The 72089-nt window shown below is 35.5% G+C and overlaps 1 protein-coding gene across 6 annotated transcripts; it reads left to right on the forward strand.

The window, feature by feature from the left end:
* Nucleotides 1-38611: 38611 nt before the first annotated feature.
* Nucleotides 38612-53932, forward strand: LOC131957868 (uncharacterized). 6 transcript variants are annotated; one of them, XM_059322670.1, is made up of 5 exons: nucleotides 38612-38707; nucleotides 40537-40684; nucleotides 40893-49497; nucleotides 50027-50213; nucleotides 50374-53932. In XM_059322670.1, the coding sequence occupies exons 2-5, from the start codon at nucleotides 40588-40590 to the stop codon at nucleotides 52531-52533; spliced, it is 11049 nt and encodes a 3682-aa protein (XP_059178653.1). In that variant the 5' UTR covers nucleotides 38612-38707; nucleotides 40537-40587; the 3' UTR covers nucleotides 52534-53932. The 6 variants fall into 6 exon arrangements, with proteins under 6 accessions (XP_059178653.1, XP_059178657.1, XP_059178654.1 ...); XM_059322674.1 differs by having other exon boundaries at nucleotides 38612-38701; XM_059322671.1 differs by lacking the exon at nucleotides 38612-38707 and adding an exon at nucleotides 38789-39001.
* The last annotated feature ends 18157 nt before the right edge of the window (nucleotides 53933-72089 follow it).

Raw genomic sequence — 72089 nt, forward strand, 5'->3', positions numbered from 1 at the left:
TATAAATTTATTTTTCCTTAAAAAAATTAGTTTTAAAACCAAATGTAAATAGGAGCATAATTAATTTTATGAGCCACGTGTAAATTCTTACCTGCATGATGCCAGATACTGGCACCAGTCCAACAAAACAAAATGTCCAGACTCAGCGATTTTAGGTTCACAATAGGTGTGGTAGATAGTTAAAGACGATGTTGTTTAATCCAAACAACAGGATAGACATAGGATGTTGAAGTCGATTTTATTCAATCCAAACAATAGAATAAACATAGGATGTTGAAGTCGATGTTATTTAATCCAAACAACAGAATAAACATAAGATGTTAAAGACGATTTTATTCAATCCAAACAACAGAATAGAGAAAGGATGTTAAAATTAATTTGTATTTCATCCAAACAACAGAATAAACATAAGATGTTAAAGTCGATTTTATTCAATCCAAACAACAGAATAGAGAAAGCATGTTAAAATTAATTTGTATTTCATCCAAACAAAAGAATAAACATAGGATGTTAAAGTCGATTTTATTCAATCCAAACAACAGATTAGACATTGGATGTTAAAGTCGATTTTATTCAATCCAAACAACAGAATAATAGACATAGGATGTTAAAGTCGATTTTATTCAATCCAAACAACAGAATAGAGAAGGGATGTTAAAGTCAATTTTACTCAATCCAAACAACAGAATAGACATAGGATGTTGAAGTCGATTTTATTCAATCCAAACAACAGAATAGACATAGGATGTTAAAGTCGATTTTATACAATCCAAACAACAGAATAGAGAAAGGATGTTAAAGTCGATGTTATTTCATCCAAACAACAGAATAAACATAGGATGTTAAAGTCGATTTTATTCAATCCAAACAACAGAATAGAGAAAGCATGTTAAAATTAATTTGTATTTCATCCAAACAAAAGAATAAACATAGGATGTTAAAGTCGATTTTATTCAATCCAAACAACAGATTAGACATTGGATGTTAAAGTCGATTTTATTCAATCCAAACAACAGAATAATAGACATAGGATGTTAAAGTCGATTTTATTCAATCCAAACAACAGAATAGAGAAGGGATGTTAAAGTCAATTTTACTCAATCCAAACAACAGAATAGACATAGGATGTTGAAGTCGATTTTATTCAATCCAAACAACAGAATAGACATAGGATGTTAAAGTCGATTTTATACAATCCAAACAACAGAATAGAGAAAGGATGTTAAAGTCGATGTTATTTAATCCAAACAACAGAATAAACATAAGATGTTAAAGACGATTTTATTCAATCCAAACAACAGAATAGAGAAAGGATGTTAAAATTAATTTGTATTTCATCCAAACAACAGAATAAACATAGGATGTTAAAGTCGATTTTATTCAATCCAAACAACAGAATAGAGAAGGGATGTTAAAGTCAATTTTACTGAATCCAAACAACAGAATAGACATAGGATGTTGAAGTCGATTTTTACAAGCTTTTATTTAACTCACTTCCTCTGTCGTAAGTCGTCAGTCGACAGTCTGTCGTCAGTCTAGACGGAAACGCAGGAGTGAAAATTCGGACAGTTCTACTTGACCGACACGATTCACAGTTGGCACGTGGGTCAAGACATGAAGACAATGCAATCTGAAACTAAATTTGACTTAATTGGATGCCTAATTGATTTTTTATGAATTAATTAAAATTTGGACCGAATTAGTAGGCATGTCTAGCCAACCACACCACACGCGTCATCAATAGCTGCGCCATCACGACCACGTAATGGCTGCGTTCAAAAACCATTGCGCGCCTACTGAACGTGATATTCAGTAGGCGCGCAATGGTTTTTAGTCATGTAACTCTATTGTAGATAAAACATGTAAAGTACTGAAAAAAAAATTCATAAAAAACGTTTTAATAACAAGCTTTTATGTAATGATGCACTAAAAAGTAGAAAATAAATTATAGACTACTATTTAAATAACTATAAAGAAAAGCGTGGGTGTCTTCCTTAACATTAGTAAAGGTATCCAATAGATACTAAAGTGACCCACGCTTTTCTTTATAGTTATTTAAATAGTAGTCTATAATTTATTTTCTACTTTTTAGTGCATCATTACATAAAAGCTTGTTATTAAAACGTTTTTTATGAATTTTTTACTCAATCCAAACAACAGAATAGAGATAAGCTGTTATCTCGGTTTTTACTAAATCCAAACTACGTAACACAAATAGGTTTTTAAAGTCGAATTGTACTTAATCCAAACAATACATAGTTTTAATAGTTTGTTTTTGGTCCTTGCGATTTGCACAATTCACTTTCTATTTTCATCTAACTCTACCAAAATCTCTCTAGTTTACACTCCTTGAATATATCCACAAATAAAATCTGGCTGGACCTACGATGTGTACCGATTTATACTGGTGTGTACATGTCACCTTAACTGTACACAACTCACACGTGGGTTGATTAAATATAAATGTGTACAGGGCTTTGATGTCAGTGGTAGCTGCAAGAGTGGTGTACAGTGTACATCGTTAGTATAACATTGTGATTCGTTATATGCCAAGTTTTGTGTTATATAATATACATCATGATTATAACATGGTTTTATATGTACACGTTGTGTTATATAATATAGCTCATAATTATAACATTGTGATTCGTTATACGCACACGTTTTCTGTTATACAATATAAGTAATTACTATAAATTCAAGAATCCTTATACTCGCAAGAGTTCTTTATTAAGAAATAACCTACAAAATTATCTTTAAAATATTTCATGTTCGTTATCCACCTCGCTGTACCCCAACGCCACCCATTCTTGACCCCCCCCCCCCCCCCCCCCTCCCCTTCCCACCATCTAACGTCTCAATACTCTCTTAACATTACAGCGACGACACAGACTCTTCGGTTCAGTTCTTCAACTCTGTGAAAACGAACATGCAGTTAAACACAAGAGATAATCCATCAAAACCCAAGACATAATCCATCTGTTTTTTTTTTGTATGATTACAAGTTTTCATTACTCCCCTGTAGAATAGTTCCCCTGGGTAAGATTTTAATAATGAACAAACGCACGTAAATGTCAGAAAGAGATTCATTCGCCTGAAAACTAATTAGCAGATAACATTTAAATAATATATTGTTTTTGTGCTGCATACCATTTGCTTTCTCTCTATACCTTCTTCAATCTTTCTTTTTTACTTTCCTTATCTCTCTCTCTCTCTCTCTCTCTCTCTATATAATATATATATATATATATATATATATATATATATATATATATATATATATATATACATACATACACAAACACATACACACACACATATATATATATATATATATATATATATATATATATATATATATATATATATATATATATATATATATATATACATACACAAACACACACACACACACACACACACATATATATATATATATATATATATATATATATATATATATATATATATATATATATATATATATATATATATATATATATATATATATATATATATATATATATATATATATACATACTAAACAAGTATATATGTAAACATTTTTTATTCTTCATACAGTTTGATTTGTTTCTATACCTCCTTCTATCTTTCTTTCTTTCTTTATATATATATATATATATATATATATATATATATATATATATATATATATATATATATAATATACAAGTAATATATTAATATGTTTATATAGAAATGTATATATACATGACATATATATATATATATATATATATATATATATATATATATATATATATATATATATATATATTTATTTATATATATATACGTATATAGATCTATATATAAATATAATGCAGTTCACTCTAACACAGCACATTATAAACCATACACAGCACACAAAGCACTACACACTAACTAGAGCACACACACAGACACCACTTAGCACCACACTCACACCTACACACAACTTTCACATTCACTACATTTTATCCACCCAACACACAAAGAACACTCCCTTTTTATTCGTCTACGTTTCCTATTTTATTTTCTAATCGTTTCATTGAAATCGTCCACCCGCTGTAAACAAATAAATTCTTCAAGCAATTACGCGTAGCAGAAAAAATTCATTAACTCAGTTAATTGGAGAGCGCACGAAAGAATCGCTTCAGTAAAGAAATAACTTCGCTTTAATGCGATTCAAATGATGTTGCTATAAAATGTGAAATGCGTTTGATACTTTCCACTGTTATAGATTTTCATTTCAAATATCTTTCTCTGTCGTTTTTTAAGGTTTTTTAATCGGAGGAACAGCTGGATTTGTTTTCTTATAAAAACAATCACCCTTTCGAACTTGACGGTACATGGGCAGGTGAAGTAGAGCTCATCTGTTTCAGTGACTTCAGCATTATAATGGACATTCTACTGACACGAACACAGGATTCGACCTCAAAACTTCCGGGACAGCAGTAGTATACCTACCGTCAGACCACACCGTTCCTCTTTTCTTTGTTATTATTATTTAAATAAATGATAAAAAAAGTGATGTAGATAAACATTTAAGTTGGTAATAAGGATAAAGTACAATTGAATCATGAGTCAATTCAGCAATAATGGGTTCCTTGCTAGAGTTGGTGACTTTAAAAAAAACAATTCCTAGTAAATATCGCTTAAAAGAAGAAGAATATATATATATATATATATATATATATATATATATATATATATATATATATATATATATATATATATATATATATATATATATATATATATATATATATATATATATATATCCTCATGTGGACCATGCGAGACACCACGTAAACGCACGCCGTTACTCCCTCGCTCTCTACCACCCCACCCATTCTGGTGAGCTGTGGTTCACCCCGAATATTTACAATCGTAGTTCCGGGTCGAATTAGTAACGGCTATTAGGGGCAGATAATTTAGTTTTTAAACGATATGAAACTCAGGAGAGATAAGAAGCTCTGCCTGATTTTTTCATTGTCGTCCGTAAACTGTTGTCACGGACGGCTGCTTTCACGGTGGCGGGGGGTGTGGAGGGGATGGAAGGGAGGGTAGTGTCGAATTCAATAACTATGATGAACTGCTGAAAAGTAGAAAATAAAACAACTAAACAGCGGTGTATGATACGCCGCGGGTCAGCTCGCTGTCTTATATTTTTGGAAAATTTCCTTGTGAACGCCTCACAAAATCTACAAATACGTGTTCTATAATCTTAAGGTTAATCAGTTGCTGGAATAGTCAAGTGGTAAATCGCGCGCTTAGAACACACGAAAGTCACGAGTTCGAAACCCACTCAGGGCCCGATAGAGGCTATGGAGGTATTATGGCGGTATCCCACTTGACAACCCCAGCTGACTAAACTCCATCACCGCTAATCCAATTGTATAAGGGAATCGTTCTTTTTAATTTACAAATATTTATCTTATAAATAACGAGCCGGCCCGCGGCATAACATACGCCGCTATTTAGTTGTTTCTAATTTTCAATAATTCATAATTTGTGAATTCGACAGTACCAACGCTGACACTGAAAATATTTCTTTAAAACACTACGAGCCGGCCCGCGGCATAACATACGCCGCTATTTAGTTGTTTTTTCTACTTTTCAGTAATTCAAAATTTGTGAATTCGACAGTACCAACGCCGCCACAGAAAATATTTCTTTAAAACACTATAAGTAGCTCGTTAAGGACCATAACCCCCCCCCCCCCCCCCCCCTCTCTTCCTTCCCCCCCCCCCCCCCCCTACGTTTAAAATCGTTGGCTCTGCTTGTAAACATTTAGAGTGAACACAGCTCACTAAAACCATGTAGGGGTGGGGAGGTAGGGAGCGCCTTTACAGCTTGTTTTCTAGACGCGTTTGCAGCTTGTTTTCTAGCGGCTCCCAGAAGAGAATTATATATATAGATAAGTAGCTCGTTAAGGACCATAACCCCCCCCCCCCCCCTTCCTTCCCTCCCCCCCTCCTCCCCCCCCCCCCCCCCCCTACGTTTAAAATCGTTGGCTCTGCTTGTAAACATTTAGAGTGAACACAGCTCACTAAAACCATGTAGGGGTGGGGAGGTAGGGAGAGCGTTTGCAGCTTGTTTTCTAACGGCTCGAAGAGGAGAATTATATATATAGATGTATCTAAAATGGTTGATTGTGTATGTTAAAGAGAATGTGTGTATGTGGTTGAGTATCTGTGTATGTGTGTCACTTACTTTGTGGTTAGTGGTTAGACAACGATTTTGATGGAGACTGTGGAATCTGTGACTATGTTAACATTACTAGAGTACTGTGACACTGTTAACATTACTGGAGTGTTGTGTGACACTGTTAACATTACTGGAGTACTGTGACACTGTTAACATTACTGGAGTACTGTGACACTGTTAACATTACTAGAGTACTGTGACTATGTTAACATTACTAGAGTAATGTGTGATACTGTTTACATTACTGGAGTACTGTGACACTGTTAACATTACGTGAATGTTATGTGACACTGTTAACATTACTGGAGTGTTGTGTGACACTGTTAACATTACTGGAGTACTGTGACAATGTTAACGGCGTGCGTTTACGTGGTGTCTCGCATGGTCCCCATGAAGAGAATTATATATATATATATATATATATATATATATATATATATATATATATATATATATATATATATATATATATATATATATATATATATATATATATATACGAGCTGACCCGCGACGTAGCATAAGCCGCTATCTAGCTGTTTTATTTTCTACTTATCAACAATTCATAATTTATGAATTCTTTTAAGCAATATTTACTAGGAATTGTTTTTTTTTAAGTCACCAACTCCAGTCAGAAATCCATTATTGCTGAAATGACTCAGGGTTCAATTGTACTTTATCCTTTTTTATCTACATCACTATTTTACAATTTATTTAAATAATAACTTAGAAAAAAGGGACGGTGTGGTCTGACGGTAGGTATACTGCTGCAAATTCGGAAGTTTCGAGGTCGAATCCTGTGTTCGTGTCAATAGATCGTCCATTGTAATGCTGAAATCACTGAAACAGATGAGCTCTACTTCACCTGCCCATGTACCGTCAAGTTCGAAAGGGTGATTGTCTTTTATATGAAAACAAATCCAGCTGTTCCTCCGATTAAAAACCTTTAAAACAACATAGAAAGATATTTGAAATGAAAATCTATAGCAGTGGAAAATATCAAAGTAGATGTACATCCTGAATAGGCCTATTTCCCTGCCATTAAACATCTTCACCAAAAACATCTTCATTAACCATCCCGACTAAAATCTGAAATACAAGTTCAAATATTTTCTTTGTGACTGTTTTGACGATCCTTATCACATTTATTTAAACATTCACATTCTGTACACATCAGGAAAAAGAATGGATTAAAAATCGATTTAAAAACTAGCTTGTATGTAATAATACACTACATGGATAAATTAAATTATTTTCTTTAAATATAATAATGACCTAAAATAAAAGCTTGGGTCGCTTATTTAATTTTAGTAAAGGTATTCAATAGAAACTATAGGGAAACGCGCTTTACCTATTGAATACCTTTACTGGAATTTAAGAATATACTTTTTCTTGACAGTTATTTAAATAGTGCTTTATTATATTACATATTTTATTAAAAATCATTTATTTTCTTATTTTTCATTGCATAATTTTATAAAAGTTTGTTAAAAACTGTCTTTATGGATTTTTTAATACTTAAAATTTACGTTTTTTAAGTGAAAAATAGCTTACCCTAAAATATATAAACCAATAAACAGATTTTAATATACTTGGTAACATGAACTACATTTTATTCTGCTACTATCTACTTAGGATGTCCTGAGTCCACCCAGCTCTAATGGGTACCTGACTTACGTTAGGGAAAGCATTATATAAGTCGGATGAGCATAGTGCTAACCACACCATCTATCATAAGCCAAGGTCAAGAAACCTATGAACTCTACTTCATCTACCCAATGTATACGAATCTTTCTTTTTTTTTAAATATACTTATCTACAAGGCACCATTTTGTTTCTATTCTAAAACAAAACCGTATTGCCCTCGGAGAGTATAGCACCGTATGTCTATGAAGCTATCATAAAACATAATACACAATAGTAGATCCCGATAATGTACTGGAATAATCACGTTAGTCGTGTATAATTCGGCGCGAACTCTCTACACAAACTATTGATTACAGTGGATTTGTATAGGCTGGGTATAAATTCCTTTGTTGTATAAATGTAAAACTGTTCATTGTGAATGTGGGTGTGAACAATGCAAACAGATTATGCAGCTTTATTTTTATTCTATTGAGGTTTTTTTTTCCATTCCTGTTTCATCGGTTGGAGCAGTACATGTACCACACTCGCTTAGTTAACTAATTGTCATTTGTTGTATAAAGATATCATCATCATTTCCCGTTCGTGCCAAAGACCTCAGCGTATGACGGGACAGAGTGGGCAGCACTGTACCCAGACGTTTTTGTTTCCCTAATGTAAGTTAGGTACCCATCAGAGCTGGGTCGACTCAGGGACTTCCCACTACCGCTAGGCCACGCCTTCCTTATTATAATATAATTATAATATTATATATACTTAATTAAATTTAAAAAATATAAAATAACCTCGTAAAATTTCTATTATATTTCCCAGGATACAGTTTTTAATTTATCCACTCAGTAAATCAATTTAAAGAAATCGACTATCAGTAAATTTAATTAATCGATTCTCGGTAAATTATTTTGAGTAATCGACTATACGTATATTATCTTTAAATAATCGACTCTCAGTAGGGCCTATATTATTTTTAACCTACCCATAAAGGTAATACACACAACCTGTATGTTGTAGGTAATACCAACCAATGTCTACAATACGTACAATGATCTATACTTTAGCCGTGCTGTTTTCAACCTTGATGAATATACAAGAAAAAATGAAACGTTTTTTTTTTTTTAAATAAATCGGACCTCGCATGAATGGTTCGTGTATATGAAATACCTGTAGCATATGATACAGAATTAGAAATCATTGTAGCATGGGACATGATATCCTTTGAAAATGTTGTATAAGGTAAAAAGTTGTATGATGTTGGGACATACACGAAGCATGTTTCTTGTAAGATAAAAATTTTCTAATCGGCGCTCAGCACACGATTATTTTTAAATTTTTTGTAATGTAAGGTTTACGTTACTCTGACAGTTAAACTATGGAACGGCGTGGTCGGATGGTAGATCATAGGACTTCTAATCCAAAAGACTCAAGTTCGAATCCCGGGTGTGTATGATGTCAATGGGTCCACTCTGTTATGATGGGTACCTGACTCACGTTAGGGAAAGTAAAGGAGATTGGGATCAGTACTGACCACACTATCCCTACATCGCTGAAATAGGTGAAATTTACTTAATCTACCCCATTGGACGTCAGATTTGAAAGCGTACTTTACGTAACATAACTAAACTCTAGAACTAGTTATGTAATAATTGTTACTCCTTGATACAGCGTACCCCAAATGTAGCTGTCTGGTCCTGGACCATAGGAGAGTTCATCATTAGATACTGTGGTCTAGTTACATAAAGTTACACTTCAGTATAGTAGAGTTCATCATTAGATACTGTGGTCTAGTTACATAAAGTTACACTTCAGTATAGTACAATAGAGCTCATTATTAGAACTAGTTACATAAAGTTACACTTCAGTATAGTACAATAGAGCTCATTATTAGAACTAGTTACATAAAGTTACACTTCAGTATAGTACAATAGAGCTCATTATTAGAACTAGTTACATAAAGTTACACTTCAGTATAGTACAATAGAGTTCATCATTAGATCTAGTTACATAAAGTTACACTTCAGTATAGTACAATAGAGTTCATCATTAGATCTAGTTACATAAAGTTACACTACAGTATAGTACAATAGAGCTCATTATTAGAACTAGTTACATAAAGTTACACTTCAGTATAGTACAATAGAGTTCATCATTAGATCTAGTTACATAAAGTTACACTACAGTATAGTACAATAGAGCTCATTATTAGAACTAGTTACATAAAGTTACACTACAGTATAGTACAATATAGTTTATCATTAGATCGAGTTATATAAAGTTACACTACAGTATAGTACAATAGAGTTCATCAGTAGATCTAGTTACATAAAGTTACACTACAGTATAGTACAATAGAGTTCATCATTAAATAATCGTGGACTAGTTACATAAAGTTACACTACAGTATAGTACAATAGAGCTCATTATTAGAACTAGTTATATAAAGTTACACTACAGAATAGTACCATAGAGTTCATCATTAGATACTGTGGTCTAGTTACATAAAGTTACACTACAGCATAGTACAATAGAGCTCATTATTAGAACTAGTTACATAAAGTTACACTTCAGTATAGTACAATAGAGTTCATCATTAGATCTAGTTACATAAAGTTACACTACAGTATAGTACAATATAGTTTATCATTAGATCGAGTTATATAAAGTTACACTACAGTATAGTACAATAGAGTTCATCAGTAGATCTAGTTACATAAAGTTACACTACAGTATAGTACAATAGAGTTCATCATTAGATACTCGTGGACTAGTTACATAAAGTTACACTACAGTATAGTACAATAGAGCTCATTATTAGAACTAGTTATATAAAGTTACACTACAGAATAGTACCATAGAGTTCATCATTAGATACTGTGGTCTAGTTACATAAAGTTACACTACAGCATAGTACAATAGAGTTCATTATTAAATACAATTGGTCTAGTTGTATAAAGTTACACTACAGTATAGTACAATAGAGTTCACCAATAGCTAGTTACATGGTGTTCACTACAATATACCTAAACAGTCGATACAGGTGTGTAGCTTCATTACTTTGTGTGTAGCAATTATGTATTGTATGGTAAATTATGCTAGATCTCAATTAAGTTATGAAAGTTTTGTAATATATGCACACGTGAAACGTATGCATGTGTGTATGTAAGTTTATATATATATATATATATATATATATATATATATATATATATATATATATATATATATATGAGCTAAGTATAAGCTACATATATATATATATAAGCTAAGTATAACAATCACGATTTCAAGCTCGTAAACATGTCATTTTATGGCATTCCAAATGTTGAAATAGAAAAAGATAAGACCTTGCCGTCGCCAATAGCTGTAACTTAAAGTAGGACAACTGTTATTTTGGTTCGATTCATTGAGGGGGTGGTACTCCAACGACCTCCACCCTCATCACCTCCTTCACTGGGCCACTGAAATAAAAGTATAAAACACTTTAAGATGTGTATTTTACGTTGCTAAGTTTCTCTGTCCACTGAACTCTGACCTGAATACATCGGATCATCTCACCGATATAACTAACACTATGTATCTAGTTGCCATGGTTACTGTCTTCACCATCTCTACAGACCAGCTGAACACGGTGCCCATCTGGTAGCTTCATGACCAGACCAACACCCCTACATATGTACAGATAACAAAACTATTACGGTATTTGTAAACAGGTGAAACTAGTTTACAGATACCATATATCATGGTTTTTATTACTGTTGTTTCATAGGAAAAATGTTTGCACAGCTGACCCCCCCCCCCCCCCCCCCCGTAAATAAAACTCCCCCTCCCCTTTATAACATATATTTCTTTCTAAAATCTGAACCAAATTTTGTCAAATATAGATTGGTTGGTCAATTTTTATAACATTTTTAATAACAAATTTACTTAAAACTATAGTTCGAAAATTTAATGTTTAAAAGGTAACTCCTAAATATGACACAGTTTCTCAAATCACCCCCCCCCCCCCCAATGGTTCCATCGTCACGTTACTAATCCAAGTTGTAGGCTATATGTGACTGCACTTATAGAACCTCATTTAGCATTTAAGGAACTGAAGGAACTGAAAGAAAGTCATTTTCCAATAATAATTATCTACTGGTTAAGTATTTTAAAATTTTTATTATGGATATAAATGAAAGGAAAGCTAGGAGAGAAATCAAAACTTAAGCCGGACATGTAACATTAATTTAAGCGTCCACATTCGTGTGCTAAATATAAATCAAAACCGTTTCATTTCTCTGTTAGCTTTTCTTCCCTCCGTGATTTTTTTTGTAGCAACAAAATTCCTTTCATTCTCGCGCATGCGTCAAGATCTATTTATAGTTAAAGGTCACGTAATGAAGTACTACACATTCATTCATTCATTCACTCCGTACTGACATAACCCAACACGAATGAATGTTCGCCTTTTAAAACTGTGTGTACGTATGGTTGTATGTACGTGTGTTTATGAAAAAAAGAAAGGTGTGGCTGTTGTGTTGTGAGGGGGGGGGGGGGATGGGATGGGCCACGCCTTGGTAAATATCCAGCCTGAAATTCGGTTGAAAGAACTCAACTAAAATTCACGTAAAACAAAACAAAAAGTGTATTTGATTTAATCCGATCTTTGATTCGTCGGTCTAGATAGGATGTTTATCCACTACTTCCCCATTCAGGTAAAACATACATCAACTGTAACAACGCTGACTCGTTTCGTAGCCTTCTGCTTGTGGTGGGGTGATGTCATTCTCGCTAGATAAACGTGTTCGAGATTATATTGACATGGTTAAAAACAAGCATTCATGTCGTGGCCTACCTTTTTTCAACCCATTTTTTTCCGAATTATGTTCTATACATTGCTTTATATTTATAGAGAAGTTGAATCACTGTAGTAGCCTGCAAATATTTGATAGTGGAGTACAAGGGTGGTAGGGTTCAAACTTGGGTGAAATGTATGTATAGTATTGTAGAGATGCAGTGTTTCTTTCAGGCATTTCTTCGGGGGGGGGGACGTCTACAGCAATAGAATTTATCTAGAAAATATATATTTTTATAATTTTAGCCAACCTCCCTCCCACGTAAGTTTCAAGTGCCCCCCCCCCCCCCCCCCCCGGAAAAAAGTCTGAAAGAAATACTGTTGAGATGTGTAATGAAAATGTGCGATGCCAACGTTTTAATGTAATTACGGTAATTTAAAAATAAATATTAAATAGCGAAACAAATATTTGTTAAATGGTGAAACCAGTATTTGTAAAATAGGGACAAAAAAGATATAAATAGCAAAAGAAATATTTGTTAAATGGTGAAACCAGTATTTGTAAAATAGGGACAAAAAAGATATAAATAGCGAAAGAAATATTTATTAAATGGTGAAACCAGTATTTGTAAAATAGTTACAAAAAAGATATAAATAGCGAAAGAAATATTTGTTAAATGGTGAAACCAGTATTTGTAAAATAGGTACAAAAAAGATATAAATAGCGAAAGAAATATTTGTTAAATGGTGAAACCAGTATTTGTAAAATAGGTACAAAAAAGATATAAATAGCGAAAGAAATATTTGTTAAATGGTGAAACCAGTATTTGTAAAATAGGTACAAAAAAGATATAAATAGCGAAAGAAATATTTGTTCAATGGTGAAACCAGTATTTGTAAAATAGGTACAAAAAGATATAAATAGCGAAACTAACATTGGTTAAATGGCTTGTGCAGGCCTACCCCAGTCCACCCCTCCCCTAAGTGGACGGTTCTACTGAGAGACGTCTTAATACATCTTTAAGTAGAAGGGGACTCTTCATGACGGAAGTTTGAGAAGCCTTGCTCAAAAGTGTTTTCTAATCGAAGTCAAAATGTGCTATGCAACTTATTGACATTGCTTGTGATTTTCAGTCCTTTTTATCCGTGTCAACTTATTGACATTGCTTGTGATCTTCAGTCCTTTTAATCCGTGTCAACTTATTGACATTGCTTGTGATCTTGTCCTTTTTATCCGTGTCAACTTATTGATATTGCTTGTGATTTTCAGTCCTTTTAATCTGTGTCAACTTATTGACATTGCTTGTGATTTTCATTCCTTTTTATCCGTGTCAACATATTGACATTGCTTGTGATTTTCAGTCCTTTTTATCCGTGTCAACTTATTGACATTGCTTGTGATCTTCTGTCCTTTTTATCCGTGTCAACATATTGACATTGCTTGTGATCTTCAGTCATTTTATCCGTGTCAACTTATTGACATTGCTTGTGATCTTCAGTCCTTTTTATCCGTGTCAACTTATTGACATTGCTTGTGATCTTCTGTCCTTTTTATCCGTGTCAACGTATTGACATTGCTTGTGATCTTCAGTCATTTTATCCGTGTCAACTTATTGACATTGCTTGTGATCTTCAGTCCTTTTTATCCGTGTCAACTTATTGACATTGCTTGTGATCGTCAGTTATTTTAATCTCCAGAAATCTGGTCACAGGAAGCGAAGCTGCACATTTTAAAAAATCAATTCGACAATAAATCGTTAAATTGTAGGGCTGGCTGCTGAATCAGATCGACACAGTGTGTCAAGTAAGATGGCGTAGATGTAGGCCTAAATCAGGTTCCTGTTGCATGAGTGAGGTGACGAATTTGGTTGCCACTAATCATGACGAGGGAGATTGCTATCAGAAGATTTGAGATTACTTTTATATGAGTAATATGCCTAAGATGCTAAATGTTGTTATGTCGATATAGATCATGACTGCTAAACCGAAAAGTCGAACCCCTTGGTAAATAAGGCTAGATAGCTGGGGGACAGCATCTCTTTTAGGAGAGACAACTTCAAAGTCAAACAACTGCTGCCTTGTAGTTTGTTCTTGGATGGACGAAAAACTATGAAAACAAATCCAGAAAGAATAGCAGGACGACAATACAGGAAAACGCAATGTATTGCTAGGCTGAACTCCTCAGAAGTATTTGTATATTCTTATTTATTAATTACACGCGCTTATAAAATTGTAAATATTGGATAACTGCTGAAAATTACAGTACAAAAATGTAATTTTTAAACGGTATATGAGACATCATTTATGGAACCTCATTTAAGCATTTAAGTAACTGAAAGAAAATAATTTTCCAATAGTAATTATCTTCTGTTTAAGTATTTCAAAATCAACAATTAGTTCTATTTTAATGTTTCAACATTTAGGTATGTTTAAAAGGCCAGATCCCGTACTCTCTCAATTATTAAGAATTTGTTGGTCAGACTAGCTACTAACTGAAAGTATCAACATTAACTGGAATCAAATAAATAACTCTAACTTTGTTAGTAATAACTATTAAAAGAATTAACACTTAATCATAACCGTATCTGAGATAAATATTCTAAAAAAAGTTATTTTTCGCTCACTAATCAAATAGAATATCTAATTAGCAGAGGTTAAAAGCGTACTTTATTTGTAAACGCGTTTATTTAACCAGGAGGTTTTTGTCTGTCTTTCTGTCGTCAGATATCAAAACTGCAGAGCGAAATTTCGAGCACTTCTTACTGGCCAGTTCCTTTCAAACTTGGCACGTGAGTCAAGACTTGAAAACAACGCAATCAGACATCAAATTTGACTAATTATTTTTTTATGAATTAATTAATATTTTCTGAAATTAGTAAGGTGACCTACTACTATTCCACACTATTATAATCGCATTATCATGTTCATTTGGAGCTCAAATAGTTCTTAGTCATGCAATTCTGTTGTAAAAAAAAGTTAAAGTACTGAAAGAAATGCATAAAAGACGTTTAATAAAAAGCTTTTATGTAATAATGCACTAAAATAAGAATATAAAGGATTTTCTTTAAATATATAATAATACATTACTATTTCAATAACAATAAAGAAAAGCGTGGGTTTCTATATACTACTGAAGGGATCCAATAGATAATATAGTCACTCATACTTTTCTTTATAGTTATTAAAACAGTAGTTTATTATTATATATTCAAAGAAAATATTTGTTTTATCCTTTTTCTTACATAAAGCTTATTATTAAATGTTTTACGCATAATTTTTAAAAGATTAAAACATAAGACGTACCATTGCAAAACTATTACTGTCGTTTCTCGGTCATTGTTTAGTTTATTGCGCTTTTTGTTATTTAGACAATGCACATTAATTGTTTTCACTTCAAAAGCCTAAACTGCTTGTTTGTTTATATGCATCTAATTAAATCTAAGAAAAAAAAATTAAAGTTTTATCATGAAATCAACACACACACACTAGATGGTTACTTTATACTTTAAAGGCACAATGCTTTGAGTTTAAAATAGGCCTGTACATTTATCTTCTAGATAAACGTGTGATAAATTTGGTTTATTTAGGGCCAAAGTGTATTCCATCATAGTCAAGTGACAAAACCTTGATTGTGTTGATAGCAATATTTGTCTAATACCTAACTGCTGTTTACGTTGAAAATTTTATATTAAAAATATAAATAGAACCAGTTTCAAAATGGTTCTTAAGTATTAAATAACTGCTTAAATCCCATTGACGTGTTATTTTACGTATTTTATTTTTTGGCTGAGATAATTCGCATTTATTTTCCTCGACTATGTTTGATCACACATCAAATAGAAAAAGTGCAGATAAATCCCCATTACACTTCAATAATATATATATATATATATATATATATATATATATATATATATATATATATATATATTAAATATATATATATATATATATATATATATATATATATATATATATATATATATATATAAATATATATATATATATATATATATATATATATATATATATATATATATATATATATATATATATATATATATATATATATATAAATATATATATATATATATATATATATATATATATATATATATATATATATATATATATATATATATATATATATATATATATATATATATACATATATATGACTTAGGACTACTTTATTTCTCTAGAATAACACTTGTGTTGTATTTCAAATGTTTAATTTGAGACGTTAAAGTTTTTGGGTGGGGTGTGGAGGGGGGGGGAAGACAATGACAGTTTATTTTTACAGTTTACACTCCTCTGACGCAGATTGAGATGGAAAGATAACATGAACACACAGGGGGAGGGGAGTGAAAGGAGAGGGGAGGTGTGCCTAAAATACCACCAGAGCAAACACTCCACACAAATTATTAAAATAGTGAGTTGTACTGCCTCTATAAAATCACGCTAATAAACATTTAAATAAGCCAATTGAAACGTTTTCCACGCAAACTGTGAACTGTTTCAACATTTGCAATGTATTCGATCCAACCGCCCCAAATCGACGAAACATAACACCCAAGTCTCGACACACGGAAATGGATTATTTTTATGAAATGCTTTGCACTGGATATAATTTTCTCCATAGAAATCAATAACACAACAGTTCGCTGGTTAGATTAGTCATGTATGTTTATGTGATAAGTGGGCGGGGGGTGTTGCGAATGTATGGTGTTGAAAGGTAGTGTATGTGGTTTATGTAGAGAAAGGTTTATGGCGTATTTGTATGTGCGTATGTGAAGTGTGATTAATAGTAGTGTGTGGCGTCTTTAATCTGTGTTGTATGTTGAAGTATATATGCTCTATGTATGTGTATGTGTGTCTAGAGGTATATGGTATATATGTGGGTGTATGTTGTATACAAGTAGATCAATGGGGTATATTTGTATGTGTACTGTCTATGGGTAAGGCTAAATTGAAGAATCGGAAACATGATTATATAGTACAAGTGTGGGTATATGTGTAGGTGTATGATGTATGTGTGGGAAATAAATATATATATATATATATATATATATATATATATATATATATATATATATATATATATATATATATATATATATATATATATATATATATATATATATATATATGTCGTATATGTTTAGGTTTATGGTATATGCATAGATGCATATGTATAGGTATATGGTATATGCGTAGGTGTATGTGGTATATGTGGTATATGTGGTTTATGTGGTATAATATGTGTAATGTGGTATATGGTATATGTGTAGGTCTATGTGTCACATGTGTAGGTGTATGTATTATATGTATATGTGCAGAGTTGTATATTTCGTGTAGATGTATGTGGATGTAGTAAGTGGATATATTTTAAGATGTATGTGTTCTAAGTGTATGCATTTGTGTATGTGTCTTGTAACATTACTGTGCGTTTAAGTTGTTATATTCTATTTTAAAGTGCCAGAGTGTTGTGTTGTATATGAAAGTGTAGTGGGATGAAAAGTGTGTGTTCAATGTGTCACTGTGGGAATTGTATAATTATGTGTTGCAAAACTAAAGCAAAATTTGAACTGCAAGTCGACTGTTTTAAACTAACATACCATAATATGAAATCTTTTGGGTAAAAGAAAATAATATAATTTATCAGACAAATGAAATGGTTTTTTTTTTAATAATGTATTTTATTATTGTGATTATGCAATTAAAAAATAATAACATTTATATAATAAAATGTATAATATAATTATATTTATAACACATTTACTAATCCACATATACCGCTAACAACACAATACAAAGAAAATAATATGCTGTCCATATCACAAACGTGGGACAAAGTATGTAGACAATCCCATATCCATATCTGTAACTGTAAGTTTTGCTATATTCCATTTTCAAAAATTTAGCAATATAATTGATAAAAAAGATTACGAAAAAATATTAAATTGTGGGCATTAACTACTGGATATTAGGCTTCTACGATAAATTAACATTAAGAATAAATTTATTATAAAAGCCAGCCATTAACTTTTTTTTTTCTAAGTTAATATAATTTTTTTTAAGTGGGAAAAAAAGTAAAAATAAAATCTTTTTAACGTGTTTACAGTATTTCTGATTTTTTTTTTGTCTTGTTTACCACACTACGAGTTACTTGACGTAAACACGCTCATGATGAAGCCGTAAAAATCGTTTTCTGCTGTAAAAATCGTTTTCTGCGTCCTTTCAGCACGAACTCACGTATTTTGATGTTAACAGCATTTTGGTGTGTTCGGCGAGTGAGGTAGAATTAAGTTGATTTTGATGTTGTAGAATTAACTTGATGTTGGTGTGGTGGAATTAAGTTGACGTTAAGGTGGAAAAATTAAGTTGATGTTTGTGTGGTAGAATTAAGTTGATGCTGATGTGGTAGAATTAAGTTGGTGATGGTGTGGTAGAATTAAGTTGATGATGGTGTGGTAGAATTAAGTTGATGTTGGTGTGGTAGAATTAAGTTGATGCTGATGTGGTAGAATTAAGTTGGTGATGGTGTGGTAGAATTAAGTTGATGATGGTGTGGTAGAATTAAGTTGATGATGGTGTGGTAGAATGAAGTTGAGGTTGGTGTGGTAATTTAGGTTGATGTTGGTGTGGTAGAATGAAGTTGATGTTAATGTGTTAGAATTAACTTGCTATTGGTATGGTACAATGAAGTTGATGTTGATAGAATTAATGTTGATGTTAGTGTGTTAGTGTATTAGAATTAAGTTGATGTTGGTGTGGTAGAATTAAGTTGATGTTGGTGTGGTAGAATAAAGTTGGTGTTGGTGTGATAGAACTAAGTTGAAGTTGGTGTGGTAGAATTAAGGTAGCAGTTACATTCATGTTGTTGCGGTGGCACACAACTAGCAGTTACAATAATGTCGGTGTGGTAGCATTAAGGTAGCAGTTACGTTGATGTTAATGTTGTAGAAGAAAGCTAGCAGAATATTGATGTTGATGTGGTAGAAGTACAAAGATAAAACGTTCACTGGCGTTGTTGTGTTAGCATAAAGATAACAGAAAGTATTTTTTTTTCAAAAAACTTGAGTTTAGTTCAAATTCTAAAAAAAAAACATTTACACTTTCCGGCTTTTATAACAGGTGAAGTAGAGTTCATCTAGGAGTTAAAATTTGATTTGATCATGTATCACAGTTCTCTACTAGGGGCTGACACAATCAGAGCTGACTGAAATCAAGCATGAAACAATCATCTTTTAGTCACATTTAAACACATGTGTTGACGATGTGAAGCTAGATGTGGCATCAGTGGACTGGCTATCATGATCAATTTTTGAGCTTGCTCAAAAACTTTAGAAAAAACAGTAGAGTTTAGTGTAAAGTTGATTTTTTTTCGGTAACGTTATCATGTCCATGATACGTGTCACCGATAGAGCAAAGGGTAGATTAAAAATTCAAGTTCGGACCTGAAGGCTGTTTCGGGCTACGAAACAAACATAATATTATCATCTACACTTAGACGTTTAATGAGTGTACACCTTCCTCTAGTAGTGGGGGATCTTCCTACTATAAACCAACTCTTTATGCGTATGTGTTGTTGATTTTTTTATTCTATGTTGATGACGCTGAAAAAAAACTTGTTTTTCAAAACATAAAAATACTTTTAATAACAATAGATTTTTTTATTCTATGTTGATGACGCTGAAAAAAAACTTGTTTTTCAAAACATAAAAATACTTTTAATAACAATATTTTAAATTAATACAGTCACTCAAATTTTCTCTAATAAAAATTAATTTCAGCTTTCCAATCCCTACATTTTTCCTCTCACTCTTATCCGCATCACACAATTCACTTTCCACCTTCCCATTTTTGTTGCATGAATGATAACATGTTTTTACTTTCTCGTATATACGAAGTATAAAGGAAGTCTTGTAATCGTGCAAAAAATAAACCGGGAGTGATCTCCCCTAAACTTTCTCGAATATTCTTATATAAAATAACAGGGGATGGGAAATCGGGTTATAGACATGTATTTTTAATCCATTTTAAATACTTAAAGTTTTAAAAATAGAATAAAATCTCATAGACAAAAGAATTGCACATCAAGTGAACGCCAAATAAAAAAGTGCATAATAGTGCGCAATATTATTTTTGATAAACGTATAGTTTAGTCCAAAGATCTAGTTATACCACATTACTATGTTGTTTACATCAGAAAATGAAGAGATAAAACTAATTTAATATTTTTTTCCTTCAAATACATGCAATCTTTAGAAAAGTCATGTAAAAACTACACGGTCAGGTTTTTTTAAATACATTTTAATAACACGCACAGGATTTTTAAAAATAATTATAGAGCCCTTTAGAATATTCACAATGGAGCCAATACCATAGCGACGTTTTACATTTTAACCTTTTGGACATTAATAATAAAAATAATTAATTATGAAACACAAAGCCTCACTCGTAACAAAACGTTTCTGTTGACATGAATAACATTTTAGAATACATTTCCTAACAACCACACGCACAAAAAACCCACAGCAGGACCAGGAAAACATGTTTGTTAATTGAAACTATTATTTTTAACCCGGAAAAAAAATAATTGCTTTAGTTTCCGGCAAAGTTAAAAAAAAACATTATTTTAACCGGAGAATAGTGCCTGATTGAGTTACTGGACGTCCGCGTGTGGTGACTGATTGCTCGTAAAAGATATACCTGACCGTTTTAAATTAATATTATGGTATGATGGTACCGTATTTTATCAACATCTCGATATATTATTTTAAATTTTTACCTAAACAATGCAGACAAGATTTAACTTTAAATCTGTGTTAATAATAAAATCATTGCGTTTAAAAATATATATAAACTGAAGCTGTCAACTGTTTTCTTTGCTGGTAGGGACAGTAATGTACATATTATATATATATATATATATATATATATATATATATATATATATATATATATATATATATATATATATACATATATATGTACATATAATATAATATATATATATATATATATATATATATATATATATATATATATATATATATATACAAATATATGTACATATTATATATATATATATATATATATACATATATATGCACATATTATATATATATATATATATATATATATATATATATATATATATATATATATATATACATATATATGTACATATTATATATTATATATATATATATATATATATATATATATATATATATATATATATATATATATATATATACAATCACGCGCACACACATTTTCATTACACACCAAGTGTGCTCGAGTGTGTATATAATACACTCAATTGTTCCAGTTGTTAGGATATAAATAAAGCCCCTATCACGTGATCACAGCTGACATCACACATGCATGATGCCCGGTTGGTATAGAATAGCCGTCTAGCGTATTATCTAAGTAACAAAAGCTATGCAACTCGTCCAATCAAACGTATTTTATTGTGAAACACCCACATTATGGCGACACAGAAAGTTTTTTTGTTTTATAGATCGGCCTACTTTTTACGATATGTATATTTAGAGTGTGATAAGTATTTTATTTTCGGAAAATCAGTGTTTAATAATTTATTATTCGAATATTACGAACAGTTCATTCATGAAACTCAGAGGCGTAGCGAGGGGTGGGGGGGGGGGGCGGGGGGGACATGTCCCCGGGCGCCGACCTTAGGGGGGCGCCAAATTGAAAGTTTGAGGGGGGGGTGCAAATCGAAAGTTTGAGGGGGGTTAGCAAATGAAAAGTTCGAGGGGGGGGCGCAAATCGAAAGTTTGTCCCCGGGCGCCGGGAGGGGTCGCTACGCCTCTGATGAAACTATCGTGCATCACATATTTAACTTTCAAAAACGAGATGTATAATAGAAAAGAAATATATTTCTAATTTTCATTCAAATTTTTTTTTTTACTGAAGAAATTTGGATTAATTAAAATAATTAATTTAAGCTTGACTAAGCTAAAACATTTATATGTTCACTTGTTATGTATGTCTCGATGCTTTATCCTAACTGTGTCAATAGTTAATTCATCATTAATTTCAATTAACACTCAAGTTAATTAATTACAATACGGAAGTTATTTCACTTTGTTTTTTAACCATATAGTGTTATCATTTTAACGTTAATTTGATTTTAAATGTGATACTTTTTGATTATGTAAAAAGTGAATATTAAGTAGGAAGAGAATGTTAACTAGAAGTATACAGTTATGTAAGTGAATAATTTTTTTGTTATTTCTACCTTAGACTGGACTTTGAGTAACATTGTACGCAGTCAGAATAAGTTACAATTTACGTATTTATCATACAACACTACACAATAATTAACTAATTAACTGAATTTAATGAATTTAATTAGCATATTAAAGTTACTTTATGTTTTTTAGAGTTTCCAATGCATGTATAGTCAGCTCTCTAAAACCAAAGTTTGAAGAAACTGTTTATTTGTTTTCAAGTACGGTAAACAAAGGGAGAACTACAAGATGTCAACAAATGCAGACAGAGTTTAGCAGTTGGTATCCGAGACTATAGCTGCCTCACTGTATCAAACTTTCCGATTTTTCATACATTTAAATGAAATATATTAAAAAAGAGCAGTTTCACTCTCTCTCTCTCTCTCTCTCTCTCTCTCTCTCTCTCTCTCTCTCTCTCTCTGTATATATATATATATATATATATATATAGGCCTATATATATATATATATATATATATATATATATATATATATATATATATATATATATATATATATATATATATATATATATATATATACCTTGAATAAGCTGTCTTTTGATGCATTCAATTAAAGTTCAGGTTACAAATGCTATTTTCAGTATATATCAAAAGGGGTCTCATAGGCTTGCTGGGGTAGATAAAAATGGCAGGCCATTCCCCGAATCGTGGATCATATCTGGTGTAGGAAAGGATTGCTCAGATGTTTGTGGTCGACTCCACACCCTGGTAGTGCAGGTAGGCTGCAGGTGTAAATAAGGATGGTTGTACCGGTGTATAAATGAAAACAGATGCTTTGGTGTGTATATGAGGTTACGTCTGTAACTGCATTGCGATATCGTGCCACCTCACCTGTGGTATATAAATACACACACACACAACACACACATATATATATATATAATATATATATATATATATAATATTATATATATATATATATATATATATATATATATATATATATATATGAATTAAATATTTTAGTAGAATACACTGATATATTTATGAACTACTTATTAAAATTTAATTTAATTAAATGACAAAATAGTAATATTTAATGCGATTTAAATATATTGTTTTATTCCATTGAAAATATAAGTACAATTTGTTATCTTTTCGCTATTACCAATCAAATTTTTAAAATGTAACTTTTTGCAGTAAAAATGTTGGATTAATGAATTATTTCTACACCGCACTACTAAATTCGAAACTCTTTCTCTCAGATGTATTTAACTTTTGACCTTATTGAAGGAAAACTGTTCTGGCCACAAAGTCTTATGCTGGATAACTTGAAAACAATAAACTTTACATTTCTTTTAATTAAAAAAAGATGTTTAGGTTATAAAGCGTCTTCTGCACGCATCCATGGAATATTTAATTTATATTTGTTACAATTGATTTATCCCTAAGCTATTTTTAAAAAGTTAATTAGTAATTCGTTTTAAATACAAAAACAATATTCTCTGTTTTATAATGTTGTTCCAAATTATTTTAAATCTTTAAAGTCTACCAATCGAAGGAGATAAGTTATTCGTCCTACTTCTACCCGACATTCTAAAAAATATATTAACCATCATTTTTTTAAATGAATAATCAAGTAATATTGAATCACTTTTCTTGCAATTTACACATGAAAACAGCCTAAATATTTTGATTTTTAAGAAGAAATTAATTTTTTATAAAAACTAATCCTCGAAAATAGCTCTGTTTATTGATCTATATGTGCCCACAAAGGATTTTTTTAAAAACCTTAACATTTTGGCTAGAAATAAAACGATACATGTTTTACGACATAATTCGTAGACGGATTGGGTGGGCCTTGACTCCACACTACATCACACCACACCACACATAACATACACGAGACAAGTTATTTAAAACCATATCGCGTGCAGCTCTGACCAATCGGTTATTCCCGTTTTCCAACTGCCTGAAATTACGCGCCATTATCTGCAAAATTGATGAGCTCCATTACATGACGCACACCTACTCCTTTGTTTCATCACAGTGGATGATGTAATGATTTAATATTTGTAACAGCTGGAACCAGAGTTTCTTCCAGGCATCTCTTCACATCCCCCCCCCCCCCACCCCGAAAAACGTCTATCACTCCCCCCCCCCCCCCCAATCATCCCAACGAAATAGAATTTATAAAGAAAATAAAAACTTTTACCAGTGTCCGCCCCACCCCCCTTTGAAAATTTCAAGTCGTCCCCCCCCCCCCCCTCGCGGAGAAAGAGGTCTGGAAAAACACTGGCTGGGACTGTTAGATTAAAAAACAGAACGGCAACATAGAAACTCAATGAACTCGTCTAAAATAATATTGTTGTTGTGTTTAAAAACTATTTTAAAGTGTGATAGCCTTTAGTTTGGAGCAATGGAATGATCATAGAACTTTAAAATTAGCTATTTTTTTTTTCAATACCCAGCGGCTAGTAAAAAATAAAGTAAGACTTTAGCCCACGAAATGTAGTAATATCTAACAAGGAAATTTAAATAAAGCCCAAATTGGTTTATAATCCAAATTTTATTTTAATTTAAGCACACCTCGCGATATAGTTATTATCGCTTTTATTTACTCACGATATGTTACAACAGCTTAGTACTGTAAACCCTCCTATCTTTCTCCCGGTATTGTATCAACGTTGTGGATTCAGCTGTTGTTTTATGCAGCGGTATTAACCGCGTTGGAGTCTCAAAGGTTAACGAAATATTGTTGAGATAATGTGCAGTGATATTAAAAAATTGGATTATACAATATTGAAACTTGATATATTAGTTTTTGTATGACTTTACTACAGATTTGACTATTTGTTTTCTTAATAGTTACGGTAACAACCAAAATCTAAAAAGATAGACATATCAATTTTTACTTTCTCGTATATACGTAGTATAGAGAAAGTATTGTAATCGTGCAAAAAAAAAAATCGAGATTTTTACAAATCTCGACGTTTTACACCTCACTGATACGGAAAAACATAATTTTGCAATCTTGTCCGTATGTCTGTGTGTGTGTGTGTCTGTGTGTCTGTGTGTCAAAGTAGAAAAAGTACCACTTCCGGTTATCGGAAATCGCTCAAAAGTTGATACGGATCTACGATTTTGATTAAATACTTATATATGAAATTTCATCAACCTAGCTGTAACGGTACTCAAGTTATCGTGTTTACACACGGACAGACACACAGACACACACACAGACATACGGACAAGATTGCAAAATTATGTTTTTCCGTATCAGTGAGGTGTAAAACGTCGAGATTTGTAAAAATCTCGATTTTTTTTTTTTGCACGATTACAATACTTTCTCTTTTTAAAAAGCGTGAGGTCATTTATGACATTAAGCAGGATAATTCTACAAGATGTCATCCCCAATGTCACAATGTCATATCCAATGTCACATTGTCATCCCCAATGTCACAATGTCATCCCCATATCCTCTGGAACATTCTCTGATGGCGTTCTCACCTGGAAGAAGATAGGGATTATTTGTTTGAGCGTCTTACAATGTGTCCTCCCCAATGTCCACCCAATGTCACAATGTCCTATCCAATGTCCTCCCCAATCATGTCTATAGCCCGAGTTCCCATCCCCTGTTATTTTATATAAGAATATTCGAGAAAGGCGAAAAGTATAGAGCTTAGTTATTTCGCGCGGAGTGCTCACCTCCCGATGGAGACTCTCTGAGCAGTGATAAGGACAGCACTTGTGAGTGAAACAGAGAAATCACTCAGCGAGAAGGAACATGACTGCTATCTCCTTCCCTAGGCTTATCTCAATAAACTGTCCGGCCAGTGCAAGTCCGGCTAAATCCAGACAGATTAAAATGAGTTTTAGTTTGCTTTAAAATTAATGTGTGATGTTTCTAGCAACGTCATGGTGGGTATCACTTGCTTTGTGTCTGCCTTAGCGGGGTGTGTTAACTTTATTGTTATCAATGTAGATGTTGTGTAGGTAGACCCAGGGGCGGATTAAGCTTGGGCGGGGCCCCGGGCTGAAACTTTTTTGGGGCCCCTGATTTATATATATATATATATATATATATATATATATATATATATATATATATATATATATATATATATATATCCTAATCAGCATACCATTCAAGATATTAATGGATTATGTATAACTTATAGGAATATTCGACACCGATATTTACAAAACTGCTAATTTAAAAAGCTGTCAATTGTGTTCAGTGAGCGGTAAATTGGATACAAACATCTAACCTTCTTCTTCTTCTCTTCTTCTTTGATCTTAATTTTAGTGTTGGAAGGGATCCCCTCCAATACAATTAAGTATACGTGTCAACTGGTTAGGCGCTATTGAGACCATTGACTCTGATTTCAGCCTGCTTTTCTTTTTACTTTCTCGTATATACGAAGTATAGAGAAAGTCTTGTAATCGTGCAAAAAAAATCGAGATTTTTACAAATCTCGACGTTTTACGCCTCACTGATACGGAAAAACATAATTTTGCAATCTTGTCCGCATGCCTGTGTGTGTGTGTGTGTGTGTGTGTGTGTGTGTGTGTGTGTGTGTGTGTGTGTGTGTGTGTGTGTGTGTGTGTAAACACGATAACGTGTGTCTGTTACAGCTAGGTTGATGACATTTTATATATAAGTATTTTATCAAAATCGTAGATCCCTATCAACTTTTGAGCGATTTCCGACAACCAGAAGTGGTACTTTTTCTATTTTGAATTTTTCAAAAGCCTATAACTTGAGTACTATTTCAGATAGATTAATGAAATTTCACACGTAAGTAAAAGATCTAGTTATCTAACTTCTATCAAATTTTGAGAAATTTCCGTTTAACCGAAGTAGTAATTTATGCCATTTCCGATTTCTCAAAAAACGCATGTAAATTTATAAAGTACTAATAATATTCCGCACTATTATGCACATTTTGTTTTGGCGTTCGCTAAATGCGCAATTCTTTTTTCTATGAGATTCTATTCTATTTTATAAAAGTTTAAGTATTTAAAATGGATTAAGAAACATAACTATATCCCGAGTTCCCATCCCCTGTTGTTTTATATAAGAATATTCGAGAAAGTTCAGGGGAGGTCACTCCCGGTTTATACTTTCTCGTATACAGAGTATAGAGAAAGTATTGTAATTGTGCACAAAATTCACATGAAATTTTGACAGTTTCCACCGTTTTACTTCTCAGTACTTCATCATAAACGGAGTATAGGGGACTTATTTTAATCGGGCAAAATTCTAAATCAAGATTTATTAAAATTTCGGCGTTTTACGCGTAATCTTGTCGGAAAAACTGGACGTAGCAATTCTGTCCGGATGTGTGGATGTGTGTCTGCAAACACGATAACTTGAGTACGGTTAAAGCTAGGTTGATGAAATTTCATATATAAGTATTATATACAATTTGTAGATCCTTTTCAACTTTTCAGCAATTTCTGATAACTGGAAGTGGAACTTTTTCTAGTTTGAATTTTTCAAAAGCCTATAACTGGAGTACTTTTTAAGATTGATAAATGAAAATTTTACATACAAGTAAAAGATGTAAATTTTAATAATGAAATAACACACGAGAACAACTACGTTTGTCTTCGTTCAAAAATACGCTATGATAAAATAAAACTGCTGTTACCAGATCAAACTAATCAAGTCTCAATGTTCATGTGCTATTGGTGGAACAGAACACATTCAACTGTAAATATTGGTAATGCTCAACTTATCACTGTAATACAAACTGGGATGCACACCATGAGTCCAGGGACAATGGGCAGGGTTCAGGGCACTTGTATCTCAAGTCATGTGGAATGATTCATTCTTTGTTGAAATAGAAGCATGTCGAACACAGGCAAGGTATGAACTATTGCATTCAAATTATAGCAAACCAAAGTGGCTATCTGTTTGCTAATATTAAAACTGAAACAAAATAACCTGCTCACAGTTAAACATTGAGCCACTTAATTCAAGACTATCGTAACTCGATTAACGAACGCCCCAACTTCTACTTTAGGCAATCACTTTTATTTTATTTTTACTTTCTCGTATATACGAAGTATAGAGAAAGTCTTCTAATCGTGCACAAAAAATTGAGATTTACACCTCACTGATACGGAAAAACATAATTTTACAATCTTGTCCGTATGTCTGTGTGTCTGTGTATGTGTCTGTGTGTAAACACGATAACTTGAGTATCGTTACAGCTAGGTTGATGAAATTTTATGTATAAGTATTTTATCAACATCGTAGATCCGTATCAACTTTTGAGCGATTTCCAATAACCGGAAGTGGTACTTTTTCTACTTTAAATTTTTCAAAAGCCCATAACTTGAGTACTATTTCAGATAGATAAATGAAATTTCACATGTACGTAAAAGTTCTAATTCTCTACCTTCTGTCAAATTTTGAGTAATTTCCGTTCGGAAGTAGTAATTTACGCTATTTCCGATTTCCCAAAAAACGCATGTAAATTTATAAAGTACTAATAATATTGCGCACTATTATGCACATTTTATTTGGCGTTCACTTGGTGTGCAATCCTTTTCTCTACGAGATTTTATTCTAGTTTAAAAACTTTAAGTATTTAAAATGGAGTTCCCCTCCCCTGTTGTTTTATATAAGAATAATCGAGAAAGATTAGGGGAGATCACTCCCGGTTTATTTAATTTATATATAGTTTTTTACGACAACTCGTAAGACGGAAATGAAAAAAACAAACAACGTTTGTATTTGATATAAAAAAAAACCTATAATTAGGTCAATGGCAGGTAACATGGCCGATTCTTTTAAAAACCAATAAACTTAAACGTCTGAGGAAGTTGCATCTTTTACCGATTTTTTCACCGTGCTTGTAATAATAATGTGGAAAGAACAGATGTTGAAAAACGGATTTTCTTTAGCTCAATAAAATATTTTTAAAGTAGTATTTTGTTTATTAATGTAGCAATAAATGATTTTTAATGTAAAATATTTTAAGAAAAGTTACAATAAAAATACTATAACAGAAGGGTTTTATTTTTAAAGTGACAAGAACAATTTTTAACAGTACATTTTGTAAGGAAAGTTGGAAGAACAGAATTTTACAGGTATATTTTTGTAACGGAGTAAGCGTAGTTGGGCCGGAAAAGCTTACGTCTGCTAACCGAGTAGTCCAGAGTTCAAACCCCCGGGGAGATGAGGCTCGATAGTTGGTGACAGCAACTTATTTAGGAGAAAAACACAAAAAATCAAACAACTGCTGCCTTGTAATTACTTCTTGGTTGGACAAAGGCTGTGGAAGCAAATCCAAAAAGAAAAGCAGGCTGAAATCGGAGTCAACGGCCTGAATGCAGCATAACTTGCTGATACGCAATACTTAATTGTGTTGTAGATAACTCCTGCCCACATTACACTTAAGCAAGTCGAAGAATAAGAAGTTAATTAAAATGGCAATAATAGATATTTACAGTTGTTGTTTTTTTAGTTGAGGTACCATAACAGATTTTTACAAAATAACATCTTAGTAAAGGTACAAGAACAGATTTTTTTACAGTATGTCTTTTTTGTAACAGTACAAGAACAGATTTTTACAGCAGGCTTTTGTTTATTAATGCGGAAAGAGTGATCAGTAAAACAGAAATTAAAAACCTAAAATGTTGTCCGATGAATAAGCAGACGACTGTTTATATTGATGAATATTTTTACCTCACTGATTCCGGTCCGTCCACCCCCCCCCTCCCCCCCCCCCCCAACTCTCCCTCCCTTTAAAAAAAATATTGACATAATTTTCTAGTTTCGCGTGACACGGAACACTTTTTCTAAACTCAATTTTTTAAAAATATCAGCTAAAAAGAAAAATAATTACTCCACACTTCGATTCTCCAAAAATGTCCTTTCTCCTAAATCATTCTGCCCCTTCTGTCCCCGACCTCTACCCCCCCCCCCCCCCCCCCCCCCCCCCACCACTTTGCCATCAAAATCAGGGTGATGATTTTCAATGCAACTGCTCCGTAATACATTTCAAACAAGTGAACAAAAAGGTCTTAAAAGTAATACATTTTAAACAAGTTAACAATATTCTTTTAAGCACTACATTTTAAATCACTGAACATGAATATGTTTTAAACATTATATATTTTAAACAAGGAATAACAAATATTCTCAACTAGCAATGCATTTCAAAACAAGGAAATAAAAAGCGCAGCCTCAGTAAAACTAAATTTACGGCGCAATAATATCAACGGTATTCAGTGCTGTTGATAAGTGAAAAATGCAGGAAGACAAAGTGAACTAGACAGGGAAGTAACTAGAGATAACGCTAATCGAATGATCTACCCTTCATGCTGAATGGTTAGTTTTGGTGTGACGTCAACATTGACTTCCGGGTTGGTAAAACTCATGCAACGATACAGAGAAGGTATAGCGTTAACTTGCAAATATATAGAAATAAAAAACTTAAGATTTGAGTCAGTAAAACTCATTCAATGATACAGGCCGAAATGGAAAGTCAACTTGCAACAATATAGGAATAAAAACCTTAAGATTTTGGTCAGTAAAGCTCATGCCGAAATGGAAAGTATTACTTGAAATAATATAGAAATGAAAACCTTAAGATTTGAGTAAGTAAAACTCATGCAACGATACAGAGAAAATAGAACTTAAACTTGCAACAGTATAGAACATTTAAAAATAATTTTTGCGCAAATTTAGTTAGTGTTTTTGTACAGGTAGTTTCGTATTGGCGTTGATATGTAAACAAATTGAATTAATATGCAATGAGGAAATGTGTACATATTATATAACAAAATAGTACGACATTTTTATTTGTTTATGCACAATGAAACATTAAAACGCCGCCCCCTCTCCCCCCCCCCCCCCCACCCCCGCCTTCACACCACACATACCAATACGATTCATAATGAACTATGGAAAGGTCATGATTTTACAGTAAATCGCTGAATTCATTATAACTAGAAATATTTACTTATGTTTTGCACTGTGTTCTATTACAAAAGTAACGAGTATTAGATACTTATTTATTCACCCGAAATAACAGTCGAAATTTTGGAAATAAGAAAAATGATTATCAAATACAGTGTTGCATTTTTTTTTAAAGTGCTCTATTCTAACTCTTAGGTATCTTCTTTTGATGAAACCTGCTTAGGGGGGGGGGGGGGTTGAAAAGTCGACTTTTGTAGTTGAAGAATGGGGTTAAGGTCAGTCTGAACGTCAAGGTGTTAAACGTCAAAATACTTTTGTAAAACAACAAATCCCGATTGATTGAACCTGATACAAAACGAATATATGTAAAAGGCAGTTCTCTAGTGTTAAACCTCCAGCTTAGCGGGTAACTAAATTAGCATCATGATAATTTATTAGAACCGCTACGGTAAACGAGCAGTACATACACATTAACCGGAGTAGACCTTACGACTTTCAACATTGAGTTTTACTACAAAAAACAAACTGATTAATTAAATCTTTCATCCCAAATTCAAAATAAATTTAAAATTCTACGCATCTTCTTCTAGTGGATATGAGGGGGTGGGGGGGGGGGGGGGGAGTGTATAATAATTAATGTGCTCTGTATCACATATTTATACTTTTTATAACATTTTTTAAAAATAGCATCTATTGTAAATATAGATTATAACCAAAATGAAATAAAAACATCGAACCACTTATCATTAAAATATAACAGAATTATACCACCCCCACCACCTACTGACCCAGAGGCGTAGTGAGGGGGGGGGGGGGTGCGGACATCAAGGCAAAAAATAGCAAATTATATAGAGAAAAACTTGAGGGAGGGGGGTGCAAATCGAAAGTTTGAGGGGGGAGGGGTGCAAATCGAAAATTTGAAAGTTTGTCCCCGGGAAGGGTCGCTACGCCTCTGGGGGGGGGGGGGGGGTGACACCATTAAGTGCCGCACCGGGTGACACCCTACCTCGCTACGCCACTGTACTGACCCACCTAGTATTGTGTATTATCCCTGACACAATACAATTCTTATCTAACTACATCAGTTATCGAAATAATTTAGGAAGTACATTTTTAAAAAAAAAAACGAATCGTGTTCTGTTAGTTTTAAAAAGTCAATAGATCTATTGTTCGTTTGTTTTTGTTAATATCAAGCACAGCGCAAAAACTGATACTTCTTTAGTGAAAATAATTTAGTTGACGTTTTGAAATGTAAATAACGTATTTCATGCAATTTTGTGGCGACGATGAGTGCTAAAATGATACCACGGCTCTTAAAGATCACTCATGAATTACATCTTCTCATCCCGTTCGCTCCTAAGACACATGGGGCAGATGAAGTAGAGTTGATCTGCTTCAGAGACCTGCGTTATATACAGATTGTGTTTATAATTTTTGGGTTATATACAGAATGTGTTTATAATTTTTGTGTTATATACAAAATGTATTTATAATTTTTGTGTTATATACAGAATGTATTTATAATTTTTGTTACATACAGAATGTGTTTATAATTGTTATGTTAAATATATATATATATATATATATATATATATATATATATATATATATATATATATATATATATATATATATATATATATATATATATATATTGTTTATAATATTTGTGTTATACAGAATGTGTTTATAATTTTTTTATATACAGATTATGTGTATTGTATTTATAATGTTTGCGTTGTATACAGATTGCGTTCATGATTTTATTGTTATAAACAGATAGTGTTCACTGTGTTTATTTCATGAGCGACATTTGTGAATTGCAATACGGATAGGAAAAAAATGTGTTTGTTTTTTTAAATTACCTAACGGTTATGGCATGTGAGAAAGTTGTTTATTAAATAAAACTTGATATCCCTCTAAATTCTAAATGGTCCCGGTGACACTAAGAATCTTTCCAATTTTCATGGCAATTTATTTTTCTACAAATCAATGGCGATATCAAAGTATATAAAAAGTGCATTGCAGTTTGTATAGGGAAGTAAATACACACTCGCTATTACTACGGTTTCAAGCCAAATCTAGAATCAATTACATTAGGTACTCGTTACATTACACAAAAAGTTTTATTAGAGTATTGAAACTGCGGATATAATCGATTACATAAATTTTTAGGCGAGTCGAATACACCATTTCTAACATCTGTACTCGAAGATTGATGATAAAATATCGATTCATAGAAACATTATCTTTAGTTTTGCGCTATCAGTTTTTAAAACGCTTTAACACAATGTAGCAATAATAATAATAATAATAATAATAATAATAATAATAATAATAATAATAATAATAATAATAATAATAATAATAAAAATAATAATAATTATAATTATAAATTATAATTATAATTATAATTATAATTATAATAACTTATTTTATGAAGGTAACAACAGTAGGCACATAGGTCTGTTTTTCACACTGACTTTAAAAAGAATTTCAAAAGTTAACAAAATGGCAATTAAATATTACAGACATTAGTAAAATTATTCTAGTAAAACAAACAATCATACCAAGTTTAAGATGGTGGGAAAATGTGGGTGGAAAATGGGGGTGGGAAATGGAGTGGGTAAAGAGGTGGGTATGGGACGGAGTGGCCTAGCGGTAGAACGCTAGACTGCTAACCCGGGAGTCTCGAGTTCCAATCCGGGTTCAAATCAGCGGAACGTCCCTGAGTCCATCTGATGGTTACCTAACTTACGTTAGGGAAACAAAGGCGACTAGGCTATCCATTCATATGTCGAGGTCACCTGAAGCAGATAAACTCTACTTCATCTGCCCCATGTGTCTTGGGCACGAACGGGAAATGATGATGAATGGGGGTGGGTATTGGGAAGTTAATGAGAATCACGGCAGACATGCAGTTTGTTGGCATTAAATGAGATGGATGAATCTGCTAAATATGCACGCCGTCATTTAAAAAAAAAAACTTCCCCGAGCTTTGTATCGCATGATTTCACCGGATGTGGATGTTTAAGTTTAAAGGCCTCTGCTCACGCGAAATATCGTTATTTCTATAAACATCCGGAGATTTTTTTTCTCCGCCTTAAAAATGTGAGTTTAAAAGACAAATTATTTTGTATTAATTATATCCTTTTGATGTCAATCATAAGTGAGGTATCTAAGAAGATTTTTTTCTGTTTACTTAGAAATATGGAAACAAAAACAAAAACATTTTGAATTTGTATTTAAATTATCTATATAGAAATCAAGATCTAGAACTAGATCTAGATAGGTTATAGATCGAGGTCAATGTAACTTTTAGAAAATTAGACTATTTTCATTTAAGGGTTAAGTAAGAATTTTTAATTTTTAAATATGGTATGAAAATGCGACACAAAAAATATATGTTTAATTTCCTGCTTTAGAATCCAATTCAAATTTATATTCCTAAATGAATGGCAACAGCATTATGTCATTAATTATGATTAGTTATTTCTCCAAAAACAATTAAAAATTTAGCCTCCAAGTTTAAAAAAAATTGCGCAAGGTACTAAATATGTGTATAAAACGTTCCTTTTAACATTTTAAACATAGTCACTCAAAAGAAAATTTAAAAATCAAACGAATTACGTAATTCCCTCTACCTACAATACAGATAAACAAACAATAACAAAAAGACACCATCTACCTAGAGGTAATTTCTTGTTTATTTAAACGCTAGATTTCAAAATGTATGTGTTTTAGATCAAGGTACACAACAGGGTTTAGCTTTTTTTTTCTTTTTTGTTATTGCTACCTCAAAAAGTTGTACACTGAAATAAAAAGAAATCAATATTCTAAATCGTTAAACCGTTTTATCTAATCTGTAATCGAATCCATTTGAAGAGATTTACTTTTGACAAACGCTTTGGGGATTCCAGTTCATCTTTTTAGACTGCTTTCAGTCGTTGAGATTCTATCGCTGGCTGCTTCCTTTAGTGGTGCGAAATTTGTGTTTGAAAATGTTTGTGAGTGTGTGTGTGCGTGCGTGTGTGTGTGGATGGGAGGGGGGGGAAGGAGTATGATAATTTCTTTGGCTAGTTAACCTTATCTTATTCATTTGTTTCTCTATCTATTTTTTTTTAATTTAATGAGTTAAATTTTACTGTTGTGAGACGGGTATAGAAATGTATTATTAACAGTACTATCAATTTATTATAACTGTAATTGTATAATTTTTTTTATAATTATTATTTATTATATTTATATTTTTGTTATAACTATAATTGTATTGTTATAGTTATAACTATAGTTATAAAATAATTATAATTATAACAATAATTATAGTTTTAGTATATATAATTAGCGTATGGCTGTTAAAATGAAATTTTGAACCTTTTGGGCAGATAAGACTCAGTAGCGGGAAAAAGTAAGCCATCTGGGAAAGAAAACTCCAAACTCAATAGGGCTGGTAAGTAGGTCACCAATGGCTCAATAAAACCTGCATGGTTGGTGACCTACTTACCAGCCCTTTTGGTTTTAATTCCTAATTGTGCTGAATGGAATGAAGTCCAACATTTCAATTAAGAAAGAAAAAGAATAAAAAAAGAAATTCAGAAACATAGCATTGGAAGGTATTAATTATTAATATAGAACTATCTAATCTACTTTTTTTTTAATCTAATGAAAACTTTTTATTTGAATAAAGTTTTTATTGTTTCTTCAACAAACGAAAAAAAAAGTGTTATAGATTTAAAAGCTATTTTAGTACACTTTATAAAGTTTGTTTTTATAAAGTTATTAAAACAAGCTTTAGTATTTTGACCATTGGACGTCAATTCCCTTGTACTCTTTTACCTCCTCTGTTTTATTTACCGTAGGATTAAACAAGACTTCTAGCTGATTGCATTTTAATTGGCGGAAACATGATATAAGGGCCTACAACTCTACGATCTTTCTCTGTAAAGCACAAAGTTTGGCGCCGTTTAAATGTGTCTTTCCTAGTAACAAATTTTAACATGAGAATATTAGAGTGACATGCCCTTTTATACCGGACAGTCCAAATAGTAGGTGAAATAGAGTTCTTCTAGTTTGATCCCTGTGTATGTATCACCAGACCATAGCGGTAGAGCGCTAGACTTCTAACGCGAATGTCTTTAGTTCGAATCCGGGCTCAAGTCAGTACAACGAGTCCGCCGAGCTCTGATGGGTACCTAACTCATGTTAGGGAAAGTAAAGGCGGCTGGGCATAGTGCTGACTACATTATCCCTTCATATGCCGAGGTCATGAAACACATGAACTCTACTTCATCTGCCCAGCGGATGGCTAGGTCTAAAGAGGAACCTGTATGTGTCACCAGTTTATAGTTGGGTGAACAAAGGGACGTTTTATGAACGTGCTTCATGTCAGTGGGTTTTTTTCTTGCGTGTTTTTTTTTTGGGGGGGGGGGGGGGCTTAGTCCCTCGAAGAGATGCCTTGAAGAAACTCTGATTGTGGTGTAATAAGTACAAAATGACTTCCGGTTTTATTAAGGCTAGAATTATTCAAACAAACAATTACAAATATAAAACTAATTTAGCAAACACTTTTATATTTAATTAGGATTAGTAGAGTCATGGCGTTGTGGTGATTGGAAATGTTATATTATTTAATATAACTATAAGTACTAGTCTATACACCATTGACCGCTTTTGTATATTTTATCATGGAAAACAATTGTTTTGACTTTCATTGTTTTACTCTCCCTGGCCAATCCGGTTGACTTCAAGGAGAGGTTGATGGCGTTTTTTTTTTAAAATAAATATTTGAATTCATAAAATAATTCTAATCGTCTTTTCGACTGCTAATTTTCAATACAAAAATATAAAAATGAGTGTAATCGATGGTTCCTAAATCAGCTTGCCATATTTTAAAAATATTTTTTTTTAAAAGAAGACTTATGATTGGGTAATCTGGGAAGAATATCGAATAACAGAAGTAAACTTAGGCTCTGTTGGATTGATGACGTTAGAGACCAAGGCAGTTTGGTATCCAGATATGAGAGAAACAGATCGAGGTCAATTCTTGGACAGTGGTGGTCAAGCTGACCAAAGCCAATCAAACGTCACATTTTGTTGAACTTGGCCTTCTCTACGTAAACGTCAAAATCATATCCATATTTCACGCACACATACACTAACACACACACACACACACACTGGCATATAATATAAAGATTGATGTACAAATATATGTATAGCTTATTTTACACCATGGACCTACATATATATATATATATATATATATATATATATATATATATATATATATATATATATATATATATATATATATATAGGCTATACAAACACGTATGGATATAACAAAGCCACTATTGTCTTACGTACTCTCGAAATTGTTTAGCTTATTTACATAAGCCTAATACGCAACTTCTCTAAACGTGTGCCCTTCCCTTAACCTAGTTGGACCTACTTAGAATACCTCCTACAAAAAAAAGAAACGCATCGACATGTCAGTTGGTCTACTAAATTCTTTTTTTATTTCCAACTTTGAGTCCAAATCTCTTTCTCAACTTCCCTCAAATAATTGTTTTTTTAAGACATCTTCAAATTGTCTTATTATTAATCAAAACCACATAGATCTACCAGCTCATACGAGTCTGATATTAAATTAGACGATCATTCAGTAATGGCGTAAAAAGAAATTTTTCTCGACGCCACTTAGCCCTCTCGTCTACAATGCTTATTGGCTTGCACGAGTGCTTTATTTTGGGGCTACAATCGGTTTTTCGAAGCAGCTAGCTAGAGCCTAATAGCCTAGGCAAACAACGTCACATCCGCTTCGCCCCAACTGACAACAAAAACTTGCCCGCCATGATCAACAGAAAGCATTCGTTTCTAGACTCTAGATCTACCTTAGTGATGTAATGTAATGGTAGGATGGTTAAAGTTTTTTTTTTTTAAATAAAATATTAACGTAATATTTAATTGTGTTAAATTAAGGAACAGTTTCCATTTTTTATTGAATTTTTTTTGTGAATAACTTAGAATTTGGGTCACGAATTTGCGGTTTGGGTGTAGAGGGGACACGACTCGATTCTCGCTGTGTCGAAACAAGGCGAATCCACAGGGCAAGCCGACGGCTCAACCAATGCTGGTGTGTGATGTATAACAGCGAAATATCTGAATACACTGAACAGCGACATTTTAATGTGTTAGTTATTAATAAGTGTGTACAAAATAATTGTTTGCTAACAATTTTTTAAAGTTTTAGATTCTACTTTTGATATTATTTTTTAAAAGTTAGGCTTGTTTATTTTACTTTTTAAAATAAAACGATTTAATTAGGCAACATTAGCCGACTTTTTTATTTTTTTATTGATAGTTTAGTCTAGGCCCATTTATTTAATAATGAACTCTGTTGAAATGTGTAACGTAGGTTGCGTGATAGATCTAGATTTCTAGAATGTAAAAAAAATCTAATCTAGAGAAGATCTAGATCTAGATCTTCTCTAGATTCTAGATCTAGTATAGAAGTCCACATCTATTCACAAAATGATTTTGTTAGAATCAAGATCTAGTCTAGTCTACTTAAGATCTAGAATTCTAGATCTAGATCTAGATTCTAGATCTATAAATTATTAGGCCTACATTCATATTAGGCCTAGAATCTAGATTCTACATTTAATTACATTACATAGACTCTAGATCTAGACTCTAGTCAAGATCTAGATTTAGATAAAGTAACTTAATGTTGTCTAGATCTATGTGTAGTGTAGTCTACTTGAGTTTAGTCTAGAATAGATTAACATTTAGATCTAGAATACCTATTTATTAGCCTAAAGCCTAGGCCTAATTTAGTAATTTACTTGTAGTTATAGAGCCTATTAGAAATTGAAAATAAAAAACAAATACAATAGCCTAGTCTAGATAAAGATAAAGATAGGGCTTATGGCTATAGATTTAGTTGATGTTTGGAAGGCTTTTGATAATTTAGTTATTTAGGCTAGTTTTTAGGCCCTGTTTTAAGCCTTATGCCTAATCTGTTTAAATGCCTTAAAATTACAGTAGTAGATTAGCCTATACTTTCTTAATTTTTAAATCAAATCACCTGTATAAAAACTATTATTATTAAGGCCTAATTTGTGGTCTAATTTCAATTTATTACAAAAGTTTTTCTTTGCTAAATGTAGATTAGTCAAGATTTCAAGATTAAATAGGACTATGCCTAGAAGTAGAACTATATTTTCAAAATTTTGAGGATGTTTGATTTGAAACTTTGATAAAACAAAATGGTGTAGCCTACACTATACCATAGGCAAAGCTCATATGTATAGCCAGTCTTATTTAAAGTAAAAAATAATCAGGATAAAATTATTTTGCCAAAAGACCTAGGCCTAATTTGTGTTTCAATTTTTAGTTTTGGTGATTCACATGTTGTTGGGCCTATTCAAAATATTTAGTAATTTTTGTTTAAAAGCTTGTCCTGTTTCATTAATAATTAATAAGTTGGAGTAAAACATTTTAAAACTTTGTTACCAGTATTCATCACATTTTCTTTAGCAGCCTTACATAATTATTTGCATAGACAGATCCTCAATTCTGAGTGGGTCTTAGTTACTCAAATGAAGATTTGTTTTTTTTTTCTTCATGATATAATACAATTTTTTCCTATCTTGATAATATATCATTACAATGTGCAATTTAACATGTTATTAAACATACTTTGATTAATAAAAAGCTAATTACTCATTGTCTTTCCAGAAATAAAAGAATGACAGTTTGCTTCACTAAGGAACAACCAAAGTGGGCAAAATGAAAAAGTTTACCTTCACCCCTCCTGAAACTGGACGGAGTGCCAAACGTGTAACCCCAGCTATTTCTAAACCAGCAACTGATGAGACAGGGAAAGGTAGAACTTTGAGCTTTATATTGTGCATGTTGATGTTTAACCCTCTAGTTTCCAAGACTACATTGAGGTGGGTATTTGTTTAGCAAAATTTGAGTGTTTTGATTTTTTGAGAATTAAACAAAAAAATGTTCACATTTGATGCAAAATTTAACCAACAATTTTATCTTTTTAAATGTTTCATTTTGTCTCACTGGATTTTATTTTTCAGATAAAAAATCATTTTCTGGGAGGATTCCTCGTGGGTCTGTCAAGAATATTGTCCACAAGAAAAGAAGTGGGTCTTTGAGTCTTTTCAGTCTGAAAATGGATAAACGGAGAAGGGCTTCTTCAGATACAGGGTCTAGTGCAGATGAAACCCATAAAAGCAGTTCACCTCTTCAGGTGCCAAAGAAGTTAAAACTGCAAGCATCAGGCAAATCAAAGGTAAATGTTTCCTCAGATTCTCCTGCAGCCAAGGCTAACGACGAGAAGAAAGATGAAGTCCCCAATAAAGATGCTCTAACTTCAGAAATGAGACGTCTTAAAACCACAGACGGTTTTATTTATGGGAGCAGGTCTAGTAGCCCTGCTGCTGCATCTGAGCAGGGGGACGCACAAAAATCTGGCAATTTATCACGGAGAGGCAGCAGAACCTCAACCCCAGATGTTTCTCCTGCATCTGCCAGGGTTAAGTCCAAAATACAGAAGAAACCGGTAGAAAATGGAGAGACTCTGTCTAGATCTAGTACTCCTGTTAGTGAGTTACGACGGCTGAAAACTACTGAAGGCTTCTGGTCGCAGTCTGTTTTACCACTAGGGCCTAGGACGGGTTCTAGAGATGGTAGCCCCTCTTCAACTTCATCTTTAGACATGTTGACTAAGCAGGGGGCCAAGTCGCAGAAACTCCGAGCAGGAAAATTGAGTGTGAAGAAAAGCAGCCCTGTGTATGCTGAAAGGAAGGCTCGAAGTTTAGAGAGGAAGAAAGCTCAGCACAGCCCGGCTACATCTCGGAATAGCTCGGCTGATGTCAGTCCATCACCGAGCTCATCACTCGATAGAAGTGTGTACGAGCTTTCTCTAGATTCTTCATTGACGCAGGCTACTACAATGGATATTGATAACACGGATCAGGAAATTAAAAAGCCAACGAGGGGTAGGCCTAAGAAGAAGAAGCTGATGCTGACAGTAGAAACCCAGACTTGTGACGGTGTTGAGCCTGATGAGAGTACATCTCAGATGGATGAATCAGCTGATGTGTCAGCCGTAGAAGCCAACAGGACAGAGCTCTGGCTGAGCATGGATTGGGATGAGTCCGAATCCCCGTCCAACGTTAAAAAACACAGGGGTCGGCCGAGGACTAAAAACATTGTCTACGACAAGGAGACGCAAACACCACCTCTTATGAAGGTGGTTGGTTCAGGATCCTTACACACTTTAACCCCAGAAACAGGTCAGTGTATTTCATCTCCACGAGTCACAGAAACTGCTCAAAAGCCTAGTCCAGATGTAATAATTAAGCCTAAACGAAAATATCAAAGAAAGGATGCACAAGCAACTGAAAATAAAAAAACTAAAAAGGTGATATCAAGGGGCATAAAAGCCTTTGAGAAACTTTCAAAACAGAAACTTTTCAAAAAGGTTAAAAGAAAAGGTAAAGTTGTTGAGATTTTGAGAGCTGGGAAATTGGTTAAGAAACCCAGAAAGAAAAAAGTGAAGAGTGCTGATGGGGAGACAACCCCTGCTGATACTGATCAGGCATCCCTTGAAGACCTCTCTAACCCACCACAACTTGAAATGTTCGGTGAGACTTCAAAAGAGCCGAAAAAAGTTATGAAAAAACCCAGAAAGATTTTGGTCGATGGTGTTAGTCGACCTAAGAAGGCAGGCCTTCCCAAGTTGAAAAAAATTAGGAAGAAGATACGGGACAATGCTCTTGAGGCAGATCTTTCTGATCAAGTATCACATGAAAACTTCAGTGACCTACAGCAATTAGGAATGTTGGGTGAATCTTTGAAACAGAAGAAAAAAGTTGTGAAAATTCGCAAAAAACTTGCAGTTGATGGCGTTAGCCGCCCTCGGAAGACAGATCTTCCTAAGTTGAAAAAAATTAGGAAGAAGATAAATATTGATTCTGTAGAAATGGATCCTTCAGTTACTGATCAGTTGCATGAAAACTTCAGTAACATGCCAGAGTTGGATATGGCAAGTAAACCTTTAAAACTAAAGAAAAAAGTTGTAAAAATTCGCAAAAAACTTGCACTTGACGGCATTAATCGTCCAAGAAAAAAAGGTCTTGTCAAGGTGGAGAAAAAAAGAAAAAAGATGGAAGGTGGTGCGTATGAGGCACAATCAGCTATTACTGATTTAACTGAAAATGTAATTAATCAGTCAAACTCTGATGCTATGGACGATCCAATAAAATTAAAGGAAAAAGTGGTGAAACGGCGTAAAAAACTTGCAGTTGATAGTATAAGCCGGCAGAGGAAGAAAGGCCTTGCCAAGATGGAAAAAGATGGAATTCCGATAAAGAAAAGGCTATTAAAGAAACAATTAGGTGATGGTAGCATGGTTTTGAAGAAGGTAAGGAAGAAGAAGCTTGAGAGCAGTGAAGATGGAGCTTCACAGCCATTGAAAAAGAGGAGAAAAAAATCAGTGATTGACAGTAAGGCAGTATCGGAGTCTGCTGCTCTGCCTGCTGATGTAGGCTTGGCTTCTAGTGAAAATAAAGAGGAAATTAAGGAGACCAAAGCAGAGAATAGCATAGCTGAGTCTGAAGCTCAGCCTACAGTCCACAAAGAAAAAAGAAAGAGCAAAGTAAAATATGAGTTGCAGGAGATACCACAGGAGAAACCAGAGTCTGGGGCACTGCTGTTCAAAACATCAGAACTGAGAAGACTTAACACAACTGCGGGATTCTGGTCGCCGGCACCTGGTTTGGATGAGGTCCTTAGCACATCCAAACCTAAAAGATCTCTGCATGTTAAACGCTCACCCAAAAGACAAGAAAGCAGTCTCCTGCAGCACCGGATACGGAAACTTCATTCACTGCATAAGAACTCGTTAAGAAAAGGTAAACTAGCGTCAGAAAATATTGTTGAGAGTGTTACAGTGCTACCTTCTGGAAATGTCGTTGTGCCATTGGGAGCTGCAGTGGAACTGAAACGTAGGAATAATAAATTGTTAAACCTGAAAAATGAGTGGAAGATCACTGACAAGAATACATCAGCAACATTGCAGCCAGGGTCAGTTGAAGGTTCTGCTATTTCATCTGGTCATGTCAGTAGCCCATTTGATTTTGTCAGTGAAACATTTGGTGATACTGTCAGCCAAACATTTGCTACCAGCACGCCTGTGGCACAGAGTGCTGCCCCAAAGAAAACATGGCAGCGTGGTCGACGGAAACAGATTGGCGGAGAACCTCGGCCCAAACCTTCCCCTGGCAGGAGTGCCGTTGAGACGAGGCACAAGAAGAAGAAAGACGACCTGTTGAGCCAGTCCATGGAAGTTGTGAGTATGCTGGAGAGGGAGACAAGCCAGAAGGATGAGTGTCAGATGGAGGCTGTGAACATGGATGAGTGTCAGGGGAAAGATTTGGTTCCTTCTGCGCCGCAAGTGAAGAGTGAAGTGTTGTGTTCTCAAGGTGTGGTAGTAGCTAAACCTGATGGAGATGGTAGTCAAGGTTTGATTGTAAGTAAACCTGACGGGTCTTCTAAAATGTTGAGCTCAGCCGAACTTGAGGCATCTCAAGTTTTGACTGCAGCTAAACTTGATGATGCAACTGAGCATTTGACAGTTGCTAAACTAGATGATGCAACCGAGCATTTGACAGCAGCTAAACTTAATGATGCAACTGAGCAATTGACTAAACTTGATGATGCAACTGAGCATATGACAGTTGCTAAACTTGATGATGCAACTCAGCATTTGACAGCAACTAAACTTGATGATGCAACTGAGCATTTGACATCAACTAAACTTGATGATGTTACTCAGCAATTGACATTACCTAAACCAAATGGTGTAGCTCAAGTTTCGACCACAGAAAAACTTGATCAGACATCCTCTCTCTCAACCTCATCTGAACCTGCTGTTACTGACAACTTGACCTCGGCTGAAGTTGATATTCCTCACAGTTCACCCTTAGTTGAACTTGATGTTCAGCAAAGCGTGGCTCCCACTCCAGTTGTGGAGCTATCTGAAGGCAGTCCAGAAACTATCTCCCCTCCTCAACCAATCACATCTCAGACAGAGGCAGTAGAACATAGCCACCAAAGTATCACTCCATCTCTTGAACCAATCACATGTCAGACAGAGGCAGTAGAGCATAGCCACCAAAGTATCACTCCATCTCTTGAACATACACCACCTGTTGATGAAGGTTTGCCTCCAATGACTTCCATACCAGAGACTGTAAGAGACCAGGAAATAGTTCATTCCAGCCATTTGGAAACTGTGACACATTCAGTAGAACAGATAAGTTTAGCAAACACGGCAGCACACTCAGCAGAACAAATAAGCTTAGCACACCCAGAAAAACAGACAACACACTCTGAAGAACAGACAAGTTTATCACACCCAGAAGAACAGACTTATGTAGCAGACACTTGTGTATCTAAAGAAGGCAGCATTTCTACAGTACCAACAAAGACGGTTGAAGGCGTTCACATAGATGAACAAAATGCAACTGAGAACAGCACATCATTGCAGGTTAGCACTTCAAACATTGATGGAAGTGCTGTGGCTGAAGCACCACCTGCACCAGGGTGTGAGACTTCTCTGGCTACCCCCACTGATGCTGGGGATATCACTGAGGCCACATCACCCACAGAACAATTGTCTTCATCAGCTGTGCTAGACACTGAAACAAACCAAGCTGAAAACCAAAGCTCCCATGCTGAAAACGTCGCACACGCCACCTCGTCTAAAACAGAGTTGGCTGGGGAACTTCTTCCACATAGCCCTGGCCCAGTCAATCTGTCTGACGCTTTAGCCATGCTGGACATGAAAGATCCTGCTAACAAAGGTAAGAAAAAAAGGAAGAGAATGATATTCACACATAAGAAGCAGAAAAGAATCTATCGACGCAGCAAGTTGGAGTTGCCAGCTCCATTAGTGACAGCTGATGGTTTAGAAGAATCTTCTGCAGGTGGTGTTATGGAAACTTTGGCCGATGGTTTGGTAGAAAGTCCTCTGAAGTCTGACCCCTTGAGGAGGGTGAAGAAGAAGAGAAGGAGAAACACATGGAAAAAGGGGGTGGTGAAGAAGCCAGCCCATGTAGTGAAAAAGAAAAAGATGTTGAGTTTACTTAATGTTGGACAGCCTGAAACAGAGGAGTCTGTCAGTGTAGCTGATGAGAAGCTAGAGACTGCTCCTACAGGGCCTGAGTCTCAAGAAGTTGTTGAGAAAAAACCGTATCGCTTAAAATCTGCTAAAGAAAAAACTATGAAAATGCTTAAAAGGCTTCATACCAACGCCAATTTGGCAAATGCTGTTATGGATGAGAATATCTTCCGAGGCAGATTTTTAAGAACGTTGCCACAAAAACCTACCATAGAGAAAAAACCCAGAAGGAAAAGGATAGTGAAGCAGCAGGAAGCGATGATTCCCAATCTGTGTGATGATACAATGCCCCAGCTGACTGTTGACATCCCACCAGAAACATCTCTGTTGAAGAAGAGGCGGGGTAGACCTAGAAAACTGAGCACTGGGTCCTTGCCTAAACTCACCCCCACAGACATTGACAGTCCACTTTACGACTCCAATACCTCTTGGGACAAGGCCCCACCACGGCTCTCCCCACAGATTGACACCTCCAAGTCTCTTGATCTCCTCCTGGATGCAGAAAACAAAAGCCAGCCAGACAGTGAGTTTGTGGCTGAGAGTGTGGATGACACAGATTTTCACCTGTATCTCTCTGGTGTCAGTGATGAAGATTTCTCCTCAACTCCCAAAGATTCTGTGTTCTCATCAGACAAGAGGTCCAGCCCACCTTTAGCTTTATCCAATCTGGAAGTGCCTTGTCTGATTAACGAGCTACTTCACGAAGCAAGTCCTGCTGGGGTTGTTAAAAAAAGTGGGCGGCGAAAAATGAAAGGTAGGAGAGGACGGCCGCCTGGACTCCCCATGACTGAAGAAGAAAAGCTACGTAAAAGTAACAAGCGATTAGTGTATAGTGCAAGATCGATAGATTCATCTGCCACCAGGTTTGAAGTCTTTAACTTTATCAAGCGCCCACGGACAGCTAGGAAGTCTATGCAACGCTCTAAGCCCCGCTCTCCATCTGCATCAGCCAGCAACACAGAAGATTCCAGCAGTAAAGTGTCTCTCAGGAAAAAATCTACCCGCTCCCCTCTTGAAATGTTGGAAATGAAAAGAAGACAAGAGGAAGCCATTTATGATTTAGAGGAAGAAAAACGTCAGGCTCGGCGCATTCTCTTGCGAGAGAAACGATTCGCCAGAGAATCTGGAGACGGTTTTTCAGAAGAGATGTATGTTGAACTAACTGATGGACCAATCAAGGAATGCACAGTGGTGTTGACAGATTTTGTGAAGAAACTGCAGCTGGACAATATAGTGTCAACTTCAGATAATGAGGAGCCAGATGAAGAGGTTTGGAATAAAAGCATCAGTCCTAGGGTAGGCTTGCATGAAGCTGAGGAACAAGAAGACTGGGAGAATGTGGCGGATGGGAAGGAGTCTGAGGAGTGGAGGGTCAACGAGAACCCAGAGAACCGGCCGTACATACCCAGGCTGAAGCTGAAACGAGTCATGAAGAAATCTCAAGCCTCCCCCAGTAGGCAGGAGCCCATTAAGCTGGTGATTAAAACTGAGTCGATGGGTGACAGCTCAGGAAAAGTCAGCCACGTTGACATCTCTAAAGTTGACAGGACAGGATTTGAAGGAAGTTTTCTTGACTTTTTGAAGGATAGAAAAACTGATCACCCTGCTCATAAGAAAAGCTACAGGTCAAAATCTGTCCCAAGGGAGAGCAGCAAAGTCGGAGCTTTGATTGACAGTCGTGTGCGTAAAGCAACTGTCCAACACTCTTTCAGTGGGTTCAGCATCCCTCCAGCAACCCCACCCAGCTCAGGCTGTGTGAGTCCATCTAGAACAATCTCTAGCCCACTCAAGGTGCACACCCCTGAGAAAGGTGGTATGAACTCTTCCACCACCCCATCTGGCACACCCAGGACTGTTCCATTACCAGACGAGGAGGATGAGGACATGCTGATCCTTGACTTGGATGAAAGCGCACCTGACCAGAACTCCAGTGATTCTCTGAAAGACAGTTCTCTCGCAGACACGCCAGGTAAATCCAGGCCTGCTGGCACCACCTCGATATCACAGCTGGCAACTGATGATACACTGCCACCCCCACTAGTCCAGAGGATCCCCTCCAATGATGAAATGGGTTTAATGCTTGACTCTTATAACACTGATGGTGCTTCACATGGTCAAAGTTCAAATGCTGCTGAAAAGCCTGAAGATGGAGTATGTACAGAGCTTGAAGCAGCTACAGATTTGACAGTGGGTAAAACTGATCTCAGCAAAGAAAAGCCAATAGATGATATTCCTGTACCAACTACTGATAGTCCTATGGATAGCCATGTTGAAGAGACCAGTATATCACCATCAGAAAGTGTGTCTGATTCTACACCAAATGAAGACAGCCTTATCATATCAAATACCAGAGGAAAGTCAAGCCCAGAGAACAGGAGTCCCAGACAATCCAAGGAGAAGTGCCAGGACTGGAAGGTGAAGGTCGTGCAGCAGTCAGATAAAGTAGCCTCTGGCAAGTACATGTGTAAGCTGTGTGACTTCAGCACATCTGCCAGGCTGATGATCGAGTCCCACATCTACACGCACATGCCCGGCGTGCAGTTCCGCTGCTCCTACTGCCTGTCTGAGTTCAGCGCCATGTCTGCCACCTACGCTCACCTGAAAAACACCCACTCTCCTAATGAGGCCAAGCTGCACATCAGCAAACACATTGAGGAGAAGAACTTTTACGAGAAGGAAGATTTGGTTATCTCTGAGCCACCAGCTCCACAGGCTGTCCACCCCGGGGGTCAGTCTCCGCCTGTCATCATCTCTGTTGTGGTGAGCGGCCCTGTGGGTGCGGGGCGCTGTGCTAGAGCCCCCGCCAGAAGATTTGTCTGCACTCACTGTGGCTTCTCCACCAATGTCAAAGAGGACGTAGAGCACCACATATCAGATCTACACAGGTCTAGCACTCTATACGCCTGCATTCTATGTAATGAGAACATCTTCTACTCTGAGTCTGATATTAAACAACACAGCACCACAGTTCACCCCTCACGTCCCCGACCATACAGAAAACTCCCAGACTTCTACGACGCTGAACAGTTGAGCAGTAAAGGGAAAAGTCCCAGCCAGGACGACCAGAGAGAGAATATTTTTGAGCGCATGACAACCATATTTCAAACAGACGATTCCCAGCAAGACACTGGCACCATAGATCATCATCAGAAGGCTAAGGAGTATTTATACCTTCAGGAAGAATGGAGGGAGAAAACGCGCGTGGAGGCCGATAGCACAACAGCTGTGGACTTCACAGAACAGAACCACGAGACCACCATGGAGCCTGAAGATATGAGCAGTAAGAATGACGACCTGGAGAATGAAGCTTCCTCTGGGGATGATGGGAAGGAGGTCCTTGGGGAAGATGTCGGCAAGGTTCCGTCTAAAGATGTGTCACATGATGAGGCCATCACATCATCAGCTGTTCCACCAGCACTGGCGGAGGACACCGGGGCAGACACACCGGTCACAGACCTGCTTCCTGCTGATGATCATTCTCAACAGTCATTCAGGTAGGAATAGTTAACTGTCATGCAATTAGAGCAGAATTATAGTATGTAAATATATTATCTTTGCGAGATTGATGCACATAGCATATATTAAACTGATGATTTCAATGAGTTTGATGTACATAGCTGTTTTATTAAGTTGAAGTACTACTATTTCAGTAAGATAGGTGTACAAAAGAGTAATAGTACAATATTAAAGTTTTAATGCATTTATGTTATATGAATTTATTTTAGTAGTGAGATTGTTGCATATAGCTCAGGTATATTACAATATTTAACTTCCATGCAAATTGAGTTATGTTAAGTGAATATATTATCTAAGTGAGATTGGTGTACAAATTAGGTTGATAAACTATTTCAGTAAGATAGGTGTACCAAATTGAATAATTTGAATTGAATATATTATCTGAGTGAGATTGGTGTCCATATCTTAGCTCTTTTAAGTTGATATACTATTTCAGTAAGATTGGTGTATCAAATTGAAGTATTTGAATTGAATATATGATCTGAGTGAATGCATGTGTTTTCCCAGCCCTCCAGTCCCAGAGAAGTCAGCTGTTGTGACAGAGCTAAGCAGTACAGTAGAGGGGAGCCAGGACAACTCCGGTCCTGCTGAGGACAATATGGGACTCAAAATTGTTGATGTTGTTAGCCTGAGCAGTGAACAGGAGGAGCCAGTTCCTCTAGACGAGTCTGGTGTCTTGGATCTCAGCAAAAGTGTATGTTATTTGTGGTTTTGTTAGATCTATTCACTTATCTAAAGGAATATAGTTTTTATATGTATTTAGTGAAATGCATTTGTATTTTTCTTTCTAGTAATTGTTTTGTGAAAACTGATATTGCCCCCGTTTAATACAGTATTTTTTTTGGCCTATTCAGGTGAAGAGAGCAGTAGAACGGGTAAGTCCACAGCAGACTCCTGCATTACCAGAGGAGATTATTGATGACCAACAACCCACAGACTTATCAATGTCTAAGAAAAGTTCTGACAGTGCTGCTTCAGTTCCTTCAGAGCCAAAAGACTTAGCCACGAGTTCTACTCCAGCGAGCTCTAACGCAGAGTCCGCGTCTGCTGTCTCCTCCGCCAGCAAGACATCGTCTGCTATCAATTACGGGCTGCCGCTATCTTACAAGTGTAATGCCTGCAAGGTCCACACCCCCTACCTCCTGATGATGGTCAAACATTTGAAAGCCAAACACCCCAGCATGAGGTGTTTTGCTTGTCCCTACTGTAAGACCATCCACAGCTTTATCAGCCAGAAGCAGCTGCGACTCCACGTTAAACACTCGCACCCGGATAAAATTGGCAGGAATGAGATCGCCCTCTCAGAGGAAGCCAAGAAATTTGTTGAGGCCATGGTACTGCCCAGTAGCCCGGAGTGCATCAAAGTTGGGAATCGTGTAGTCTTGGAGGAGGATATTCACACCTGTACCTACTGCCAGGTGAAGATGACCTCGCTGGGCAACGTGTACGAGCATTTAAACTCTAAACATTCGGATTTATTTGAATTTGTCTGTCCTAACTGTCAGGTCTACAAAAGCAAAGTTCTTGCCGATATCTCCTTGCACTGTGTACACGTGCATAAAGTGCGTCTAGACACGGATAAGGTCCACGTTTCTGTGCCCAAAAATTTGTTTGCAGTCCTGACTTGTATTTCTAAAGGTGGCAAGTACATTGAGAAGAACATTGGAGCCACTGAGGATGGAGCACCAAAACAAACGGACGCGGCCGCACCCCCGGCTGTTGAGAGCCCTGCGCCTGTGCAGACACCACAGCCTGCTCATCAGAATCCTGAGCCCCTGGCGCTGGATAAACCAGCAGCTAAAGCTCCACTGATGCCAGCTATCAGCCCCAGGCCTATGCCCATGTTTCCCACGCCGGTAGTCTCCCAGCCCATCCCCTTGATAGCCATTCCCTTGATGGCAGCTCCTGTAGGCTCTATCCCTGTAGTGACCAGCCGATCCATTCCAATCTCCAGCTCCTTGTTTGATACCTCCTCTATGACGGCACCCCCTCCCCTCATCCCGGCTGCCGCAGCTGCTAAACCTGCCATCAAACCCACAGCCGGAGCCTCCAGCTTTTTGTGCCACGGCTCCCAGCAGGTTCCAGCTCTGGCGTCCAAACAACCGGCACCAAAACACAGCAAGTCCTCCACCAACCCAAAAACTGTTTTAAACATCCCCAGCGTTAAACCAAGGGCAGCAACTGGTGACCCCAGCTTGTACCCCAACATAGTGACATCACTTGGATCGTCTCCCCTGCACCACCTGTCTGCCAGCCCAGCCACACCTTCACCAGGTATTGACAATATTCCAGAGAGTGAACCCGCCCCGGACGCCTTCAAAATTTTCAACCTTCGACCAACAACCCCAGCGTCAACGGCGCCTCCCCCACCCAACGCTATTGTGTTCCCACCCGTCTCCACCCCACAGGTCACGTCATTCATTCAAGGCCCAATGGCAGGGTTCCCTTCTAGCATGGTGATTCCACACACCATGCTGATGCCATTCTCTTACACCCCGCCTTTGATGATGTCACAGAAGCAGACAACTCAAAGTTCTAGCTCAACTCCAAGACACGTCAGACAGATACACCCAGCTCTCTCCTCATCTGCTCCACCACCTCAAAGCGCTCGCTTCATCCAGGACAAGGCCCTCTCTTACTTAAAGAAACAACATCAGCAGCAGTACCAGAAAGGGCAGATAGACCAGCAGTGGTTGAAACAACAGCAGCTGATGGTGCAGCAGAAGTCCACACAACCTGCTACCACCCAGCCGCAGCACGCCTCTCACTTCCAATCTGCGCCATCCCACAACGTAGACCACAGGCCCAGCGAGACCCCCGCACGACCAACCTCAGCTTCACCGCAGGCAGGAAGCGCAATCCGGCCCTCCAAGGGCATCCACAAGCGCAGCAGCTCCATGTACCAGTGCCCGTACTGCCCCACCGTGGTGACCCTCAGGGCCCTGGACGTGGCCTCACATATCCAGCAATACCACCCAGGTTGTCAGGTCACATTTAAAAAAGCACATTCTTAATTTAACCAGTTATGCCATGCAATTGATCAACTTCTTCTGCACTGAAGGTTGGTTGATTAGGTTTAAATTATTTTTGTTCAAACGTTATTTTTTAAAGTTTTATTTTGTATAAATTATGTAAAAAAAAAACTTCTTTTAGCTAGCACGTTAAAAAATTGTTTCATTTTTTTCTTGAGAAGATATGTATCATTTTATAATTTTTAGGGATGTAATTGTTAAATATATATATAGATACCTAGGCCATTTAGTTATTTTTATTTGACTTGGATTCTATTGTTATTAAGCTGTAAATGAATACCATGTGCACATTGTTAATGAAATGTAAACAGTGTGCAAATGTTTAGACCTGTACATAATGTTGTTCTCTGCTAATTCATCCTGATGTTCCTGTAGCAGAACAGATTTTTTTGCCTTCAACTAAGTGCCTTCTGCTCTAGTTCATGTTACCCAATATCTGGGCCCCTTGGCTCAAAGACTCCTGCAAGACAATCTCCATTCACAGAAAAAATATGCTTCTCTTCTATGAAAATAATCTCCCTTTACTAAGACTAGACACTGCCCTCAAACATGCCTGAGCATATTTTAATTCAAATGTTGATGGGCTTTGGTAGAAATTGTGAGTGCTTTCAGTTTCAATCTTCAATGGGCTAACAAGTTTTGATCCATTAAGTTTCTTTATGTGGGACTGTATGGTGACCTACATGCCTTGTTACTCCCTGTTATTGTAAGTTCAAGTTTGTATTATCCTGGCTACAGAATCTTAAAATTTCTCCAATTTTACATAGTAATATTTTATCAAATTATCAATGTTTGTTTTAATATTATGAATGAACTTATGTTTATGTTGTGGCGATTTTTTCTTACACTTTTATGTTGAGACCATTCCTAGTTTTCAATTATTTTAACTCAGTTTTTCTTTGTAATTGGGCAAAATTAAATCTTTTTGCCTTTCAAGGATTTAAAAAAATAATTATTATCATAATAATAATTGTCGGAATTATCAGTTGTACTGTTTTTGTGATATGCACTAGTTACTCAATTAAATTTTAGCTTGAAGACATGTAAAGACATGTAAATATATGTAAATATCTGATAGTGTACGCTCAGACCAGGCAGAAGCATTGTATGTTGGCTGGTCTAGTGTATCAAGCTAGCCAGAAACAAATCTAGTTTAGAGAACTGGTTAAAGATATATATTTGGTTGAATGTAATTTGTGTTTTTTTTTTTTTTTGTCTGAAAAGAAAGTGCCATTCACATACAGTAGCCTACTCATCTGTTAAGATTCTATTTCACACTGTACATATACATTATATTGCTAGCTATGAAATGTATTACTTCATAAGTAACACTTTTATTTAACAATCAAGTTTTGAATTAAAAGAGTTGAGTTTTTGCCTACTTTGTTCTACTCTTTGTTAATGGTTGGTTGTATGGGTTAGTGGTATTGTTTATTTGAAATGTTAAGTGGGGTTATTGGTAGATTGATTAGATGCTGCTAAACCATTTTTTGTGTGGTAAAGGGGCAGAGTTTGTGTCCAACTGACCACATCTTCTAATCTGACCAGTTGACCACACGATGTAGCTACCAATCTGACCACACGATGTAGCTACCAATCTGCCCAGTTGACCACACGATGTAGCCACCAATCTGCTCAGTTGACCACACGATGTAGCTACCAATCTGCCCAGTTGACCACATGATGTAGCTACCAATCTGCCCAACTGACCACACGATGTAGCTACCAATCTGCTCAGTTGACCACATGATGTAGCTACCAATCTGCTCAGTTGACCACATGATGTAGCTACCAATCTGCCCAGTTGACCACACGATGTAGCTACCAATCTGACCACACGATGTAGCCACCAATCCGCCCAGCTGACCACACGATGTAGCTACCAATCTGCCCAACTGACCACACGATGTAGCTACCAATCTGCCCAGTTGACCACATGATGTAGCTACCAATCTGCCCAGTTGACCACATGATGTAGCTACCAATCTGCTCAGTTGACCACACGATGTAGCCACCAATCCGCCGTGTTCACGAGTTCAATGGCCAAAGTTCCCTGATACTGATAGCCTATTATTGGATACCCCCACACCCACACAATGAATAAACAAAGCAATCAATCGCACAGGTATTTGTAGATAACGAAAGGACAGGTATTCAGCAATTTGTTAACGCCCTGGTTTCCGTGTATTTCAACTATTCCAAGCACATGCCTTCAGTATAGTAGGCTTAATATTAATAACATTTTACACAATCCTTTTAAAAATTGCGAAAGAACTACAATTAATTTTCTTATAATGTATCTTCACACACACTTGTTTCTTTTCTTTTTAATTTAAGGGGGTGGGGGGTGCATCCTATTCTATTCACGTTTATCGTCGCATAAATCACGCCCCTCCATAGATGTGTGACGTCAGTTACGACCCCCCTCCCTTTCCCCCAATTATGGTGATATAGTTCCAAGATTACATACAGCACTATGTATTTAATGCTGACGCAATGACCACAGTGAGTCATATTTTGTACAGCTTACGTACGTACCCCCCTCCCCCGCACACACCTGACGTTAAACTGACACCAACGGCAAGTGGGGGGAAGGGGATTAACCCCCCCCCCCCCGGTATAAGCCACGCGTTAGTACCAGCTCATGCGTACGTGCCTGTCGCCTGTGTCAGGTTTATTTACTGTGCTCATTAGAATTCTCCAACTTAGCAGACTTAGCTCTTTCTGGTAGTTCAAAATGGAAATTCCCAAAACGTATTTTAGTATGAGCTGTGCTGAATACGCCTGGTATATTGACAAGTCAAATTCTAGGAAAAACTATAAATATTAAAATAGTATCTATTTTAAATTTTAACCTTCTTGTAAAACAAGAAGTCGGTACGAAATCAGACAAGTTGTTAGAGATGATTACAATAAAACTTGTCTTGATAGAGACAAACTGTATTGCACCCCCCCCCTCATACTTTTTATATATAGATACCCCTTAACCCCCCCCCCCCCCTGCCTACGCCACTGACTGAGGTAGACCACGTCAGTACACCAAATGATAGAAATCCCATCCTGTATTTTCAAATGTAAAAATAGAAATGAATGAGAATTGTATTGACAAGGATGTTGATTTAACTCTCAGTATGTAGGCCTATAAAAGATATCCTTCTCAATATTTACCATTTCCGTCAGGTAACTTTACTACAACTACAACGTTTTTCGGTCTGTAAGCTACAACAAGATTTAAAAGAAAATTACACCGATATTGTGTCCTATATATTTTATTGAACATTTTCTTTAAGGATAGTCGTAGGCAGCGTGTTATAAGTAGCCAGTTGTAGGTAGCCACTTGTAGGTAGCCACTTGTAGGTAGTCTGCTGTAGGCCTGTTTAAAAATTCTCACTAAAGCTGGCGAAACGAGCTAGATTAACCTTTGGGTCACTGTAATTATTTAATTTCAAACGTTTTCACCAACCCTCTTGTAGACTCACACACGACGCTACTAGTGGACACACGACGCTACTAGTGGACACACGACCCTACTAGTGGACACACGACGCTACTAGTGGACACACGACGCTACTAGTGGACACACGACGCTACTAGTGAACACACGACGCTACTAGTGGACACACGACGCTACTAGTGAACACACGACGCTACTAGTGGACACACGACGCTACTAGTGGACACACGACGCTACTAGTGAACACACCTACCCCCTCGTCCTCCCACTGGACGACGCTATTGACGGACCCCCCCCCCCACCTACGCTGGACGACATGTTTGTTTACATCGGGCCAGTCACGTGGATGTTTCATCAGATCCTGGACTTGCATGACGAACCCAACTGAATTCAATCGACTGGTGGAGCCTGCTTGCTGTGGGAGGAAAACTATTGACGTGAGTAGCGCTAATTAGTACCATGAGCTGGTCTTTGGTTCTAGATTTTCAAAATTGATGCCAAGATTTATTTGATGAGATTACGATTGTTTTAGTAGTTTAGCCTTTGTGTAATATGTGATTACAGTTTTTTTTATGATATTGGAAAAACAACTAAAAATAAAGTTTAATATAGGCTGTATATTTTATATACAAAATCATCAGTTAAAACAAAAACATCTCTTAATCATGTTAATCTGATATAGTCTAAATATTATTAAACACTGAATTTGAAGTCTTAAAAAATATGCAATGCGTCCTCGGTTATAATTTTACCTACTGTTGAGCGGATATAATTTGACCTTCTGTTGAGCGAATATATTATTATATTATATCAACAATAGGTCAAACGATCTATTGTTATAGGTCATATGACCTATTGTTGAGCGGATATAATAAGACCTGCTGTTTAGTGTTTTCGCAAAATATTAATTTTAAATACCGTTTTTTACTTGGACCTAAATATGTACGTAGAAGATTGTAGATTATCATACAAATAACAAAACGTTACAATAAACATCAGCAAAAAATGTAATCAAAGCTTTTTAACCCTATGTAAAATCTATTTATTTTAAATTTAAAGTTAGATTGTCATTCCATGGCACGTATTGAGAATTTTTCAAAATCGAATAGAGCTAAACCAACAGTTCTAATACTTACTTCCCTTACCTAAAAAAATGTGATAAAATTGAATATTAATTTTGAACTTATAAATAAATAAAACACAACATTACTTTTATTATAACGTGTTATATTAAAATATTAGATTTGGTGGGTAATAAATAAGAGAGCTACAAAAGTGAATAAATCTTGTGACGCTAGCGACAAACACCATTCACAGGCTAGACTGGGATGACAGTTAGGACGAAATATGATCACATGAGATTACAACGGTTCCAGGATGGAGCAATATCTTGACTAAACAAATTATATATATATATATATTTGTGTATATAATAGTATATATATATATATATATATATATATATATATATATATATATATATATATATATATATATATATATATATAGGTGTATATATATATATATATGTATATATATATATATATATATATATATATATATATATATATATATATATATATATATATATATATACACGAGAGAGAGAGAGGCGCCAAGATAATGGCACAGTACTGAACTGTACACATAGTTAATAGATATGCCGTTTACTATAACAAAAGAACAAGCCTTGAAAGGTGGAGCTAAGATTATTTTGCATGAAAATCAAGAAAATCGATTGCACCTGTGTGATTGTTGGTGTGAATGTTGGGGTGTGGGAATGTTGGTTTGTGTTAATGTTGGTGTGTGGGAATGTTGGTGTGTGGGAATGTTGGTGTGTGTAAATGTTGGTGTGTGGGAATGTTGGTGTGTGGGAATGTTGGGGTGTGTGAATGTTGGTGGTTGTAAATGTTGGTGTGTGTGAATGTTGGTGTGTGTGATTGTTGGTGTGTGTGATTGTTGGTGTGTGTGAATGTTGGTGTGTGTAAATGTTGGTGTGCGTGATTGTTGGTGTGTGTGAATGTTGGTGTGTGGGAATGTTGGTGTGTGGGAATGTTGGTGTGTGAGAATGTTGGTGTGTGTGAATGTTGGTGTGTGTGAATGTTGGTGTGTGTTAATGTTGGTGTGTGGGAATGTTGGTGTGTGTGAATGTGGGTGTGTGTGGGAATGTTGGTGTGTGGGAATGTTGGTGTGTGTGTGAATGTTGGTGTGTGGGAATGTTGGTGTGTGTGAATGTTGGTGTGTGGGAATGTTGGTGTGTGGGAATGTTGGTGTGTGGGAATGTTGGTGTGTGGGAATGTTAGTGTGTGGGAATGTTGGTGTGTGGGAATGTTGGTGTGTGGGAATGTTGGTGTGTGGGAATGTTGGTGTGTGGGAATGTTGGCGTGTGTGAATGTTGGTGTGTGTGTATGTTGGTGTGTAGGAATGTTGGTGTGTGGGAATGTTGGTGTGTGTGTATGTTGGTGTGTAGGAATGTTGGTGTGTGGGAATGTTGGTGTGTAGGAATGTTGGTGTGTGGGAATGTTGGTGTTTGAACGAGATAGCTGGGGTCTTGGGTTAACCTTTAAATAATAAAAAAATAATGGTTGTACTTAAAACGATGAAATGCTAAATTAACAAAAAATAATAATTGATGAACTCATTATTTATCTAACGAAACCTTTGATTTGATGTAGCGATATGTAACCAGCTCTGGTTGTCATGACAATCTCGTGTTTGATGGAGTCTTCTTGTGTATCCTTCTGAATCGGGTTTTAAGGGATTATAATAAAATAGATAGTGTTAATGTAAATAAACTGGGAATGATATCCCTTATACTTTCTCGAATATTCATATATAACACTACGGGAGATGGCAACTCGGGATATAGACATGATTTTTAATCCATTTTAAATACTTAAACTTATTAAAATAGAACAGAATCTCGTAGAAAAAAAAACTGGCAAGCAATATGTGTATAATAGTGCGGAATATTATTAGTACTTTATAAATTCATATGCGTTTTTTGGAAATCGGAAATAGCATAAATTACTACTTCCGGTTAACGGAAATAATTCAACATTTGACAGAAGGCAGGAAATTAGATCTTTTACTTATATGTGAAATTTCGTTTATCTATCTGAAACACTGCTCAAGTTATAGGCTTTTGAAAAACTAAAAGTAGAATAAGTCCCACTTCCGGTTATCGGAAATGGCTGAATAGTTGACACAGAACTACAAAATTGATATAATACTTATATATGAAATTTCATCAACCCAGTTGTCAAGGTTAGTTATTGTGTTCACAGACACACATACACATATAAACATACACGGACAGAATTGCAAAGTCCAGTTTTTCCGACTCGATTACGCGTAAAACGCCGAAATTTCTATACATCTGGATTTAGAATTTTCGCCCGATTAAAATAAGTCCCCTATAGTCCGTATATGATGAAGTACTTTCTAATATTGTTATGGTGCACCTTAGTGCAACCTTCGTACAGATGTAGATAACCTTAAAAAGTAATTAAGATGTTTTTTTTTATTTTTATTTTATTTTGGTGTCACCCCATTCCCTCCTTTGATTGGTCACCCGGTGCTTTCCCCGATACTACCCCCCCCCCCCCCCCTTCCTCACCCATCCCGCCCTATAATGCCTTTTTGATGGTTTGATGACGTCCACAAATCCTACAACAACACCGAGGTTGTTTACTAGATGTAAATGTAGCACCGGAAAACGTCTCGGATTCAATGTTTTATTTTCCAAATGGCGAGTCACGTTGAGGGTTTCGGTCATCTATTTTTAGCCTTGCAGGGGAGACGATCCCTGAGAGTTGATTATCTTCTATTGATTACAAAATTTATCCGAGGCACAGGAAACCTTGAACATGGGATATAACTCTGATTCTTTAGGGTTGTTACAATATTTTATTTATCCACTGCACAGCAGTTTAGATCAGAAGTCGCCTCCATATGGAGGTTCATCAATTAAAATAATTTATTCCGCGGTATATTGGAAAATAATGGCTCTATTAAAAAAATGGGTAATTCTCAGTAATTCAACCTATAATATAGTGTCCATATCCCGCACAGTCGTGTTGTTGCATGTTTTTGCGAGCCTATTTGTTGCTATGTTGAACAAATAAAATAAAAAAATAAAACCTGACGCTCAGATAAAATTTCTATTTAAGTTCATTATTAGTTTTGGTTCTAGACCCCATGTAATTCTAAAGGCACCTCATTAAAAAAAAAATTAAATAAACGGATTATTTAATTATACCTTTACCCTAAATAAATAGAACATTTATTTAGATCCGCATTGTTACTCCATAGAATGTTGTATAGCATTTCCATTGTCTAACAATCCCTGTGTTATATAACATGTAAAGGATGGAGGAATGGTGTGGCCGAGCGGTAGATTACTAACCCGAAAATCCCGAGTTCGAGTCCCAGCTCACGTTAGTAAAACAACGGCTGGGCATAGATGACACGGACTGCCCCCCCCCCCCCCACATCAAAACCTTTGATATAATTTGGTACTGTAAAAATCTGAATAATAATTAGTGGAGTTCCCTTTTCGAACCTGGCTGTCTATGAACCTGTTTCTGTGACCTCGACATATGAAGGGATGTTGTGGTCAGCACTATGCCCAGCCGTCTTTACTTTCCCTAACTTGAGTTAGATACTCATCGTCGTTAGTTGGACTTGAACTGACTTGAACCAGGATTCGAACTGCAGACTCACGGGTCTAGCGCTCTACCGCTAGGACATAAGACTTATAATTACCCTGTGTACATCATTGAAAATTCTCAGTACGTCTTTCATAGAAACAATTGTTAAGCCTAAAATGTGTGGTTATTTTTTTTTTAAATCGAGTAGCCAATCGTTTTATTGTATTATGCAAACATTTTGCATACAAAAAAAAAATCGAAGCCAGTTTTCTATTGCTCTATTTACCGCCCACCTTACTATATAAAACCCACCATCACAAACTGTTTATTGCTAGATATGTACCATGTTATTGTATCACGAAACCTTGTAAAATTCGGTGAAACAAATACCAGCAGTTGACATTACACTGTGAACTTGTCAAAATACCCACCAACACAATCACTTCACGGTTGGCTGCTCAGCGTGACAACATCTGCTGCCAAATGTCAAATGTCAATGTCAGGAACAATATTTCGTCTCGACTCTGTGCACAAACATTTTGTCCTAATTCTAAACCACGCCGATACATTTGTTCTTAGTTAGCGACCTATGCCGTCTTCTTGAAGGTCGAAGTAACAGTTTGATTAAATAACACCTTCGTTCTTTTTAACACGCCATTTTTACTGACAGATTTTAATAATCATTTCATCAGCTTTAGAGACACTTCTAAATAAAATTCAATTCTTATCACGTAAAACCTTAGTAGTTTAACGATTTTCTTTCTAAAAAAATAATCTTATTTTTTTTTGTCTTAACTGGCAACCCTGATTGACGTTTGCAAGCGCGCGAGAGAAAAAAACCTGGCTAAAAATCTGCGTGCCGACGGCTCTATAGTGCAAATATGGCCAGTGGCAGACGTGTTTGAGGTATTTTTGGCAACGGGAATTGAAAAGTCGGCAATTAACCGAAAAAAAAACAATTTTGAGCTGGTCAAGTAATTAAATTTCTCACTTTGCAAATTGAAAACTCGTTTAATATAGCCGTTTGTAAATCTGTTTTTACACAGACTCTAAAGCTACTGGCTCTAAAACAGATAACACCAATGACGCAGCCATAAAACAACACATCTATAAGTTAATATCAATGAACCCCTCCTGCCACATACACACCATCACACATCTATACATTAACATCAATGACCCCCACACAACACCACACATCTCCAAGTTAACACCAATGACCCACACATAAAACAACACATCTATCAATTAACATCAATGACCCCCCTACACACACAACTCCACACATCTCCAAGTTAACACCAATGACCCCCACACCAAAACATACCAATACGTCAATACCAATGACCCCACACACAGCATCACACATCTTTAAATTAACATCAATAAAAGCTACACAACGCCACACATCTCGAATCTATTAGCAATGACACCCCCCCACCTACTCACACTCGAACTAACTTAGATTTCTCCCCATTGACCCCCGCTAAAACACCATTTTCACAACTCTATTAAAAACACTACTCCAAACGTAACCACTATATCGCATTCTGTTACCTCCCTTCCATCTCTTCGTGAACCCCCCCCCCCCCCCCCTCCCCCCACCCCCCACCACCACCTATGTCAGAAAGCACCGAAGCCTAACAGTAAATACAGTCAGATCACGTGATCGAAATAGCCAGTAATTAATGACGCGTGGAAATATGTGTTGATGTCGTCGTCCCAAATAGTACACATTAAACGAGCACCAGTAAACGGAAAAAAAACGGAAAAAAAAATAACAGATGGCTAGTGGTAAATGACTACCTGATACAAATATCCCATAATTTGGTACATGTGATGCTCGTATTAGCATATTTTGTTTAATAGATTTTATTGATTTAATCATAATTTATTGATAAATTCAGAAGAATTTGATATATTCAGAATTTATTTATATGATCATAATGTATTGATATAATCACAATTTATTGGTATAACAACTTTTGATATAATCAGAGTTTATTGATATTATCAGAATTTATTGATATAATCACAATTTATTGATGTAATCACAATTTATGGATATAATCACAATTTATGGATATAATCACAATTTATTAATATAATCACAATTGATTAATATAATCACAATGTATAATATACTCACAGATTCTTGATATAATCTGAATTGATTGATATATATATATATATATAATATATATATATATATATATATATATATATATATATATATATATATATATATATATATATATATATATACAATTTATTGCTATAATCACTATTTTTTTTATATGATCAGAATTGATTTAGTCACAATGTATTGATAAAAATCACAATTTTATGATATAATCAGAATGGATTGATTTAATCAGAATTTATTGATATAACTAGTATTTATTGATATAATCACAATTAACTGATATAATCAGGAGTGCATTAAGCTTGAGTGGGATAGAATATATTTTCTGACACACTTATGACTGTTATAACACTTCCATCTTCCATCTAACTACAACTGCAGGACAGTTTTGTGTAATACAATTCTGGAGCCTACGTGTGCTGCCCAATCAGCCCCCGCCCCCAATCGTTGATTCACCGCTGAATATAATAGTTCATGTAAAAGACCTCTGGCATAATATAACTGAGACTTCGTACAGTCTTGAGTTAACTTTGGCACCACTACTGGTTCCATGATACTCCCCTAGCTACGTGCTAGAGCTCAAAGAACTCAAAACACCCCCACTAGACTGGCAGTATTCAAAGTTTTATATTCTCTAAGTTTTAAATTTAAAAAAAAACGTGGTTTTGTGTTCGACGCACCTTAAAACTGTAGGGTAGTTCCGAAAGATGTAAAGGTGGAAGGTTTTTTTTCCGCTGCCTGCTACTGGCATTACGGATTGTTTACAATCAGCTCTTGTGTCGGGTGATGGGTGGGGATGGGGGAGGGGGAGGGGGTTACGCTTGAGTGGCGCACGTGTTGTGAGTGTTCGGAGATAAGTTAACAGTCATGTCTATTTATGTTATGCTACGTCTATCTATGCTCACATGCACACGCATTCACATTCATGAGCATCTCTCTCTTTATATATATACTAGCATCCCGTGCTCCGCCACGATAAATCTTTTTTAAATGTACCAACAGAACAAAACTAAACACAAAACAAACGAACGCAAAAAAAAAAAAAAAAAACATATGCCCCCCCCCCCCCCTCGCTACGCCTCTCCTATAAAACCCGAAAGATAGAATAATAATTAGAAAACAGTATAAATAATAGGCAGTATTTACAATATCCGTGTTTTACCTACAATATTTCACTTTATCCATTCACGCATTTTTTTTCCAGTACTTTAAATTTTAAAAATTTACAATAGAGTTTCGTAACTAAAACCATTGCGCACCTAATGAACGTGATGACGCGTCTATAATAGTGCTGAATAGTTAATTAAAAATTATAAGTAACTAGGCATACTGCCTAGCTTCGCTTATGTTTTCAAAACCATTTGATAATTTGAATACTAATTATTTAGTGATGGATGAGGTGTGGAGTGCTTAAAGTTATACAGTAATACTAATTTTAGAGAAGATGTATTTTCTTTATCATTCGTATTGAGAGTAAATATTTGAAAGTACGCAATTTATAACTAAAATGGAATTAGAACTACAGATGTTCCATGAACAGTATATCTCATAATTTATTTTACACTGACTTTTAAAATTATTATTTTTATTTAATTATGATACGTAACTTAATTAACAATTTACTTTTTTACTGAAACAAATGCTATACTTTGTCGTTTTCTGTTGCTGTTTAAAATAGTATAAAATTATTTGAAAAATAGATATTTAAAAAGGTTACCTCCCTTGAAAATGGACCGAATGGCGTATGTCTTTGTTTACGTTTTTACTTTCTCGTATATACGAAGTATAGAGAAAGTCTTGTAATCGTGCAAAAAAAAAAAAATCGAGATTTTTGCAAATCTCGACGTTTTGCATCTCACTGATACGGAAAAACATAATTTTGCAATCTTGTCCGTATGTCTGTGTGTCTGTGTGTGTGTCTGTGTGTGTGTGTGTCCGTGTGTAAACACGATAACTTGAGTACCGTTACAGCTAGGTTGATGAAATTTCATATATAAGTATTTTATCAAAATCGTAGATCCGTATCAACTTTTGAGCGATTTCTGACAACCGGAAGTGGTACTTTTTCTACTTTGAATTTTTCAAAAGCCTATAACTTGAGTACTATTTCAGATAGATAAATGAAATTTCACATGTAAGTAAAAGATCTAATTCTCTACCTTCTGTTAAATTTTGAGTAATTTCCGTTGACCGGAAGTAGTAATTTACGCTACTTCCGATTTCTCAAAAAACTAATGTAAATTTTTAAAGTAATAATAATATTGCGCACTATTATGCGCTTTTTTATTTCGCGTTCACTTGGTGTGCAATTAATTTGTCTACGAGATTTTATTCTATTTTTAAAACTTTAAGTATTTAAAATGGATTAAAAATCATGTCTATAGCCCGAGTTCCCATCCCCTGTTATTTTATATAAGAATATTCGAGAAAGTTTAGGGGAGATCACTCCCGGTTTATTTTAACAAACAGTTACTATGCTTATATAAGAAAATACGATATATGAACATATTTAACGACTACAATGGCTTTTTCCGACGGGAATAAAGTTTTTTTTTGTTACCCTCCAGGGTCGGTCTACGACCTGAAATAATATTAAGGGGATCGTTCGTCAATTTATTTATATATATCTCATATAAGGAGAATTTCACACGCGGTCATCTTTTAGCCCTGGTCAAGGGCTTTGAGTCTGACCAACAGTTTTTCCATACGGCCTAGTCATCTATAGAAGTGTATGCAAAACATTAGCATGATGTACAGAGGTTAAGTAACCTAAAAATTGTGTTGAAAATTCCATGTTTTCACCATAAAATACAAAGTTTATATAGGGAAATACAACTGGTCAGTTTTGACCGCTTTACGAAGTTTTCCCAGATATGCCGAGTTTTTTATGACACCCCTAGGTGTTCTTCTACCACCTCACAAAATATCAAGGGGGGGGGGGGGTCGTCGGAGGAAATTTATTTTCGTAATAGAGCTCATATAAAGAGAATTTCACTCGCGGTCACTTTTTAGCCCTCGTCGAGGGCTTTGAGTGTAACCGACAGTTTTCCCTAAAGGTCAAGCCATTGACTTAGAAGCATGCAAACAATTAGCCAGATATACTGAGCTTAAGTACCCTAAAGTCTGCGTTGAAATGGCCCTCTGTTTTTCCCATAAAATACAAAGATTATATAGGGAAATACAACTGGTCAGTTTTGACCCCTTTACGAAGTTTTCCCAGATATGCCGAGTTTTTTATGACACCCCTAGGTGTTCTTCTACCACCTCACAAAATATCAAGGGGGGTCGTCGGAGGAATTTTTTTTTTCGTAGTATAGCCCATATAAGGCGCCGGTCAGTCGAGGTCAGTTTTGACCCCCTGTCCGTAGACTTTTCGGCCAACCGTCACCGGCCCTCGTGTTCTATCGCCCCAAGGCACCTTCGTGCCAAATTTGACGCGCCTGCGGCGCCGGGAAGTGCCCTATCGGGCACCCGACCACTTTGCTTTATATATATAGATATAGATATAGATAGAATACTTCATAGAATACGTCATAGAATACTTCAACTTTATTGCACTAGGATGAATGTCAGGGGAGTAAAAATATTCCAGCCGCCGGCAGCTGTTTATGTAAAGTGATTGTACCATGAACTCTAGTTCTATAGTTGGGACATCCGGTCCATGGTACTAGAACTATAAATAGATTAGTAATATAGTTCGGTAAATAAATAAATAAATAAATAAATAAATAAATAAATAAATAAATATATATATATATATATATATATATATATATATATATATATATATATATATATATAATTGCCTATATATAAAGGGTGGTAGTTTGTATATTATCTCAGTATTATTCAATGCAGAGGTGTTTCTCTATTGTCTGTTGGTTTTTAAAAATAAAACAAAACTGCGCAGAATTTTTAAATACTGGTTTGATTTTTAAAGGTGAGCTTATTAAAAATGTAATTAAATCGGGTATCTCATTCTACAATAGCTTTAAGCCTAACGTTAACTGGTGTGCGGCTGTCCATTGATGTTTTAAAATTTTAATTTAAAAAATACTGCTATCAAATCATAAAGATTTAAACATATTTTCGTGTTTAAAAATGTAATTACTTGTTTTTTTAAAATGTTGTAGTATTTATAAGACTGCTGACTCGTTAATCTCATTAGCTAGTCGACGTGTTGATGAGGACTCGTGGGTTTAATTAGTGGCGTTTAGGTTGTCAAGACACTAAACCACATTTGTCTAGTTTTTCTAGACACTAAACCACATTTGTCTAGTTTATCTAGACACTAAACCACATTTGTCTAGTTTATCTAGACACTAAACCACATTTGTCTAGTTTATCTAGACACTAAACTACATTTGTCTAGTTTATCTAGACACTAAACCACATTTGTCTAGTTTATCTAGACACTAAACCACATTTGTCTAGTTTTTCTAGACACTAAACCACATTTGTCTAGTTTTTCTAGACACTAAACCACATTTGTCTAGTTTATCTAGACACTAAACCACATTTGTCTAGTTTATCTAGACACTAAACCACATTTGTCTAGTTTATCTAGACACTAAACCACATTTGTCTAGTTTATCTAGACACTAAACCACATTTGTCTAGTTTGTCTAGACTCTAGACACTAAACCACATTTGTCTAGTTTGTCTAGACACTTAACCATATTTGTCGAGGTTGTCCAGACATTTAATCACATATTTCTTGCTCGACTAAACACTCTAAAATGTGTCTAGGTTTTTCTAGAAACCAACTTTTCTGTAACTTTGTTTCAGCTTGTTACAGTACGGATTCACGCAGTCCCTCATAGATTCACTAAAACATCCACGCGATCTATATCAGAGAGAGGTCAGCTTGTGCCTTTACCAGCTAACGACTGATTAGATTGGTTTACGAGCTGGGCGGTGTAAACATTGAATTGGCAACGCTTGAAAAGTTCCCGGGGGTAAAATAGTTCTCAGCTCTTGGGGTTAATTTAGTTGAAGGGGAGGGGCACTCGGGGCATGGGTAAGTGGGGGTGGGGAGGGGGGTGGATAGACGTGGAAATACCAGGGGCAGGGATGTGGAGTGGTATTGGCGGGGGGGGGGTGGGTGGGGGTGGGGGTGGAAGTGGAAATCCCGGGGGGAGGGGTGATGAAATGGACATGGCGGTGGGTGGAGAAGATGGGGGCTAGGAATGAAAATGGCGGGTGAAAGGGACATTGCTCAATGACCCGATACAAAGTTGTAAGACGAACTGTTAAGTTAGGTCATGACATTGGCCGTGATTGAGGTAATGCTTAGCCACAAGGGCAGGGGTTAATTAACGTAATCTTCTTAATCTCAGGCTTAACCTCAAGGACAGGCGTTAATTAACGTAACCTTCTTAATGTCTGGTTAACTTTAATGAGGAAAACTAATAATGCTGGTAACGAGGGTCATGTCTCCTCTTTTTTTTTACACTAGGACGGTAAGCTGTGTAGTAGGTACTCAGCCCCAAATTAGTACCGAGCATTGTTTGGAGGGAGTGAGGAGAAAAGAATGGCTGTCCAATATTGGACTACTAATCTGTGCGACAAAGACAATAAATTACATTCTTCAACATCAGTTGCTTTAGTATTTCTGTTGGATGTAGGTCTCTAAGTGTATATGAAAATGTAATTAAGCCGATGTACGCGTCTTAAGACATCACGCAAAAGGATTTATAAATTAGTTCTCGATACTGAATTAGATCTGATTCAGCATTTTAACTATCCCATAGTAACATATTACCATACAGTAGAATATGTTCATTACCCCATGGTAAAATATTAACCTACAATCCAATATGTTCAATACCCCAAAGTTACATTACTATACAAGCCAATATGTTCATTACCCATGGTAAAACATTACAGGCCAATATATTCATTATCCCAAGGTAACATTACTATACAGGCTAATATGTTCATTATCTCATGGTAAAATATTTGGATACCCAATACATTCATTACCCATGGTAAAACATTACAGGCTAACATGTTTATTATCCCATGGTAACATGACAATACAGGCCAATATACATTACCATACATGTTAACATGTTCATTACCTTCAGTAAAACATTACAGCCCAATATGTTCATTATACCATGGTAAAACATTACAGGCTAATATGTTTATTATACCATGGTAACATTACAATACAGGCCAATATACATTACCATACATTTTAATATGTTCATTACCTTAAGTAAAACATTACAGGCCAATATGTTAATTATACCATGGTAAAATATTACATTACAGTCCAATATGTTCATTACCCTTGGTCAAATATTACTGGCCGATATGTTCATTATACCATAGTAAAATATTACCCTGTAGACCAAGAATGCTAGTAAAAATAATAAAAAAAAAACTGTGGGTTCAAATAGTGCGTCGCTCGACTGTTCCATGTAAACAGGTATAAGGGTCGTATCTGTTCACGGCTGAGCTGATTTCGGTCACCCTCACAAAAACCACACTCGTGTCCAACAAAAGGTGTGGGTCCTGACCTTTTGACCCCTCCAAACTTCGATGACACAAATATCGTATTGACAGTTTAACCCTGGGGTCAATATCTGATACCACCCCGTCTCCCCCCACCTCCATCCCTACCGCCAATCGCGAATTACGTTTTTTTACATTCCATCGCTAGTTTTCGCGTCACGCTCTAGTGGTTTATATCCGTCTGCTTGTTGTCTGCTATTCGTACGCCAGATTTATGACCGACCCCCTCCCACCACCATACGGCACTTCCCCCCATACCACCCATATTTTACCCCTTATTGGACTGGTTGTAGGAAAATATGTTTTCCCGGTTCTCGCACGGTATTTGAACCCCAGACCTTTGATCGTTGGTCAAGTGTGACTGACCTCTGTTATAAAATCATCGGAAACTGTGTCAGCGACGCCCATTAACAGCCACGGTAGTGACGCCTGGTGGTGGTGACGTAGCTACTGTCCTGAAGTAGTGACGCTTCTACCGTTTGTTTTAGTGACGCACTGCACGACGCTATGTACAGTGACGCCGACTCCAACAATTAGGCCAGCATAAATATTCCGTTTATTGTGTTCTTAATTTAAAAGGTGTTTAGATTTTGTTTATAAAAAAAATGTTTTTTATGGATTTTAAAATAATTTAGTAATGTTATTTTCATTTAAAAAAAATTAATGTTTCAGTCATTTCTTTGTTAAATATATTGTTTTTAAATACAGCGGTATCACATTATTATATATTTTAATATTTCTTTATCGTTAATTTAAGTCTACTTTTAAAATCTATTATATTGTTTGCAAATTAATTAAATTTGATTTAGTGTTGCATATTCACTCGAATCCCTCATTATCCCCCCCCCACTAAGGTGTCACTGACTTAAAGAATTGTATCAGTTATATCCCCCCCCCCCCCCTTGACAACCAAACTAATACACGCCTCTGTCGAAAGCTCGCACAAAGACACCATTTAACAAAGATTTAAACCGAATATTAACAACCCAGGTTAGATACTTTCAAGGAAAGATACTTCGACACTATTATTTAAATAACAGTGAGAGTTATTGTTGTTTTTAAAAAAACTCCACCTATACCTATTACACTTGTAATTTGCGGGGAGGGGGGTGGTGACTTGAATGTTTTGCGGGTGCGGAAAGTTTAAGAATATATTTTCTACTTAAACACAGTAAATTTGCATCAATTTTGCCCCCCCCCCCCCCCCCCACATTCAGAGAGATGCATGAAAGGAATAACTGCATTGAACTTAAGTTCAGTGTTCGTTTCATAATTGTGCGCCGCCAGTAGAATGCTTTTTGGAAACGTTCATTTTATCTGTGATGCTGTATCAACAAGTTAAACGATCTTTAGATAACAACTGTTCATTATGCCTTGATTGAAGCATCGTTGTGAGGTAGAACTAAAGTACCCAAGTGTATTCTGCATTGAAAACTTGCCACCTCAGATTTCCGGGCTAATTACCTCACTTCATGAATTAACTACCTCGGTTTGATCTAACTGCCGTGTTGCATGAATGAACTAACTTCGTCATTCTTGAGAGAACTATCCATAACATTTAACTATCTGTCTCAATAACTACCACACTTATTAAACATTTTCCTTCTTTAAGTAAAACATTTTTTACCAAATTACTTCATCTCTTGATCTACCTCTCTACCTAAATTAACAACAGTACTTTGACCACCTCACATTTGAATTAACTATCTCACTTTATGAACTGTTTAACTACTTAAACCATCTACCTCACTTTTTGGACCACATGACCTATTGAGTTGACTATCTCAGTAACTAACTGACCTATTGAGTTAACTATCTCAGTAACTAACTGACCTATTGAGTTAACTATTTCAGTTAACTACTTCACTAACTACCTGCCTGTGTTGGACCACATAACGTCTAATTTCTGCACTACCTGCAGATCTTGACATATGGTGTTTATCTCTCGATCACCCCGTCAATGTTTACTAAATCAAAGTTTGTGAACTTTGACCTCTAAGCTTATCAGACCAGACCAGTGAGGCTGGAGTGGGGAGGGGGTGGAGGTGGATAATGGCGGCCAAGAGTTTGATATTTTCTGAAAGATTGGAGAAATCATTTCGACGATTGAGTTTTCTCATAATTAGACTTCTATTAAATTGAATGTTGTCTCATTTGGGGAATGTAAATTGGTCTGATAATTAGAAGAACTGACTTGCTAAATGTTGTCAATTTTTTTACCGATTGCATCATTGGATGATGAGCTCATTGGACGATTGCATCATTGGATAGCTGAAGATTGGATGATTTAAATACAATACTGCAAGTTTGAGGTCACGAATGTAGAACCCTCTGGTTTACTATCTCATGTGATGCTAAAAATTTTGTCGAATATAAGATTAGACTGCGTTCTGAAGAATTTCATAGCTGACCTCTGCACTTTGAAGTAGATCAGAGGTCAGCTACCAAGTAGATGGTAGCTGACCTCTGATCTTTAAAGTAGATGGTAGCTGACCAAAGACTGGACTTACATATTGGCTTTTAGTTGGATTAACCTTGGTTGCTTTAGTCTTGTCTAGCTGTTAGTTTAAATCCAAAATCTTTAACTGGAAATTTTAACACAGATATTATCAGTGAAGAATCATAAGGTGTATTTAGATCTATTTAATTTTGGAATATTTTGTCGTTTTGATACAAAATATTGGCCCTTGTTTTTAAACTGGATTTTACCTTTTATATCAGCCTTTTTGACGTATTCTATATATATATTACGTTGACCTATATT

Source organism: Physella acuta, unplaced genomic scaffold (assembly GCF_028476545.2).
Source record: "Physella acuta isolate Inbredline_101_S28 unplaced genomic scaffold, ASM2847654v3 ptg001273l, whole genome shotgun sequence".
Lineage (NCBI taxonomy): Eukaryota > Metazoa > Mollusca > Gastropoda > Physidae > Physella > Physella acuta.

Excerpts from the sequence above, each read along its gene's own strand:
- LOC131957868 (XM_059322670.1), top strand. The coding sequence starts at position 40,588 with ATGAAAAAGTTTACCTTCACCCCTCCTGAAACTGGACGGAGTGCCAAA. Across the intron at positions 40,685-40,892 it reads AACTGATGAGACAGGGAAAG|ATAAAAAATCATTTTCTGGG; the intron begins GTAGAACTTTGA and ends TTTATTTTTCAG. Across the intron at positions 50,214-50,373 it reads TCTTGGATCTCAGCAAAAGT|GTGAAGAGAGCAGTAGAACG; the intron begins GTATGTTATTTG and ends TGGCCTATTCAG.